This window comes from Opisthocomus hoazin, chromosome 1, assembly GCF_030867145.1.
Source record: "Opisthocomus hoazin isolate bOpiHoa1 chromosome 1, bOpiHoa1.hap1, whole genome shotgun sequence".
Taxonomy (NCBI): domain Eukaryota; kingdom Metazoa; phylum Chordata; class Aves; order Opisthocomiformes; family Opisthocomidae; genus Opisthocomus; species Opisthocomus hoazin.
Window position 1 is genome coordinate 81,055,953 of NC_134414.1, and position 72,089 is coordinate 81,128,041.

The window sequence follows — 72,089 nt, forward strand, 5'->3', positions numbered from 1 at the left end:
CTTCAACGGTCAATCTGTTTTATTCATTGAAGTTCATATTTGACTGTTGCCTTCAGAGGCGTGGCGACCTGGTTCAGGAACAGCACGGCGACCAACCCCAGGCCGCTCAGGCCATCAGCTCACAGACACCAATGTGGTGGACGGCAAATGGCGTTTATTGGTGAGTAGCACAGCATTATATAGCTTGGGTTTACAGTGTCACTTCCGTCTGCTTACGTCATAGGCTAAACGCTATTGGCTATCCGGAGAGGATCCCTGTATTTCCGTACAGCGTGAGATCTTCCGACCACCAAGCCCTAACTATCCATGTTTGACACCTGTTCCCTCTCTTCATGAAAAGGTTTAAGACCTCATCACCTCCTCCTGTGATAAGTCTCTGTTCACTACAACTTTCTGATGGACATACTTATGTTAAACCCATAACAATTGCTTGCAAAGAAAGAAAAAAGTTGCTGCAGCCTGAGGACTGCTGCATCCACTTCAGACTCGTAAAAGGTTTGTGTGCTTAAAAGCTTCACTGTGTTTTTTCCAGACCTGTGAGTTGATTCCATAAAAGACTGTGTCTTTCCTGACAGACAGGAAAGTCACTGCATATTCCTGCATAGACCTAATGAAGCACCTTTAATATTAAAGCGTTCCTATTAAAAATAGGAATACGACAGAAATTATTTTTTTCATAGATAACTGCCATTTTTTCTTACTTTTCTTGTAGAAAAATGACAAATGAAATCTAAAAATGTTTTTTCATTTTTTGACAGCATATTGCATCGATGTGTTTTTCACAAAGACAGACAATTGTTTCAAATGTGAAAGGTCTGATTTCAGGTAAGTCTTCTAAGCACTTTTAAAGTGTCATTCTGGTAAGTCAGTGCACAGTTTTTGGTTTTGTCATTTGGCAGCTTTTCTAGTCTGTATTTTGGTTAGAGAAGTCTAGGCATTCATGTTTATCCAGCAGTGCTGCCTTCATAAAAATGTGCAAGGGTTACCCCTAAACATCTGTCTCTTGCTTGATTAATGTCTCTTGTTAGTGTTGTCTATTTATTTGTAGTTATATATTTTAATTCATTCTAAATTGTTAAAAATTACTATTTCAAGAAATAGAGAATGCAGCAACAATTGAAATGCTTAGTATGAAATGTACTGTTTTCAGTGCCTTGAGGTTTCACAAACCCCCGACTTCTTTTTTATGTACTACCAAATGATGCAGAATTATGTTGATTCATGTCAGTCTTGTGGTGTTTCACAACTTCTTTCATCTGTTCTCAAGTGAACCCATATATGTATAAGTTTATTAACATAAAATTACAAAGGAAAGTTGACTTTACTCATTCAGTCTTTCTTCTGGTTTGAATTTCAAACAAAAAATCCCCAGCCAACTGTAACCTGAATTATTTGCCATTTTTTTTCAGTCCATGAGAGCAAAATTCAACTTTTTCAGAAGAAGAAAAATGCAATGAAAATTCAACACCATTTTCCTATATACAATTTTTCTTTCCATTGTCATAAAAAGTGATAGTAATCCTATAAAATTTTTAAAGTCTACATTGGAATTCTATGTTTGTATTTTATGCCTATTGTTTTAATTATTTCTTTTTTATAGATAATTTATTTAGTAAGATTTCTTTTTTTTTTTTTGTTTCCTATGTTAATTAGAAGTAAGTTTCTAGTATAGTGGAAACTCCTCACCTCTACCCACCATCCTTTACTAAGAACTCCCATGTCGTGTTCATCCACCTGAAATTCTGGGGTCTCCCTAGAAGTGATGCTGTCTCAAAACCCAACAGACAGTGCTGGCACTTTGTGAGAGCTTTATATCCCACCTGTCATTAGTTGTGTCCAGTATACCAGAATGGGAGATAATGACCTGGGGAGAGCTTGGGGTCTTTGCAACTGTGAAAGACTTCATAGTGGCAAAGCAAGCAGGGCAATAAATGGACATTTAATGATGCTCCCTTTCACTGACCAAATGGCTGCCCATCATACAACTGGCTAAAGATGTTTCTGCTCCCTCAGGCCCCAATTTACCTGTATTTCTGGAAAATTGTATCAAAATGTCAAATTCCAGAAGGCAGTTGTTCTGTTACTGTTATTTGTGCTCCAAGTAGTACTGAAGCTTTAAAGCAGGTCTCGAAGGGAGAGCTCATGTGTGGAGGCGAGAGTTAAGAGAATTAATTATATACTCTGTAGATGATGTTCTTACAGTAGAGGGAACAGAGATGTGGGTCTAGACTCTGGAGATCTGGTAATCCTCTGCCCTCAGGTAAAAGGATTTTGCATCAGGGAATGTGGTTCATGTCATTCATAATTTGTATCTGGGCTATTAATAACAAAATGTTCTTGTGCCATTTAATGACTAATTACACTGAAGATTTGCTGTATCTAAAAGGACAATACAAAAATACTGTAAAAGAGGGCTGTATGGCCAAAGCAGTGTGATACCTTAGGTCACTGTGTCTAGGTAGAGTTTGGATCTTTGTCTGTTTTTTCACAAATATCAGTTATTTTTGGGCTGTGGGAGGGGACCCTTCACACGATGTCTTCTTGCTGTGTTTCTGTATGAACCAGCTGCAGTTGTTTCTGGCTGCCGAGAGGACCCTTCAGTACAAGATTAATTGGAAGTGACGTATCCACAAGATAATATTCTTATATAGGTAAATCTGCTTAGAGGAAGAAGAGGAAAGCCAGCCTCTAGTGACAGTCTTTTGTATCAGCAGCAGCTTTGTTTTTTTCTTGACAGTCCCCATTTTGTTTTCTCTGTGAGTTGTTTTAAAAAGGAAGCAGGGGCCCTTCTCAGAATTGCAGTAAATGTAATTGAATTTCAAATGTTGTTTTCAAACAAACAAACCATAGAAAAGTTGAGGATGGGGAAATAAAAGCAAAGTTTTCTAAAATGCTGTTGTACAGGCAAACATATGTTTTGAATTAAGTTAAGCTCATTTCTGGTAACAGTATTACCTTTGTGATGGCCATGACCAGCAGGCATCTGGGGAATGGAGGGTGGCAGTTTTTATCAGATTAGATCTAAAGAGGAAGAACAAGTATTTAGCGTCTTTTTTTTTTCTTAGTGTTTTTTAGAAGGAAATCTGGGAAGGGCAAGTAGAAACTGGAAGGACTCATACAAAGATCATATTGTTCAGGGGCTGGAAAGGGCGACTCTGCTTTTGTTAAAGAACATCTTTTCAAGATGACCTTTTCTCTTTATTTCAGTTTAAAATGTGGTACTGTTAAGGAAAAACATGCTGAAATCTTGCATCTGCTTCCCTTGAAAGTTTTCTCCTTTGACTTGGTGTTTAGGTGTGACAGAGCCCCTGTGCGTATGAATGTAAGCAAAGTAGTTTTTATGCTACATTGACATTTCATAGCTACATAGTTATATTCCATGCTTCTCTTTTCTGAAATCCATTCAGCTACAGAGAATTTCAGCAATCCATGGATAACTGCTGTGAAATGATGTTTGAGCCAACCCCTTGACCAGTCTCAGCAACATCCTTACAACAGAATGTGCTTCCGTGATATGGAGTAGTCATAAAAACTAGCCTTGGAGACCTTCAGTAAAGAAGGCTTCCTGGGATCATAGACTCACATGAGATTGGTATGTCACATAGCTATCAATTTGCATTGATCATGAAAAGCACTTCTAAAGGGAGCAAATTCCATCTTTAAGTAACTTAAAAACAAATACAAGCTTCCCACCTCCGCTGCTCCTCCTTTGCACTTCCCCTCTGCCATGTAATCCCATTTATGTTGTTTTAACTTAGCTTTCAGAGCAGAAGCTTTCTTGGTTCACTTATGTGATAACTGGACTAAATTGGGACAACTTCACTGACAGATAAGGAAGGATCAGCTTGAATGCTCAGTGCCTTGTAACACATGCATTGATTCGCCGCTCTTCTGCATGAGTGTAAAACAACACTGTAACAGAATACCTCAGTTTATCTTGCTTTCCCCTGATGTAAATTACTGCCTTCACTGTAAACCTGTGAAGTGCAAGTTTTCAGTTTTTCACCCCATCTATCAGTTATCAGCCATGAAACTGCAAAAGACAAGTTTTTCCTCACTCTGTCACTGAAGGAAGGAGCCCACCTTGTGCTGTTAGGAGAGCTACGGTCTGGCAGCTGTGCCAGTGGAGCCAGCCCAGGCTGCAGCCCATCTCTGCCCACCCTCTCAAATGAAGTGTCAGTCAGGCCCACACTCCATCCCAGTTCTGTGTTGAAATACATACTTAAGTTAGGGATGAATAATTTCAGATTAATAGGGATGACAAAATGGACAAATGACAAAAGTGACTAATAATTTCTGCTGCAGCCAATGTCACATTAAGCAAGAGAAACAAAGTTTAGTGCTACCTGACACACAGTACTTACAGGGAAAAAACAGAGATCGAGATAGGCATTTCTTCTTTTTTCTCTTATCTCCAATTTCATTATCTCCTTTATCAAGCAGCAAAGCAGAGATAGCAGAACACACTAAGTGAGTTTAAAGTTTTGTTTTGAGCAAAATGGATGCTCTTTTCTCCACACCCATGCTCAGATGGCATCTTTGGACAAGCATTTTTCCTTCCAAGGAGGGAAGAAGATGGAGGGGGAGTCAAACATGAAATGTGCCCACCGGTTGTAGATGAGACACTTCTGCGTGACATGTGTCCTCATGCAGAGATGGGAGCTGCCGTAGCCAGTGCTGTGCTTTTACCCACAGCCCAGCGGTAACAGCCCTGTCAGTATGGCCATTAAAAAGGGCATCCAGGTGGTCATGTGCCCCTGCCAAAGATCATGGGTCGCTCTGCTGTAGGACGTTGTTACTGTGCCAGGTTGTATTCTAACCTTGTTCACCATTTTTAGGAAGTTTCTGCAGCCTTTTAGTGATCAGATTGCAGGAAGAAGATATGGGCCACACCTGCTCATGCCCCTATCGAAGGTGATGAGCTTAACTACACTTCAAAGAATACATGTTTTCTTCCCCCAGCCGAAAGGTGCACCAGAAAGCAAAGGCAGGAGCTCAGCTCGAAATCTCCTCTGTATTTCCTCCCAGGGAGGGTCCTGCTTTGTATCCCAAAAGCCCACTCTTCCCTAGGCAGACAGGGTAGCCCCTTAGCCCCTCTGTATCCAGTCTGGAGGACTCCATGCCAAGGACGAAGTCCCAGGACAGGTGAGGAGGGCACCTGGCACTTCCAATCCAACTACTCCTCCAGCTGGCATACCACGAGAGGCCAAAGGAAGGATGTCGGAAGGGGACAAACATAGTGTGCAGCCTCCTCCTGTCTGGCTGCCTGTGGCTTAGGGTCTTCCTGAGCCACAGAAATGTGCTTAATAGTTCTTGATGAATCAAGGGTTGTTGTATGAGATTTTTTTCTGTCTCCTTTTGAAGCTGTGTTGACCACCAGCATCCACAGCACTCCTTGGCAAAGATTTTTACAGCTTAGCAATGCATGTTGCTGGAAAAGCTGTATCTGATTTGTTTATTTTATAGCCAGTTGTTTAGTTTATGGCCAGTATAACCATCCTTTCCAACCAACATCCTCTGTTTTGGGCTGAAGGATCCTAGACCACCTAGTTCCTTCTCAGGTGCAAACTATTTCACACCTTTCACCACTGTGGTCTTTTGCTTTCTGGATTTATTGTATTCTTTTTAGGTTGGACAACCAGACCTACATGCAGTTTTTGAGCCACTGATACACCCTGAATTTTTACCAATGCCATTATAATATTTTCTGGTTTGCTCTTTATTACCTTGTTATTAATTCCAAACATTCTTGAAACCAATAAACAGATAAAAACACACCCACACGCTACATAGGAAAAAACTAGGTAGACCATCAGTTTGTCTTGACAGGATGTTTGTGTTATGATCCAACAGATCAAATTGCAGCTTTATATCGAGTATCATCTAGCTTTGGCAAAAAAATAAAACAAACCAGAAAAAAAAACCAAACCCCAGACAACAAACCCCAGCCAGCCAACCAAATCTAATGTCTTTTAATCTTGTCTCCTATGTGATTTTTGTAATATTGAAACAACATTTGTTTCAGGAACTTCATATTTGTTGTGAAATGGTTCCTCCTTGCAGTTATACTGTCTTGTTAAGCCAAGGAAAATATATCTTCAGCTTGATATGATAGTCAGGAGGTGTCTGCCTCTCCTTTCTTCTATGGATGGCACTTGATTCTGAAATCAGTCTCTGTCTTGCTATGCTAACAGCCAGGCTTTGTGCAAGAATTGTATGCACTTCCTAGTGTTTCAACAGAATAAAGAAATTCCATATACTCAGAGAGAGCTTTGCTATTACTTTCTTTGGGAGCAAGATTGATGTGCCCTCATCAAGTTTATATGGTAAGTTTTATTGCATTCACCACAAGTGCAAAAATTATGTTTTATTGACAGAGAGAAATGAACATAACTTTAGGATGTGCACAATCACAACAAATGCTTACATGCTTTTAAAAGCAGATATTTAATAAAACCATATTATTTCCAAACAGCTCTGTGTTTATCATCTCGCTTGGTTCCTTTGATAAATGCCATGCTTTTACGTGCATTGTACAACAATTGATTTTTTTCAGAGAGCTCTTTCACTCATCTTCACTTAACAGAAGATCTTTTACAGAGACAAAAAAATCACCATTTTGAGTCTGTGAATTCTTTTACTCCTTATTGATTACAAAAATGGACTTTAATCTTCAAAGTTATTATTAATTATGAAGCATACCAATCAGCTCATTTGCTGAAGTTTTCTCTAAAAGTGTGAGACTAATGTAACTGAGTTCAGTAAATTTATCTAAACACATTGAAGGTCAGATCTTATGCATGATGTATTAGTATTTTGATAATTTCACTTTTCAGAGTAGTAGTGTGTCTTCAAAAACTTTGAGCCTGAATTATTAGGTAAATGAGTTTTGACTGATCATTCTGTGTGTGTATAAGGACCTATGTCTCTCAGTCACCTCTTCTTTTTTCCTTTTAATCCTGCTAGCCAGCTTCAGCCAGAGTTTGAATGAAGGTAAAAGACTTATAAATATGCAGTGTTCACAAACATTAAAGAAGTAGTCATCAAGGGAGAGGGCAGAGTCTGTGTCGGGCCAATTCATTCAACCTTCATAGACATGAAAGGATCTGCATAGGCGAAGGATGTAGAGTTCTTTTGTTACAGTGCTCATTTGTTTTACTTCAGCAGTAAAACACCAAATTCAGCTTCATATAGCCAGTTTGGAACAAAAGACCCACATGATAATTTGGAAGGATATAATTTTTTTGCTTATGGCTGTATCTCAGAGATCAAATCACCATACTATCATATGCTTCATGTTGTGAGCTCTGGTTCTGAGTGAGAAAAAGACAGTACTTGTGACACCAGGTCAATCTTAGGTTTCAAGCAGATAGTGAGTTCAAAACTGAGCCCAGTTTTCTGCACTGAATTTAGAAAGAGTCATAAATGGCTATTTCAAGCAACCAGGAGGGTATTTTCGGTGACAGTTATCGGTCTTGCATCTGCTCAAACGAAGAATGATGAAAAAGACACAACTTTCAAATTAGCAGGTATACATGGCAAAGGCAGGACACCTTCTGATGACAGGTCTGAGGACACAGGGCATCTGAGAGCCATTTTCTTATTCACCACTACCCTGCTTTCCCCCATCTTCCAATTTTTTACCTTTTAACTATGTTTTCTGTTTGTGCGGCTATATCTTTTATATAGCTAATGTTTTTCCCTTATTTCTTTTCAACTAACTTTGTGTGCTGAAATAGAGCTCTTGTAGTAAAAGGGAGGGTAAGAGGGAGCTCTTGCAAGTCCAGGGAGAAAAGTAGAAGGAAACAGACATCCTCAGGTGGAACTAACCATCTTTTGGAGGTGTCTGTCTTTCTCCATGGGCTATAGAGGGGTTCTGGCTTTCTAAGAGAAGCACCTCATGTAAGTGGAATGAATCTGGGTATAGGTGTTTGCATATTGCTGCACACAATGCAGCCTTTGTCTTTGTAGAAGGCTTGCCATACGACTATGTCTATTCTTTATTGATTTGAGGGGCTGTCATGGCCATCATGATCATGTGCAGGTGCAAAACTACCCTGAAGTAAAGGGAACAAGAAAAGAAGATGGCCAAGTGATCACAGCAGGAAGACAGGTACATAGACAAGGAATTAATTCACTGCTGTTTCTTCCCATCACCAGGAAAAAAAAGTACTGAAGCCCTGAAGTGAGATCAAACAAACGAAATAATATAGAAAAGACCCAAATTGCAGTGATCATCTAGACTTCAAAGGGACTGGTTCTCCAGTCCCCTCACCTTCTGCAGTGACCTATGCCCAGGCAGGATGAGTGAAGAGTGCGTGGAAATGCAACTGCTCTTACAGGTTAGCCCTGCACATGGCTGTATTCTGCCTTACAAAGTACAGAGCGTTGAAAAATCCATCACTATTCTTTCAGCCTGAAAGCAGCTACCTGCCTTTTCTGCCAATATGTCCTAGGCGGTCCTTCATCCTGTGGACTAACACATGGAGATTGCTCCACTAACCTAACCCACGGTACCCAAGGATCAGACAGTTGAGAGCAGCACAAGCCCAGTATCCTGGGATCTCACAGGCTGGCTGAAACAATATTGTAAATTGTGGGGTCAGCATGTCATAAAAGATATCTCTCCTCAGATTATCACAGCAGAGCTGCTGTAATTTTAAACGTACATGTAAAAAAGTAGAGATCCAAACCATAAAATACATTTCTTCATACGCTCTAGAGTAAGTTTCCATTCAAGATACACAGTGGCATTTTCTTAAAAGTAGTTGAGTGTTTGAAATTATACATGTGTACGGTTCCAGGAAACAATAACAGTCTGAACGTATTTCAAGAATAGGTAACAGATTTTTTGAGGATTACTGAGATTTCTGAATCAAAACGTAACTGAAGAGAATAATAAAATACTCTGTAAGTGCAAAGCCAAATTTCAGACAGCGGTTAGATTGCGCAGAAGATGTATGTGCCCTGACACCTAGTGGGGCTGTGGGCATTTGAGACAGGTCCATGGCACAATCCGAAGGAAACCTGGGTGCTCAAGTCACACAGCGGAGAGGCAGCTGGATGCCACCCTATGCATCCACGCTGGGAGCTCAATGAGGACATACTAGTTTGGGTCCTGAGGCGTTATGTCTGTAGTCACGCAGCAGTGCTTAAGCAAACAGCTCCTCTTGTATAGTCTGTTCTTCTATGGAGACAGCTCGAGTATCTGTATCTCTTGTGGCACCAGATCACCAAAAGCCAGACCGACAAAACTGAATACCCTCAGCACAGGACTGCCTGAGGGGCCTCAACTTGTGAAGATCAGCAACTCCTGCTGCAGTTCACCACCAGCCAAATGGCCTCTTTGCTGCAACAATACTCAAACTCTGTTGTCAATGTAAGCATTTTGCTTAAACAGCCCTCAGTTGTCACAACAGCTTGGCAACGATTCCCCACGGGGAGCAACCTCCAAAGATCAGAAAAACAAGAGGGGGCCATAACTTCTCGAAATGTAGTAGCATGACTCCTTGCCAGTGTCCTAAGTTAGCTAGGAGGAAATGCAGAAGAGAATGTTGCTGCTTGAACTCCTGTTTTTCAGTGTGGCTAATGGGTGTCCTTTCTTTTGAAACATAAGTTTTTACAAATGCTCCAGAAGCTGGAGTATCATGGGTGGTTTACCAATCACCTGTAGCATTAGACAACATATTAACAAGGATTTTACAGAGACAGTGTGAATAGTCACCACAGTGTGTACAAGGGTCTTTCTGCAACAGTGTTTTCTCCACACTCCCTGGCTCTGGGGTCTCTGTGGCTGCTAAACAGCCCTGTGGAATAATTGCTGCAGCTGGCTTTGACGTTACTGCAGTTCTTCTTTCATGTGTGCACTGTTGGACATACTCTTTTTAAAAGTTTTTGCTGCCAAATACAAAAGTGGTATGGTTTCAGGGTTTGCTTTTGTGAGGTGACTGACTGACACCTAGTGTTTAAAATCTACTCACATGAAAAAAATGTGCATAAAAACAACCAAAAAGCGCTATTCTTAGTGAGATGAGCTCCCAGATGTTTCAAAGTACCAGCCCATCAGCAATGCTCCGAGTCAAGGGCTGAGGTGTCCTAGAAAAGTAGCATTTAAAAAGATCACAGGATATACTTGATTTCTAAATCAATGATCACCATGGCCTGATAATCACATTTTCTCTAGCCTAATTATCTGAAGTGTGCTGCGTCTACCCCAATCCTTTCTGTGCTGGTACAACTAACCCCTGGCTCTAAGGCTGGCAGGGAAGCGACCTGTTACTCACCAGTGGGGGTGGCCCTGGCACCTCTGTCCTCCCACAAAGCCCAGCAGTGCCCCACTTTCCACTGCTGAGAAAATGGTTTCCTCACCACTTCTAGCACAAGTTTGTGTGCTAGGAATCTGGCAGGAGATGAACGTAAATTTCACAAACAGATTGTCTTGAAGCCTCTTAATTTCGAGTTAGCAGGACTAACCTTCTCACCAGGCACAGCATTTCCCTTTAATATACTCTGTCTTCTACCTAAAGGAATCCAAAATGTATGCTACATATGGGACAGGTGTTCTGTAATTTTATTCTTTATTGCTTTTCTTGAAGAAATACATTGAGAGATGTAAGGATGAACATAATTTACAGGTTTTTTTATAACCCTGAATAACTCATACCTCACAGACTCTTGAGTCAAGAAGGGCAGGTTTGCAATGCATCAAAGCTGACTACATTCACAATATAATGAATATATGTTATTGTAAATTCTCCTCAGCCTGCTGAAAGTGGGCACAATTTTGCTTGTGTCCATCTCTTTCTATCATTACCAGATGTTGGAACAGTCTATGGTATATGCATCACTATTTCTTTTTGTTAAATGTCCAAAAGGGATCAGAGATAAAGCTTTTCCATCCTGTGCATTTTAAATAAAACATTTTTTTTCTATAAAAAACACCCTGTGAATCAAGATGCTACTGAAATTATGTAAGTGGATAAATCTCCTCTCTATACTGTCACTGGAAGTCCAGGCTGATAAAGTTTCCCCATATTAACACAGTGAAGATGAACTGGGAGACTTTATGAAGCCACCCAGTTCTGAAGGTTTCTGGCTTTAGATGTTACCTGAGCAGCGTGCCTTGCTGTTCCCATTAAGACAGAGGTCATACACTTGGTTCCAGCATTAGCAGTGAACCCATTAGTCCGTCAGCTGGGAAATACATATGATGCCTCAGCGATTCCTCCAACTGCTCTAAAAATATGGGCGTCATTGATCCGTCGAAGGGCTGACCTAGACCAGTGGTCCATTTTCTCTCTAATAGTGCCAGTAGCAGGTACCTAGGGAAGAAAGTAGGAAGAGGGCAGGTGTGTTCTTCCTGTGTCTTGCAATTTGTGAGTGGAGGGCCACATGAGGCAGAAGAGTTGACTTCGTATCTAATAAGTCTTTAATAGCTATTTTTTCATGGTTTTGTCTGAGTTTTTTTTGAACTGATGTACATTTTCAACATCCTGTGGCAAGCAGCTCTATAGTTTAAAAGCTGGAAAAAGATTTCCCCACATAGTAGCCTTTCGCACAAAATCAAGGATGAAATTAGTATCTGTTAGGTACTGTGGTCTGGAATATTTACATAATCACTGCATTTCTCATTTTCTCCACTGATCAAAAAAACAAATGACAGCCAGAAGCCAAAACAAGCTTTAAAATACACTTATTTTTCATCTGTATGAATGCAAACTGGCAGCTTGCTGGATCAAAACTAATTTTGTGAGGTAATGAAAACATAATAATAGGATTGTATGGCCTAGAATACTAATTCTTTCATTCTTCCCCTCCACTTCCATCTCTTCTTTCCTTCTTTGTTAAAGTATTTCTTTGCCTATGTATTATACATGTATTTTGTTATGCTTATTTATCATGGATTTACTGCAGCTAGGCAAGTATGACTGTGGGTTGCTTTCAGAAGTTTTTAAAAAATTAGAGGATAATAATAGCAAAGCTGAGTAAAGCTATGTTGGTTTTGACACACAGGTGTTGACTGCTTCACTGGATCTAGGTCACTCTAGAACCATATTTTCTATTTGTCTAATGGTTAGGGGTTTGGTCAGCTGTCAGGTTTCAGGAGAACCAAAAGCATCATGACAGACTTTATATGCTATTAACATTCAAAGCTGTGACCTGGATTTTTTCTAAGATTAATGAAAGTATGCTGACATGAGTATATTCTGATGAGATGTGGTAATAAAACTCTCAGTGCAACCCAGTGCTGCACCAGCAACCAAAACATTTTTATCTTCTCAACATCATCTTTATCTTTAGAGTTACTTTGTAGGGGCCATCTGGTTCCTTTAGATACAAGTAGATCAAGTTGTAACAGAGACAAGTGGATAAAGCTGTAACAGAGAAACACGGGAAGTATGCTAAGAACACAACATGCACCACACACTGGGCCCTGATGAATATTCGTGCCTTTTTCCATACAGACAGCATTTTCTTGACCATTTTCCTTTCACATGCAAACACACCCACCCCACACTCACACACTTGTTCTTTATCTGTTTGATACATTTCACTTTGGTGAAACTTCTGACAGTGTACTATTACGCGTAAGTTAGATGCTTGCGTCCTCCAACCTCTCAACTTGATACTGAGAAGAATAAAATTGTAAACTCAGACTTCAGCCTAAGTACTGCAGCCCAAGATTTTCTGCTCTTGCTCTTGATCAAGGCTGCTTCTGTTCAAAACTGCTGTTGCTGGCTTAACAATGTTGGTCCAAGACATGATGAGATATGAACTGTGACTTCTTTAACTGTGCTGGAAAAACTCCCAGAGGCAAAGGCTACACCTGATAAGCTGTTCTTTGGCCAAAGCATCTTTCACCTGGGTAGAGAGCACCAGAATAACTAGGTCAAGAAAAGTGTGTTGTGCCGATGTGGGCATGTAATCTGAGTCTGATCATCTAGGGTCTAACAAGAAAGAGATGGGCACCTCCAGAAGGGGGATTCATCCTGTCTTGGACATCTGGTCCAGGTTGGAATTACATGTTCGTTGGAGTGCTGCTCACAATATCCCAGGGCCCTGGTCAGCTCTGTTTGATTAGACACCCAGCTTTGAGGAAGCTAACATTAGGGCAGATAAATACTGTCCGTAATAAAGGCCAGGTCTTCAAGATAGAGAGGGAGGTGGACTTTATTAATTATATCATTGCAGTTAAAGCGGCATACCTGCCCTGAGCTAAACCGGCTTGAAAACTTGAGAAGTATTTCTCATTAAAAGCCTGTAGTTTGTACGGTAGGTGGCAGCAATGGACAACTAGACCAGTCTTCGTGCAGAGTCCCAAGTCTTGAGTGTTGTTCTGCTGATTCCCTTCGTCCTCTTGCAGTTATCCTTCTTTCAAAGCAAAGAGAAGGGTCTGTTTTGTGCTTTCAGAAGCTACAGTAACGTGTGCCTGATGTCTTCATAGTCACTGATGTTCAGGAGGAAGCACAGAAGTTGTCTAATACTCCTAGCCCTCAGTCCCTTTGTGCTATATGTTCTTGGTGGAAGTGGGGACTTGGAGTTAAAAGCATAAAAATAACTACTCATGATATATCACAAGGAGAAGAAGAGCAATCACTCTGTGTGCAAGGCACTGCCCAGTGTCTTACCAGGTTGTGCCACTTTAAAGCCAGAAGGTGAAATCTTATTCACAGGAGCTTCGTTTATACAGGTAAGGTGAAGGCAAGCGCTTCATTCACAGGAGCAAGTGAGCTGAGCTGAGGAACACTTTGTGTATACTTCAGTGTTTATTGCCATACAGAGGATGGTACAGTTTTGCTTTCAGATAACTATATTTCTTCATGTATATATTGCACATTAATCCACTACTGGAAATGGGTCTAGTTTACATTGAGAAAAATATTATTATTTTAAGGAAAAATTATATCATTTTGTAAACAAGTTGGTCAAGTGTTTCTCGGAAAGGTCCAGATGCTAATTTTTTTATGAACAAATTGACACTTTAGGATTTATTTTCTCTACAACTGATATTTCATTTCATGTGATATGTGTCTGGAAGTTGGCATGTGCATGTGGGTGAGCTGTGTGTATCGACCGAAATTGAGGCCCCTCATATGCGAAGCAACTTTAATCCAAAAGAATTATGCTATTTTCAGGAAAAATAGTAAAATTACTTTAAACTGTAGGTTCTCTGTCTTATTTTAAACCCTGGCACTGGCTGTGGCCTTCAAGCACTGCAAGTCAAAACTGTATAAAATATATGTATATGAAATATATTTTAAGGAATGATATAACATTCACCATTGCCTGATTTCACTATTTGAGGTCTGGATTCCAGATGTGTTTGGCTGATGTGTGGTACTTCTCTACCCCACTTAGCTCACATATGGTTTGATTCTTTCATTTAATTAGTTCTGTATCCTCACCAAGAAAGGAATCTGTAAGTTCATGACACTTGTTATCTAAATGCCTCCTGTAATGATTTTTAACTGAAGTAGTAATTCTTTCCCTCTTTCTTGAGAAAACACGTCTGGACCGTGGCTGGTGGGATAAACTGCTTTGTCTACCGACAGAGACAGTGCCTGACCATCCAAGAGAAAAATTGGTATGTTGATCGCTGGTTTTCCCATCTGCACTCAAGACTGAGAAGGAGACATTACAGGAGTTTCTATTACTGAAACTTGATTCAGCACCTGATATCTACCATTCATCTGCTTCCTCATGATTTGCATAGACATCAGGCTTACAGGTATGGGGAGAAGAGCACTGATGTTCAAAGGTAAGGCCTCCTTTACCTTCTGTCAAAAATACAATGCAACACAATAGTAACACTACCTAGTAAAGTTGATTGTTTTTTTCCTGAGGTCATGAACTTGATCTTATGGCAAATATAGTCGATGATAGTCCTTTCGTTGTTCAGGCATTTCCAGCATGGGCTCTTGAGATGTTACTAGCCATTCTCAGCATTAAAGGAGAAAAAGTGCAGTCTTCTTCACTGGGGTGAAGGAGACATTTTACCAAAAAAAGAGCATATTCAGGTGAATCAAAACTCTGCGCAGAATTGTATCTTATAAACTGAATGTTTCAAAAAAGCGCAAACAAAAGTTTTATATTGTCGCCTACAATAATACAAAAGATGTTATTTCAAGTGGATCAAATATTTTCTTCAACCAATATTATTTTGAATATAAAGAAATTTAACCAGAAATTAAAGCAAAAAATTTTTAAGTAGCCTCCAAGACTTCCAGCAAATTAAGTCTATCATTTATTTGTATCGCCTGCTACAAAAATAGTCTACAGAAACCTCTTCCTTGCAAGATCAAGGCCCTGTATTTGTTCTCTTGTAGTCAAATAAACACTGTCTTAACTAAGAGTTAAAATAATCTGGCCTGGCTGTGTAACTCAAAATGAACTGGCATGGCTCACCACCTCATGGAAATGGAAAGAAAGATTTCATTAAAAGGGAAAAATAGATATCAATAGTTTGACAGTTCTGAACTTTAGCTTCTCTGAGTAATACTTATCTAAAAAATCACAATACAGCTGAAAGCTTTGTTTTCTTTACCTTGTCTAAAATTTTCTCCTTTTATTAACTGCAAAGGAGTAAGTTGGTCATATTAAAAGACCTTATGTCTTCATACATGACTATTCTTTCTGGTTGATACCTGCTTACACAATGCAGTGCCTCAGAAAGTGATTTTTTTTTGAGCTTGAGACAACCCTTGTGAACTTTTGCTGCTGTTGCCAGAAACATTCATTGCTTTCACCATTTCTCATCACCACTTCAATCAGATGTTGTATAGGTAGTATGAGCTTTGTATGAACAGCCAGTCTTCAAAGGCGTTGATCTATCCAACAGAGCTTGGAAGCTATTACAGCATTATGAAACACTAGCTCTAATTCCATTTTAACCCAAGTAGACTGCAATATTAGACAATATTGTCTGAGGTGCTGTAATTTTACTGGACTGAAGATCAGTAGTAGGTAGAGACAAACTGCTTCGCACTTGTGATCCAAAGATCATTGTAAGTGTTGCACAATGTTAGAGCTCAAAATACTTCAAATTATTGGGCTCAGACAAACTCCAGTATCGGCTGTTCTTAGATCTGTCAGAATATTGTCCACCTCACAGAAACGTAACTCTTGCATGCAGATAGAAAATGTATATCACCCCTACAGGTCTTCTAGTCCAGATTCCTTCAAACATCTCTGTTGTTCTGCATTCTTGTCTCCATTCTCTTCTGGTGTTCCCAGAGTAACCTCTGAGTGAATCTCCATTTGCCAATGCATTTGTTTCTGTTGGATAAAAATTACATTATGCACAATGTCTGCATTCAATGGTATTACAAATTCTGAATATTGTTACAAGTATGCTACTTATTTTGTATATCTGGGATTAGTAAGGATTACTTACTCTGTTATGTAACTGGAATATAGAGATCATATGAGTCATATATAACTCTCAATATAAAAGTTGTTTCCTGTAAAAGTTGTTTACAGGAAAATTTTCTTAGTTGTTCTGACCCCCAAATTTATTGCTTGTCACTCTCCAGGATGACATGACTATGTACCTAAGGTTTATGTCAAAGTCACAGTCTAGAGTTCAGGGGTTTTATTTATTTATTGGATAAAACAGATTATCTCAGCACCATTCTCCCCAGTCCTCTTAACTCTTACAGTAAGTCCAAAGCCAGTGTCTTTGCTATTTCAGGTGTCAGCAATACCTGAGATACTGATATGTTCCATATCTTTTTTTTGATTTTTCTTTCCTAGAAGTGCCATCAACTGTCATCTCAGACACTCATTGTAGTAATCTAGACAATAATTACATAGCTATGCTGAAGTCTTCCTGTCAAAGGTATATTCAGTGTTTGTAACAATTTGGGGAAAGAAATGTCTTCTTCCTCTATCAGTGATATTAAATATACTTTTTTGTGTGGTGATCATTGATTTATGTCATTTTTTATTTTTACATTGAATACAAAGACCACTAAATAGCAGTGTATGCAGTTCTAGGGTGGAGCGAGATACAGACTATAAGTTTGATGGTGAGGATTTTATCTTAACTTTCTGATAGTCCATATGTGGTGTCCAGAAGGGGTATTATTAGTTAATTTGCACATCGTTACTGGTGAAAAGGGCACCAAATGATTTTTGCATGGAAAAGGTGGTAAATATGGCACCTTTTGGGTCAAATTTAGTCAAATAATTTTGGCCAGAAGCTTCATAAATATGACTTTGAGTCTTGAGAATAAGAGATTTGACTTCAGTCCAGTTCTGGAGATTCTGGGCTTTTCTCTTCAGAGAAGATGCCTGTAATGAAGAAGAGGAGCATAGACTGCTCCAAGGCTTGTGGAATGAACTCCAGGTGCAAGTTCAAAACACTTCAATCTTGTCATTTGTAATATGATTATGCACATCATTTTTTTCCATAAGTTTGTCTTTGAGAAGGTAAAATAAAACAAATCAAAACAGCCCATGCCTCTTGCCTCACAATTCAAACTGTGATTCATGAATTGAGAGGGTCCATGGTTTCTGTCAGAGTTTACAATCATGTACGTATATTTATACAAAAACAAATTAATATTGGAAGGCATACATTTTTCCCCTGGAAGAGAAGATGGCGTAACAACTCACATCGGCAAATGTTTGTTACATTGCTGAATGCACTAGTAGTATACATTTCAATACTGCAGTGTAAGTGCAATAATAAAGTAGGCCAGAGTAAAATTAATAGAAAACCTGCAAAAGCTCTGAAAAAATGTTTTGAGTACATAGAATGGAGAAAATGCTGATTACAGTTTTCTATTTCAATAATGATTCCTCCCAAAAAATCCCATGGTTTGGGCACGTCTGCACCTTCTCCTCATGTGTTGCAGAAGAACCATGTAAGAGGCAATGTTACCATGCCTCCTGGAGCATAGTTCACTATGTAGCTTCACTGGACTTATAGGGATCTAGACCACCACCAGACTAACACATTTTTCCCTCTAGCTCACACAATGACAGACTGTGATAAGAAGCATTCAGTGTACCAGCCAAGGAGTTCCTTTAATGATAGCCACACAAATATTGCAAATATTTATTTTCTGTTTTGCCCAGTTCACTAAAGATTTGTAATTTTCCATGAGATAGGCTAGCATCTGTACTAACAGAACATCAGATCTTCCAAAATAAACACCTCTGTATATGGCTTTATCCTGCAGCAGGAGTACAGTTGTGGTAGCTTATGTTTCGTGCATTGTGGAGCTTCCTCTTACTTGCGATAAGAATGTGCACATTTACTACAGCATAACCAATGACTTGCAGGTCTCCACAAAAACCTTTGATAACTTGCCTGCATGCTTATACATGTCATATCCCATAACTGACTATTCTCCAGGGAATCAGGGTGATCAGTCCTTAAAATGTTGGCCCACTGAGTGTGGATATGCTGAAACACTATGAGGCATACTTGAGATAATATTCCCCTAAGAATTTTCTCCACCCTGTCTACTGGGATCACTGTCCTGTAACCTCCACAAGTTTTCTTTTCACTTCTGGCTTCGCCACAAGTTTTTCTTAAAAAAGACCTGCTGCTCTAAATGTATTGCCGTACCATTCTGATCGCAAGTAATAACATACGTGTCAATGTAGTGAGAGAAAAAAGACAGACGCACACTACCTGGTGGTAAGTCTCATCTGCAGCTAACCAAGCTTTGATATTATCTGAAGGATGTGGAACAGGCATGGTTATAACTTCCAGGCATCTGTACCTACAAGAAAGTGATACAGACACGTGACTCTTAAATATCTGCAGGAAAGGATCATTCAATAATTCTTTGTAATAGATATGTCAGTTAGACAGACATCTACAATTTCTAAAGCCATTCTACCCTGTTTTGTTTCACTGTAGACATTTTTATCAGCATTTTTCACAGCTCTACTTTATCCTGACTGCTTTTTACCCTAGATTTAAAAGAGATTTACCCTAGAGATTTAAAAGAACTATATGGATATGCACCCACATTTGACTTCCAAGAAAAGCGAGAGCTTGTGGCACGCTACTATGTCTACAGCTAAAAAATGACTCCTATATGTGTTTTTCATAAATAAAAATAATACCTGTCAAGTACAACAATAAAAAAAGAAAGATCAGATGACAAGGAGAAGGCATAGCATCAGAAACATCTTTTAATTCATTTGCTGAGGTCTAGCAGTATCATGAAAACATTTTGTATCATGAAAACATTTTGTATCATCAGAAAGGATTATCTATTGGTCTTCAATACTATGTAAATTTTCCACCAAAAAGTTCTACCAGCTTGAATTGTTCTCTTGAAGTCAGAGTCACTCCTTATTATGTGACCAGATTATTGTTTTGTGTTTAGATGCAGATGGATTTCAATTACATGTTTTGTTTGCCCCAGGGGAAACTTTTTATTCTATATTTTTGTATTGACTCTTTCATATCTGTAGTTCCTTGAGTCTTTTCTTACTGAAAGAAGATAGATCATGTGATAACTTCTTTTATCCTAATAAAGAATCATATTTAGTCATTAATTAAATAGTCAATTTACTTTTAACAGAGGTTCTATTTGCATACTACACCTTCCAAATATTAAGGCATCTTGAGTTACCATCTGATCCTAAACAATTCTTTTTTCAGTTCAAGTAAGCCTTCTCTGCCATGTCAATAGGAAAGTGGTGTAGCCAGGCAGAAAAAAGTGATGACATGGAGGCAGTTGGCTGCATAAATTGTTGGTGAGTGTAGGACCACTACTATTACTTTGCTGTACTATTAGTACAGCAAAGAAATTCCTTCCATTAACCTGACTACTTTTCTACTTATTTCTTGTAAACTGTCCAGCTTAGAGTAAAAGACTGCTCTTGGTAATACCCTTGGTTTATGAAAATGAAATTGGGCAATGTAGCAAATGCAATTCTTTGGTGTGATTAATGTTTATGGCTCTGAATGCAGAACCTGCAAAAGCATGGGGCAAAGTCACACTGAGGGTTGAGAGACAGCAGTCAGACTAAGGTGAAAAAATGTCATTTATAGTGGCAGAGAGACAGCTGAGAGTAGGGAGTGAGACTGGAGCTCCAGAGACTGATGGGAACTGTGAGATGACAGTGATAGTGTTCAGTAGCTTTGCCTTCCACCTAGCACTCTTTTGTTAGAACAATAGTTGGAAACACACAAATAACTACTTCTTGTAAACATAGTTTATCTAAGATCTGTGACTGACTTTGATCCATTGTACGGTTTCCCTGTTCTCACCCCCACCTCTCTTCCTCCCTGACTACTCTTCCACTAGAAATTTATTCTGCCTTCTTGAAAGGTACGTTACCTTCTACATGCACATATCAGCAAACCTCCAAGGAAAATCAGGAGGCAAGACAAGGTGAGGCTTATCAGCTTGACATCCACTGTCATTTCTTAAAAAGAAGAGGGAAAAGTAGTGTTGATAATGTGGGAAAGGGTTGTTCATAAATGGATGAATTATATATTGACTCATGAATACTGCACTATTCCTGAACTGCTACATATTTAAACAAAAATTTCCTGGAGCCTTTTTAGGGGAAACTGTGGCTTCTGACTTCAGCACTGTTCCTTCCTCCTCCTTTGAGGTCTCAGCCTTGCTGATGCCTTGATCCACACTTTCCCTGGCTTCCTCTGCTCCAGTAGGCTCCATCTCCTCCTTTCCCTGTATTTCTGCTCCCACACACTGGGCATGGCCTGTCCTTCCACTGGATCCTTCCATCCAGCCTTGATTCCTCTGGAAATCAAAACTTTCTGTCCATCTGTTATTGACACTCCTGCTGAAGCCCCAGCTGCTTATGAATTCCTGCCGTTGCCGCTCCCCATCTCCACACACCATGAGCCCTGTGCCGCTGCCTCCTGACCCCTTCACAGCTGTAACTGATTTAAGGTAAAATAAAAATAAAAGCTTTTTGTCAGATGAGATACTCACTTTGAGTCAAGAAGCAGCATTTGGTTTTCATTATATTTACCTTTTTTAAGCCTACTAGGCATAGTACTGAAGAAAAGTCAACAATACTTATTTGTACTGTTCAACAAACACTACTGCTCTGTACCTTGCATTTCTTCCCCCATAACACCTCAAAAACCAAAAAGCCATGTCTTTGGTTGACTCACAAATGTATTTTTGGCAAATTTTACTTTTCATTTAATACCTATCTTTAGAACCAGAACTAGTTTGGACTGCTTTGAACGAAGTACTTTGAAGAAAACCAGGCAGGAACAGCTCTTAAAATGTTAATAGTCCTAGGCCAGTTACATAATGCTTTTAGAATCAATCTAGATCAAATTCAAACAACAAAAGAATTGCATAAAAGCTACTAGTTTGTACCCGTCTGTAGTTTAAACCAAGGTTGTTATGAATTTCCACAAATCTGATATGAAACCAAGAAAAAACTCGCAGATCTCTGGGCAGAACTGTATATGAGAATAATCTCTATATACTATTAAAATACAAAACTGTTCTTTATTCACTTTAAGACAAAAAGGGTGTTTTCCTCTTCTTGTCTATTAAGGTGAGGGATCAGAAAATATATTCTGAACAATCTCTGGACTGTGTAGTAGAAGTTATTTTGTTTGAGGTGATTGTTCTGCATCAATCTGCTAACCCCACATCACGTACACGCCTGAAAGAAGAGGAAACAGTGGTCTTTGCATCAGCCAGACCTCTTTGGTTCCTTTCTTTCTTGCCTCATGCATTTTAGAAAGGAGGAAGAAAAAGCAACACATACATTCTTTTAGGTAGACCATTTTATGGTGGTCTTTTTTCAGATGCAAATGCTTAAACTTAGTCACAAATAACAGTACTTTGAAACCAAAACAAGTGGCTTGGTTTCCAAAAAGGCAGAGCACCTCTGAATTGCTATTAACTTCAAAGCAATTTATGAATGCCAGCAGCTCCAAAAATTATACCAATTATTTCAAGTTTCCATATATGAATAAAGCTGATGATTAAACATTTCTTTTTTTAGCAGAAAGTTTCTGTATTAAACAGCTTAGTTCTGTTTAAATTGTGTTTTTTTTCAAGGGCATATGCTAATGCCAATGGAAAATGAATGTGTTTCCCATGAGAAAATTAGCAAATTCTTTTCATGTCAAAGGAACATTTCAGAACAAATATTTTAGTTATGTTTTGGATTATGTTATTTCATTTTGATGTTTCAGCTTTTTTAAGTGGAGGCTGTAATGCCTTTTAAAAATGCATTCTTAAAGAAATATAGCACATTTCCTAGGAGAAACATTGGAATGTCGTGTAGAGGCAAACAAAAAGCAGGTCATTGCACACTCCTTCAAGGCATTCAGCAGAAAAATTGACAAATTAAAAAAAAAATAATACTAAATGGATGTCTTTCCTTTCAAGTTACTCCACAGAAAGATTCATTTTTTTCAGTTCACTGTGTCTATGAAATTAGTTACCTGAGATCATGGAGTTACCATGAGTGATACTACTAATAACAGGGTTTTTTTAACGTAGACAATATTAAATTTCACTTCATAATATCTACTTACACATATTCCCAAAACAAAATGGGCAGAAAACTTTCTCTAGGCATCAAAGGAGATGTTTTAAGCCTGAGCATGTGATCCCTTGATGTAATATATTCATGGTTTCATACCAAAAAAGCCACTGATCCTCTCTGAGTGCAGGAAAGAAGGGAAATTGTCACTTTACGTGAACTTGTGCATATGTGCAGTATGCTCAAGGGGTAAATCAACAGGCTGCACTGAACACATGGAGGTATTAAAACTTGTATGCGATGGCAGCCTTGTCTACTATAAACTTTTCTGAAGTGGAAGAAATGCGCTTTGATTGTTCAGCCTCAACAGCTGTAGCGGAAGTTGGGAAACTGGCGGTGCTGAGAACAGTTGAAGGAGGGATACAGCTGCTGAAAGCAAGGCTTGGTAGGCTGGAACCAGGACAGGTGACTGTTCAACTCCATTTCCTTCTTCTGGTGAGGGTCTGGCAGGGAAAAGCCCTGCGAGGTAATTTCCCCTTGCACTGTCCACACATCAGATGTGTTTGGCCTGATGCCAGGTAGACCCCTCTGCTGGCCATGCTACCGTCCTGGGCTCTCTCTGTCTCCAGTGAGAAGAAAGAAGCATCTCCAAAGGACAATTCAAATCTCTGATGCGCTGAAAGGTGTTCTCTCCTTCACCACAGTGAGCGTGTGGAGCAACAAGTCTTCTCCCTCCAAGCATTTCAGAAGTGGAATGCTTTTGAAATGAAATGAATCAATCTGGGACAGCAAAGGTGGTGGCTGAAAGGAGCCAACAGATCAGTGGGATGTGGTGAGGTACCTGGTAGAGTAGGCAGGCAACATCCCATAAACCCTGTAACTGAATATACATTCAATCCACTGCAAAAATAGTAATGTCTGGCCTTGTATTTCCTCTTCAGAAAAATACGTACTTGAAGCCCAGTAGATCAAAAAGACATATTCCAAAATACACAGTCTGTTTCATTAGAGATATTTATCTCATTTTCTCTTATTATCAACTTTTTCTTTTCACGTAAATGTACAGAGACAAGTCTATGCACCATTTTCTCTCCATGGAGTGTCACTCCAGTATACTACTTCCGTTTTACCTAATGTGACATCGAGAAGCTTCTGCCTGTGGAGTCATTTTTCTCATCACAGAACACACAAGTTTCACTTGTTAATGTGAATGTTAAGATCTAATCATAGGAGGTGAAACAAAAGTATTACAAGGGTCTTGTTTAATTTGTGCTGAAGTGAGCTGTAGGGGCCAGAGCACATATTTAAATGAGAGTTAAACCACTTTCTACCTCTGTCAGATAAGAAATTATTCCCCTGAGGTAGTAACAGAAATGTTAGACTTAGTCCTTAAGGACTATGTGATTTGATGAATATTACGACATTTGAGGGGTTCACGGCTTACTAACTCCAGCTGAAAGCGCTTGTAGAGATGCTTGGGCTGTCCATTGCAGGACAGGCAGGGGGGTGTTGTGAGATTTTTGGGGCTGACCGGTTTTGTTTTCTAAAGGCTGTCAAGAGTCAGATGTAACTTACGTCAGGAGAACACCCCTGTGCTAGACTGCTTTGGGACCAAGGAAGAACAACTCATTAGACCAAGGACTGCCTTTCCCTGCAGCACCTAGAGCTGTGTGAGCCTGGTGCGTGGCATGGACCTCTAGGTACTGCTACAGTACAGAAATACAGCAGGGAGAAAAACAGACATAATAGTGAAGTAAATATGTTGAACGGTAGTAATATATCCAATGATAAGGGTCATGAATAGTAAATATGTGATAACTTACCATTGTGAATAAACACTGGTTCACTCCATTCACTCCAAACCTTGTTTGCTATGCATACCTCTTTCTTTACCCTCACTTGTGCTGCACATTTCTTTGCTGGCTTGTGAAACGGATACTCGTATTTCTCTGCAGTGACATCTACAATCTATCAAGAGAGAATTAGGGGTTATTTTAGGTGATTTCACATTGCTGTTCAAACAGATATAAACCTAGAGATGTAAAATACTATTACTTGCATCTCAAATGTAGTAGGAAGAGATTTTCAGAACCAATGTTTATCTCCAGACACAATTGGACTCTTACCTGTCATGGGTTAAAACTCCGGACTGAAATTGAAGGACAGCCTAGAATTGATTGGATGGAAGGAGGTATTTGCTATAGTAGCACATTAGGAATTTGAAAAATTTGAAATTTGATTCCCCTTTCATTTTTGATCGTACAAAGTGTGGTACGAATACAGTAACTATGAAACTGAAGGTTTCAAAGTTATGATGTGGGTTCTATACTTGCTTGTCTGTTAGAATAAAATCTTGCATTTTTCTGCTGCCTGATGGTGACAGATGCTCACTATTTTAGTGACTATCTTAAAGCATCTTAAATTGTGCCTATAAAAGAAAGCATGTAACTTCAAAGGATCAAGCCTACACAAGGAGTGTCAGACTTTAAAACAGAGGGATCTCTAAATCATTCATCACTTTTGAAAACCGAAGCCAACTTCTGTAAATAAACAATGCTAAGAATTCAAGAAGGAACCCAAAAGAAAACAGGAGAGAAAATTTCTACTTACAAAAATTAAAAATAATGTTAGGACGTTGCAAAGAAGAAAGTATGTGTCTCAGACACAGAGGGGTTCAGAATCTTTACGTCTTCGATGTTAGGAAAGCATGATGAGGTAGTACTATAAGACCAACTTTAAGAAAAGGTGATCTCCTGCTCTCCTTATACTGCCTGGTGCGGTGTGGGTTTGGCCCTGTGTACCATGCCATTTCTTTCCCTTTGTCCACGCTCTTTTAGGCCTTTCCAGATGTGGAGCCAAAAATAGGTCCAAAACTTTACATGCTGAGTTTTTCAAAAGGAAAAAATGGGGGAAAGTCCTTGGCCTTTCAGAAGCAAACTGCAAATGACTATGAAGGTTAAGTGCTAACCAAATGCTGTGCCTGAGAATTTCTTCATAAGGTGCCAATAATAAGCTTATGTCATCACAGGAAATTTCCAAAAATGCAGGAATGAAAGACTTCTTATAAGATTACATAGGCCACCTCTGACCATCATGTTGTGGAGCAACTTTCAGTCACATCTACCCAGAGCATTCGTGGAGGATGTCTGATCCATTGTCGATAACTCTATACAGTCGTCCCTAAGCAGCCTCAGAAATGTGTTCCTGTGCTAGACTTTCCTTGGAATTGGGACACTTCTCCTAATTTTTAGCCTACGTTTTCCTTGCTTTGAATTTAGCCAGTTACTTTTAATCCTACTCACAAGTTGGCATGGGTAAGTATGATCTCTGTGCTCTTTTGTGTACCAGAAGATTGTTAACACAAGATACACTCCTTTACTCTAGACCATGTCCCTTAGTCTTCCACTTCTAGAGCATGTTTTCAAAGCTTGTATTGATGTCCTCTGAATTTTTTTTCAGCATATTTATATTTGGTGGTGGTGCCCAAAGCACAAATTGAAATTTCAGGTGAAACTCAGAAGCTAGAAGGGTAAATTAGTCACAACCCACATCTGACATGTGACGTGCCTTGAATATATACTTGAATAACATTTGACCTTTGTGTAATAACATGGAAGGATTGACTCAGTTTGTGGTTCACTGTAAACCACAGACCTTTTTTCTTCTGCACTGCAGCCTACACATAATTCCTTATTTTGTGTTGACACATTTGACTTGTGCTTCCTAATCATAGGATTTTCCTTATTATTGAATTTTGGCTTGTTTTTTTCAGATATGCAACATTTCAAATTCTAATCTTGTTTCCCATGGTACTTTCCAACCCTCCCTACCTTCCAGTCACCTGCAGACTTAACTCCCTATTTTTAAGCTTTATCAATCTGTATCACAGTATCATTATTACAGTATCATTATTTGTGCGCATAAGTATTTAGCAAGTCATCTCTTCAGTTATTCATAATAAATAACTATAGACTTGTATATTCTAATCATTGTACTCTTGCCTGTTCTTCAACAAATATCACAAGCCTGCTTATGGATACCTTAATACGTCAACTCATTATGTCTCTGACAGCTATTAAGACCTTGCTTTGGTCAGGAAACAGAATCTCAAACTTCTCCATTCTTCTCCCTCTTGTGTCTCCTGTAATACTGCTGCAGTTTTCTTCCTTAACTTTGTTGCCTCCCCGCCATTTTGTGCTCCTTGGCTAGGTAACTGTCACTTTAATAATTACTAGCTTTGACACTGATTCTTCTCAAATCTACTTTAAAGCCCCCCTTACTTAGCTAGTGCCCTCGTACATCATTTTTTGTTATTGCTGCAGCTGCTTCTCTCCTGTCTTCCCAAACCTGTTGGAAAAAAACCCTCCATGATTATTCATGTTTATTCACTCCCATGCCCTAATGATTTTTCTTTGCTTTCCTCTCCTATGCTTATATCCTGCAGATGTGCACAAAGCCGAAGAGCAGCTGTATAACACAAGGAAAATAAAAGAGATTTATTCCATTTAAGTAAGGATACTGGACTATTTTATGTATTTGATACTTGCTTCCAGAGAGTGAAAGTGTTAGGAAGCTGAAAACAGGGGATGCAGTGGCCACATGCACACTGTGGATTGCAGGATCCCCCTGCTCATCTTGGGCACATCCCAGCTCCACAACGGGAGAAGACCCCTCACTCCCAGCCCTTCCTGTTTCCACCTCTCTTGCTCTGGGTCTTGAAACAGGAAGAAAATCTGTCTGCATGGGCAGGAAGGGATCAGAGGAGCTCCAGCACATTGCTGGACAGGATACCAAGGTTCCAGCATGAACCTCCCTTGCTCCCTGTGCTTGCAGCCTTAGTGATTCGGAGCTTTCTGACTGGACAGGGACAAGCTCCCGGGGTGTCTCCAGCAGGGGTTTTGAAATATTAGACTTGGGAATGGTTAAGGAGGTGATAACTATTTGTAGAGGTGGCTGGAAGAAGGCTACCTGTCTGTCTTCTGAAAAAACCCAAAGATGACTGGGAAGCTTTGGCATGTCCACGTACACACCTGAGCTCCCTTTCTGCATACTGCAATGAGGGAATGTGGGAAGAGCCAACCCTGTTCAGGAAATTGCCTAGCAGTATTAGCACTGCATCTGAATTAATAAACCCTGCTGTAATTTATGAAGATAACGTTATGTGATCAATAATGTGTCTACCTCATTGCACTCCTTTCTACTGTGTCTAACACAGAGGGGACACATATCAATTTAGTCATATGTTCTTTCAGGGTTTAATTGCCTCTTAAATGTTTGCAGTCGCCTTAGATAAGCCTTTTATTGTTAGAGTACTGTGCCTTGACTGAGGTGTGTGTTAGCGAAGATTTATTTTCTTAAAGAAAAACACGGCTTCAAAGACAGCTTGAATGAATATATAACACTGGGAGTTTTTTACCGGTAAAACTAAGAGAAGTTGGTGATACACCATGAATGATTTTTAAATATATATAATATATGTAAACAACAAGGGGATTCTTTTAATGATGTATGTACAAATAACAGTAACATGATTTCTTTTCCTTGAAAAATATTATCAAAGTAGCTGCTAAACTTTTTATCAATACTGCTTTTTCTGTAACAAAAAAGTCAATAATCTATGTGATGTTAATGCAAAATTCAAATTCAAGATGAAAATAAAAAAATGACCAATCCACTTCAATGCAAACATGACTCTGACTTTACAAAATGTATTGATTTTCCATTTTTGACCAGAAAGACAAGAAAAGTTGGATTATTCATGAAAGACCTTGTGATTTATTTAAAGTTTGTTTGAGTTTTAATCCTGTTATATTCAAGAGATGCCTAGTTTTTATGGAAGTTATGCTATACTGATTAAGTGTCTTACTAGAAAATGGATTACCTTATGATCTGTTATGTTCACTTGATACAAAAAACACTTGCTACTTGCAGAGCCAATAGCAGGTGGGGGTTTCCAGTGAATTTTAATACTTCTGTTTTCAAGGGAAACTGAGATGTTGATTGGTGGGTTCAATTTCTCTGAAAAAAGAGAACAGAGAGACCTTCTGTACCTCATACTCTTTCTCATATTTATGCTGATGCAAAACAAACATAGTGCGTTAGTCCTTAAAATACACAGCTGACTATTTTGGGGTTTATCACACCCAAGGAAGGCATTCCGTGAGTGACACATTTTCTTTAAAAGTTCTGCTTGCTAAGCAGCATCCATTTCTGTCTCAAAACAAGGAGAAGGAGGTGGGTTTTTTCACGTGTCTTTCCAGGGAAGGTAGCGAGGGCAGGCAGGAGGAATAGACCCTTTGAGTTCACTCTCCAGAGTCTGGGCGGGTGTTGAGACCTCCGATCTGCTACGGCTCCTCTGCCATGCAGGATACGAGTGACTTGTGGGATGCCCCAAGCCTGCCCATAACCTGCTAGCATAACTTTAAAAAAAATGGAATTTCATCTCTCACTGAGGGGTTACTGAAGGAGTACCAAATCCTGGCAGGTCTTATTCAGTATATGAAATTTGTTACAGATGCTTGAGAAATATTTCTCTCTCTCTCCTGTAAGTGAGCAGGCGAGCACTTGCTATGGAGGAAACAAGATGTTCTAAGGAGATGTAAACAAACAAGCAAAAAAAAATCCCCCTCCTGCCACTATGCTCCAGTCATGAACTGCAAGGAGTATGGTGTCAATGGGTATTTTTCAGGGAGGGATGAGGTACAGAGTTAGAATAAAGGGACATCTGGGTTTCCAGGGTTTAACTTTTGTTTAGATAAGCAAGTCTACAGTTGCCTTCTAGCATGATGAATGTTAGGGCACTGATCCTTCGTGTGTGCTGGAGTACTTAAGCTGCCTGAACCCCCTCCAGCTGCTGCCGCTTTGCTGTGAGGAGAGGAGTCACAGCTGGAGTTTTCAAAAAATTCCCTCCCAGCAGAGGCAGAAGTACATGACAAGTCTCTGCGGACAGGGTCAGAGAGGTCTGGGGCTGACACGGCTGCAATGTGGCGCTGGAGGGAAAGGACAGAAGGAGAGAGAGAGGGCGAGTGGCAGCGTTACTGGTGTGTGGCAATGTTGTGCTTGCTCTAGCAGCTGCAGCTGCATGAGCCTGTCTCTCTCCAAGAGCGTTTGTCACGCTCGACTTTCCTTTTTTACTTTTCTTTTTCCTTCCCTTCCTTGAAAAATCTCTCTTTGATTAATGATCCCAGGAAGTTAGAAAAAACCGTTCTCGCAGGGCATTCCTCTACCTTGGGCTTGTAAAACTATTCACTTCTGCCTGTCCCCAAAGCAGTTTTCAGGGACCAACACCTGCCTTGGAGGGTGGAGGCACACCATGAGCCATGAAAGGTGAGGAGGGTAAGCAACAGCTTTTTTTCCTTTGGTCTGTGTAGTAGGAAAGACATGTTTTTCACCTCTGAAATCCTATTCCCAGAGCATCTCTCCCTTCTCTGAGTATACCAAGACTAGGAAACAATTTTTTTTTCCGCTTCTGTCACCTGTCATTTGGAAGTTTCTTCAGCCTCGACATACAGACAGCCAGGACTGAGTGGTTTTCAGGCTGCACGTACCACACAGTATGCATGAGTCCTGTTTTCTCAGATCATGCATCACATTACTAGAGGGACGCTTAGACTACAGAGACTGGTAACTCACAGGAGGACAGTGGACCTCCAGGACCATGCAAGTGCTAGGCTAGCTGAAGCCCAGCTGGAGGCTTTGCTATTGAAAAATGGGAGCCCAGATACAAACAAACCTTTTTTATGAGTGTGACCTGAAGGGTAGAACCACCTTCTCAGGAGGGAGAAGACAACCCTGGCTTACAATGTTGGAGCCTTTCAAAAGTAATTCCACTACTAAAAATGTGAACAATGATGTCCCCTGCAAGCTCAGCTTGGTGCTGCAGCAGCAGTTGCAGGAGGTGAACCAGAAGGCTCCAGAGTATTGCAGCCAGCTCTTAAAGAAACAGCAGGAGGCAGAGGAGTACCGGCTGAAGCTGGCAGCCACGGCGAGGCAGCAGCCCAATGGGGCGGAGGTGACGGTGCTCAAAGAGGTCGTAGAGGTCGACTCGCTTGTGATAACCTCAGAAGACATCAAGGAATCCGTGTTGGCCATGCTGGAAACAGATCAGCCGACTGATATCGCTGTGGAAACTGTAACCTCCTGATCCTCCGTGACTGTCTGGGTTTTGTAAAGGAAAATAACTTCTTTTTTTTCGGTTGTTTTATTTTTTTGTTCAATAAGGTGCTGTGGGCAAGCGGTGTTGAGAGCAGAGGGCTGTTGTCAAAGCCACCCCATCACTGGGGGCAGAAGCTTCTCCAGCCGCTCACGACATAACTCTGCTTTCAGCACGGTGCCAAAAGGTGCTTTGGAAGCTTGACCTGGGGAGACTGGAAGCTTTTTAGCTAAACTTTTGCCAGCAAGTGACCTGACGGCTTATTTTGTGCTGTCAATACCTACATTGTTGGGGAGTGGAAAATACATACCTCATTGCCAGAGCAGCCGGGTTAGCGCTCGGCTGCCTAGGGATTGCCTCAGTGACCCGAGGTGTTCGCTCCCTGCTGCGAAGCCCAGAGACCGGACCTGCACCTTCAGAAAAAGTACTCTCCAGGGGTGTTGCTTTAAAATCTGCAGAGGTGCCAAGGGGATTGCCCCTTTCAGCTAGAAAGCAAATGATGTATTCTTTTTTTCTTCCAAACCCATGAATCTCTCTGATTCAGGCAACCTTCAATGCAAGAGCAGAGGGTGGGCTGGATGTCCCTCAGCCGGAGCATTTCACGCTGTCGGGGAGTACCATGCTTTGCCCTCTTTGTTTCAGGGACGGTTTGGGGGAGCTCTTCGTCAGACCTCTTAACTACTCGAAGGGTTCGCAACAAATTCCTCCTCGATTTTGATGGTATTTAGTCAAATGTTCTATTTGACACCTCGGTGCTGGACGGTAGCGTTAGCTGATGATATATGCAAAACGACATGCGGCAGTTGCTGCAAGACAGCTTGGGAGTGGAGTTGTCTCTGCAGACACATGTGTCACTTCTTTTTTTACTAAACAGTTTTTTGGTTTTTTTTTTAAAGATACTCACTTTGATTTTGCTGTGCCCTACCAAAGCCCGGCAATGGGTTTTAAAGGGAAGGCGAGCAAGCAGGTTTTGTGCTTGCTGCTAAGATAGAAGGGGAAGCTGTTGTCTGAGCCATCTGTGACTGGCGTGCACTCTGGTGATGGCTGAAGGCAGTCAAGATGGAAGGGAAGAAGGGCAGGGAGGAAACACTGGCAGTCTGGCCTCTGCAAAGAGAAGGTGGTGCCTGCTCTCAACAGAAGGAAGGAGATGAAGCGGATGTAGAAAGAAGCAGGGAAGGGACACACTGCTCCCTCCTACTTATCCTCCTGCTCACTCCTGCCCACCCTAGCCCTGGCCCTGGGCTGGGAAGGTTGCCCAAGGAGAAGCTGAGGGGCCGGAGTAGATGTGAAACTGCCAAGGTGGGGCTGGGAGAGCCCTCAGGAGGTTGGCAGACAAATTAGAGTAGTTCAGGCTTCACCTCTGAACACGACATGAAATCTTTTGTTGTTTTGTGAAGCATTTGATCTGAGGACTTGGATATACTATGACAGCTCTCTGCAGCAGAGTCTGCAGGTGGGATCAGACCCCAGAAGCTAGTCTGAAAGTGAGCATCTTCCCAGCCAGCTATGAAAACACCTAATACAGTCTTCCTGCAGAATAGTTTTCCCCCTTTTACTCTTTTGTCTTTTCAGGAAAATCTGATCTTCGTGAAAATGTTTTATTTTGGTAAAACTGAACATTTTGCTTATAGCTGGCTCTGACTGCAGTGTAAATCTTTGGGTAAAGCCAATAATGCTAATGTACTAGAGCAGAATAAATGAGATCTAACTCACAATAAATTTTGATAGTTCTGAATGAGTTTTTGCTATCCCTTGATAGGACTGATTCCTGTGTTACAGGGCTAGAATATGATCAATGTGTTCATAATTTAAAAGGCATTTGTATCTGCAGTCTGTGCTACAACTCAGGTGAATTTCTTACCCATGACATTAATTCAAATTTCCCAGATAAGAACAGAAAAATAATTTTATATGCTCATTCAAAACTGTTGATAATTAAAAATAACCATCAATGCATTTTTAAGAGAAAAATGGCATCATAAGTAAATAGAAATGTTACTAATGTTTGAGAACATTCATATTCTTAAATTCAGTTATGAATGAGACTTATATCTAGTAATGTTCCTTTTATAATCATATTTTCTTCAGCACTATAACAGAAAAAGAAAAGGATATGAAAGAGAAAAACTGGAGAAAAGAAAGGTATAAAGCTTTTCAAACACCCTTTTCTCACTCTAGCCTATCAATTTTTTAAAATGTCAGCTTTAGATAAACAATTATATTACATCAGAGAAAAAAATAAAACCGTTTAAGTTGTAATGCATTTTGTTTAATCTCTGTGTAAAATTCCCAGAGATGAATGTGCAAAAATTTAGAATTTATATTCTGACTTTGTCACACTTGTCTCTCTGTATTCGTTGCTTTCCAGACCTATGAAATAACAAAAAAATGAACTTTTCATAATACGTAATAATAGACAATACTTACCTATTGCCTGAGGTATAAAAGATTTGTAATAAGACAGCATTCTTGAATTATTTCTGAGAGCTCTTACAGTTATGTTTAAATTGATTTTTCTTGATGGTTGGAAACATATTTCTTTCATATGGCATCCAATATTTTTCTTCCTTGCATTTTTTATATATTGCTGGCATTCAAAATCTTTTCCTACATGTCTGTGAGAAGGAAATATGAATGTTGTACAGCAAGTACTTAGGCACAAAAATATGGTTTCATACTTATTTTGCACATACCTGTAGGAAAATAAAATCTGGATATCTTCTGGAGCTTCTGCTTTAATATGCCAGGTGCAATTGAAAAAAGAAATATTATATATGATGCATGAAAGATTCTGAATGTATACTGCAACAAAGAAAGGGGAAAAAAGAAAGGGTGATGTTTATGTTACATTGATTTTCTAATAACCACATGATGATTGCCTTTACAAACCTATTATGTAGCCTTATTTCTAGCAGGGTGAAGAAGTGGTAGGTGAGAACAAATGGGTCTTTTGGCTTTTTGGACAATGACAAATGAGAAGCACATCTGCTACTACCACCAAAAGCCTTACTAACCTATTTAAAGAAAAAAAAATGTCATGAGTAGTAGCTGTAAACCTCCGCTCTTTGAAGATTTCCTGAAACCAGCTGATACAGAAGGTAATCTTCAAGAGACATACGTGTTGCTAGGGAAAATGTTATTCTGATGTCTTGCTCGGCAGAGCTGGAGCTTTATGAATCTGAACGTGTCTAACAAAGGAAATAATTCAGCAATATTCCAAGGTCTTATGTGTCATCTTCTTAACAAATCTGTATCAAAAATGTAGCATAATATAATAATGAGCTTTCAGAAACAGTATGTCTCCAAGTAAGAAAAAACTTTATCATGAACACTTGGATGTCTTAACAACATGTAGGAAATAGCTGACCTGGAGGTGCCTTGTAAGTAAATTCTGTCCAGTCACTCTCTTTAATTACGTCTTCCGTTTCTTTTGCAAAAAGTTGTGTTTTAACTTTAGCATTAAAACCAGAATGTAACTCCATACGTATTATCTTTTTCTTTCTCTGCAGTCTTTCCTAAAAGCAGGAAGAAGGAATTGCATGAAGACAGAGAGTACTAAGTATTGCAGGGGAAATTATGCAAATTCATTTACTGAATGAAGTAATACATGATTTCACTTTAAACTACGTGTAAATGCTGAACAACTTACTTCCTTTTCATGGGTGGTATTGAAGAATTTATAACTCAAAATATACTCCACAGTGTACTTCTCAGTTTCTTCTCTTGTCAGGTTATTGCTCCAGGATAGAATGACTCTCGACTCATTCTTGGTAATCCACAGAACATTGTGTAGTGCAAGTTCATCTGCAATTACAACGATATTACATAGAGGAAGAGAGGGCTCACAACTGTGTACACAAAGGATTTGGCTCTCAGTGAGGCTTGCACAGGCAGTAGCTCTCCCAGGAGCTCTGTTCTTACATGGAGCAAGTGGTTTCTGAGCTCTGTTGAATATGACTGACTTCAGTGGTGAGATTCATGTTTTCCTGTCTGCAGCTCTCAAAACATTAGGTGATTGACTTTTACGTGTCTTGGACACCTCTCCTAGCACACGTCTCTCTCTCTCTGTTGGCTGTAGAAAGTGCCTCAATAACAAGTTCAGATTCATCATCCGAGATGGCTAGTGTAGGACGAAGTGTTACTTAGTATTTTACTTACCCACTACATCTGGTTGTCCACTTGCCAGGCTAGTGGAAAACAGTGTGTGATGCTGGAAAAAAATTACGATCAGCATGACAAGAATGACTGTAACTTGTGCCATAGCAAATGCTTTGGGGCACAGGTTTGCAGAAACGGAGACTCTTTAGTTCCAAGTTTGGTTCAAAAAGCACTTAGAACATGATGTTTTCATTTTGCATCTGCAAAATAATATGAAACAGTCACTTAACCAGTTAAACGATGTCTGAAGTATAAGAAATAAATATGAAAAGACATATGTTTAATGGGTCTTGTTGATCGCTGCCTTCTATTCCCAGGATCTTTGCATTTAAGCCCATGCTTTAACTGGGTGCCTGCTGTGGTTTTGCCTCAATTTGCAACGAAGAACCACGCAGTCACTCTCTCACTCCTTCCCCCTCCCCGGTGGGATGGGGAGGAGAATCAGAAGGAAAAAGGCAGAAAGTCATTGGTTGGGATGAGAACAGTTTCACAGAATGGCAAAAGGAGAAGAAAACAATAATCAATAATACTGATAAAAGCATATACAACATGCAGTGTTCTCACCACCCGATGCTCAGCTTGCTCCTGAGTAGCAAAAGCCCCTCCTTTGGCCAGGTCCCCAGTTTAATACTAAGCATGACATCACATGGTATAGAACATCCCATTTGACTGGCTGTTTGGGTCAGCCCATCCTACTCTATCCCAGCTGAACTCAGGACAGTGCCAAGTCGAAACAGGAAAGGTGTCCCATGATGAGCTGGTTTTGAATGGAAGTACTGCTTGGATTGCAAAGCAAGACCACAGATATAACACCACTGGTACTGAAAGCAGACAGGTTGGGTAGGAGCCACTTGATGTGAGCTTGGCTAGATAAAAACCCAGCAGCTGTAACTATACGAGTTATTTAGCCTCTAGTGGCAGTAGAGTAACTGTCCCTTCCAGACTGTGATACAGTGTGAAAACAGGTTCTGCACTGGTTAAAGTTGGTTTTAGAAAGTCATAATTGCTATTTGATGTCTTAGTAGTCATTCAAAAGTTGCTTTAATGTAAAACAACCTCTGAGACCTTACCAGTTCTCCACAGAATTAATACACCTCTGTGTTCAGGGTCTTTCACTCACAAGCTAACTGGTTTATCTTAACTCTATGTGTGTTATCCAGGGACCAGCAAAAGGATCCCTGGACCGATATAAAAATGTTCACAGTACACTGACAAACAAGAGGCATCGGTCATGCAGAGGAAAATGTGTGAATGCTCAACACATCCAAAAAGTGTGCAATGAGGTTACCTGGAAAAACAATATGCATACATTTTAATTTTTAATGTTATTTGCGGAAAATGCAGTGAACAAGAGGTCATTTAATGATTACTGTCATTGTTTATGAAGTGCTGTGAAAAATCATAACAAAATGCTTTAAGGCAGAGATTCTCCTGCCTGCTTCCTTCTGGCACCGATCTCAGCTGTAGCAGCAGCAGCAGCTGTGGTATGAGTGCTACACTATGCACATGGCAAACAAAAAAAAAGAGTGAGCAAATTCTGCTTGGTGTGCCTGGGAAATAAGTCAATTCTAATTGCCTGGAGAGGAGAGGGGTGAGCTGTTCTTACCCTCACTTCTTGCTAATAACGTCCCTGGAATGGCAGGATATATGGCAAAAATCAAGGAAAATATAAAATGAAAACAAGGAGCTTTCAAGAGTTTGTAATTCAATGTGCAGTGGCTGTAAAGGGCTCATCCATTCCCATAAGACAAAGTGATCATAGTTCTAGGAACACATGTATACTTAATTTAAATTTGGAGAAAGGGAAAAAATGAGTATGGAAAACACTAAGCAAGTTAAAATATTTGTGGCTGTTAGTAACGTGACTACTTTTGTAGAAAACATGAATCAAAAAGGGACCTGAAACAGGAAAAGGAACAAAATAAATCTTGAAGTAGCAACAACTTTTGGTGCTGAAAATAAAAATAGAATTCACCTGTGAGGTAATATAAATACATTCAGTTGGAGAAAGGAAACACAGAGGCAGATGAGGCAGATTTTTAAAGTAAGCCTGAGTAAACTTAGAAAAAAAAAACAACTGGAGTCAAAGAAAGACTTTTCAGGGGAGACCATTGCTGTTTCCCCAGAGGTGACTTGCTCCTAAGCGTAACTTCTGCACAGCACTGAGAGGCACTTCACTCAGCGTGCAATGAACTCCTACACCTTGCTCCCACAGGAGCTGTGATGGCAGGTAGTGTCAGGCTGAGAATAGGACTAGGAAAATTTGTGGAAAGCAGGTACATGAAATGCTGCTAAAAAGTGTTAGAGATGGATGTGCCTTTTAACAACCCCAACTCAGCTGCTGTAGGTGCTGAGGGAATACTTGGAGAATGGGTTGCAGGAGGTGGCCAAAGTTGTCAGTTATGTCTGAGTAGCACCTGCTGTTTCCACTGCCGCAGATAGAACAGCAGATGGATCACTGGGCTGACCCCAAAGGGTATTTCTTATGTTTATATGCAGTGAATTGGTCCACAGAAAACAGCAAATCGAAAGCACTGCAACGTAAGGACACCCAACGTGTTCATGTGGGAAGGAAAAGCCATGCTTACATAAAAGGCTTTTGATCCACAGCTTCTCAAAGAATGAATACTTCCATTTATGCCAGCATAACTGAGCAGAAAGGCAGAATGTTTCTTCTCAAACATACACAGGCAGGACTATGTGTTTCTAATCCTCTGCTGCAAAGAGCTTTATGTTATCACATGGTGCTGAAATTCAGTCTATGAGGTGCAAAACAAAATTCACTGCCTGACGAATCTTTTTAAAAACTTCCTCTAGTCCTTTTGTTTCTAGAGAAATGGACAGTAGCTAATATACTTACAGACAGTCCAGTTAATCTAATGGGATAGAAATTGTTTCAGTAATCTAAATAATAGAAAATATAACCATAAACACACACCCCCAAAAAAGTATTGCTTTCCAAACAGTGCACTGTCAAAGAATACTTTTTTTTTTTTAGTAGAAAGTATTCTCAATATTTAAAAACAGTACTACATGTCTATTTGGGGGTTTTTTTACCATTTCATTTATCCACTTGCTTTCATGCTGAGCTGCAACCACAGGCAATGCCTGTTTACTGCCCAGCAATTTCTGGTTTACAATAGGGGGTTGCTGGAGAGAGAGAAAGGGGAGGTGACATAAAGGAGGCTGCCAGCCCATACACCACAGCAGCTGCAGAGATGGTTAGGGTTTGTGCAAAACCCATCTGGTGAATCTGGGAAGCAGACAGTCAGGGCAAGAAAATGAAAGTAATGAAACCAATCTTCACAAAATGTAGAGCAGTTACTTTGAGCGTGGGGAAAATGAACTGTTTAATTTTAAAAATTCATGAGACCTGAGAGTTTCCTGCAGTGTAGATCTGTTCAACGTCCATGTGTCTGAGTGAAGACATTTTACAAAGTTTGTGGGGCTGATTATTTTATCTTCCTAAATTCGAAAGTTAACATTTGAACAAACAGCATTTAAAAATATTTTCTTTAAAAAAAACAGTGAAATTGTTGAAAAAGACAATTTCCAGTGCTCTTGAAAAATATATTGTGCCTAATTTAGAGTGTAAATTCAATCATTAAGCAATCAAGTCTTTTATTTTGTGGCTCTAATGCACAGTCTTAGCTAAGGAGAATCACTAGATCTGTTTATCTGACTAAGACTACCTAAAACTTGCGCTTCATTTAAGGCTGTCGATTCATATTTTTCAAAGGCCCCGTATTTGACAGCAGGCAATTTTGAAACTGATAAAGGAATAATGAAATAAAGAATGTTAGTCAAATACATTTTAAAGGTCTGGGTAGCTGAAGAGTCAAAACAGCAGTACCATTTATATTCTTTTTTCAAAACTTACCTTATTCTGAATGCATGTTAAATCCTGGATACCTGCTCATCATTTGGGCTTAGAAGCAGAAGTCAGCAGTGGAGAATGTCTTGATTTAAGACTACAATAAGAAATTGATTGAAGAGGCTTCCTTTTCTGCAAGACACCCCCTCAGAAAAGCCAGTTTCCACTGCCACTTCCCTCTATGGGACTGAAGCATATCTCTGAATACACGAACACTAACTGGAACCTTAGCCAAGTTCTTCAAAATATCTTGAAAGAGGCACACCTCTGGATGACTAAGTCAGTTGTCAGAGTTGCTATTATTTTTTTCTCTCTTTTCATACAGAAAAGAAAGGTTTAAAAACATTTTTACATACTGTAATGAGCTTTTATATTTTAAGAAAAAAACAGTTCATAGAAGAAATTAAATCATGCAATGCAAGTAGTGGCGGTGAAACTAAAATCTCACAAAAATCATATTTTACCTGCCAATGTTCTTCTGGTTTTTTGGTGACTAATAAACATCTTTCACTGCACAGCAAATTAAAAAAAAATAACACAAACTTGAGGCAAGGAGAGATTATACAAGTTATCCAAATCACACCAGAAACAGCTGAAATAGCTAGGAATAGTTACTGTTCTGAAATTTCCATTTTAAACCTTGTGAACTACATAGAAAAATTCAGAACACTGATCAGGAGCTGATATCTCATTATGCATACAAATTCCTCTGGGCTGATACCAGTGATGAATCACAGTAATTGTAATGACAAACAGTCGAAGAGACTAAGGCTTGAAATAATGACTCATCTTCTAGCGTGAAAGCAATAGATATGCATCCTGAATATTTCTAGGAAAAGAGCCTGCTGTATTATAAAAGATAAGCTATATTTCATAGCCATTACCCTTCTTTCAAGGGAACTGGTGAAACACAGCCTAATACAGAGAAAATTTCTAGACATTTAAGAGCATCTATATCTGCATCTTATTGCTAATTTATACAAATATTCCTGATTGGACATTCAAGTGCTGACAGCAGAATACTTAATATGTATACTTTATCAGCTACAAACTTGTGGAATCAAATTAGAGACTAACAATACATGTCATGTTACCCTTTATTTACGCTTAGCTTTTAGAGTTAGTTTGAATCATTTGATGGCTGTTGTGCCTCAAACAGCAACTCTGCGTGATCACAAGGGTGTGATGTGCATGTTTCTGTAGTCGAACTACTAAGGTTTGTGTAAATCATTGTATATCTCAAGGAAGCAGAGATGTCAATGCCTCCTGCTTTAACTCTATCTCTTGGCATTCCCAGTTAACAGGATGAAACTCAGCTACTAACCCACCACATCAGTCTAAAGCACCTTCCTGTTAGACCAGTATTCCATTCCCGCAGGACTTCAGCAGCTGCATAGCATATGGACAGAGAACAAATGAGGGAACAGACCCTGCTAGGAGGAGGCAGATGGGGAAGGCCTTAAGATACATGCTTAATTTTTTTTCTCAGTCAGAAGTCTGGAGATGAGATTAATCCTCATTTTGTATTTCTACAGTTTAGGACAAGGATTCAGCACCTGCAACCTGCCATCTACAAGGAGCTAGTTGTCCAGGTTCCCATTACAGCTAATGGACATCTAGTTAAAGTAATGAGTGAACCACAGAGAGAGAGAAGGGTTTGAGCGGGGAGGAGAAGACTCATCTCACCTACAAGTAGACCCGTCCAATAAATCTGATAAATTGAAACGTAAGCTACATTGATTACATCTCTGCTCACTACAGTTGATTTTCAGATGCCTAGAATTGTTACAAATGCAATCCCTTGTCCCCCTGTTTGTATAAAAGCTTTAAAAATGGGCAGATTGAATAAAGCAATGGACTCTGAATAAAAATAATTTTTTTCTTTCCATTCCTTTACTGCAGCACAGTTAGTTTCTCTCCATGTTTCCTTCTATACAATTCATTTAAAAGTGTCCTTCAGGATGGTTCATTCTATTTTCCTTCCCAGCTGGTATGCAGCAAACATTTCAGGTGCTCAAAAACAATCCTTGTCCTTACAAAATCTTTAAACTCCAAGTCTTCATTTTCATTCTTCCACCATTAAGAGACTGGCTCTGGCAAGGCTTCTATTAATTCACAACTCATTATTAAAAGACTGCTTCCTATCTAGATTACTGAAATTTTTGTATGGTGCTGCCTTCTGCATCCTCCATCTGATTCTTTCAACTCACAAACCAGTATTTGATAAGGAGTCTTCTTGAGCTACCAAGGGACACTCTTTGCCTAGTTAAGGCAACATGTATGTGCAGATGATGTGCTCAGTAAAGACTAGCATATCCATGTCCTTTACACAGCCAAATCTGGAAGAGAAAAATGTCTATTCACCTGCTATAGCCATCAGTTTTGGAAGATCTTTCTCATCCTCATGACCCTCCTCCCCTACCAAATTCTAGTTGCCAAAATCACAATAGGGAAGAGCAGCATTCACCACTCAGCTGAAAGAAAATCAACTCATTGCCAAACAGTCTGATGATATAAAATTCACCAGAGACAGGCAGAGGGAAAACATCTACCCATCTGCCGTGTGCAACTAAGTAACTGACTTATTTGTGAAACAGCTTTTGCTAATCTCAGTTCCAAAACGTGTCAACCTCTTTACAATTGAACTGTCTAACAAAATCATTGTCATTGGCCATTTCACCTAGAGACATTTTCAAAAATTCATTCTGTATTAGATTCATTTCTAGGCACTCTGCTCAGCCCTGTTACATATTGGTCAACATTGATGATTGTGCCTTGCCTGAAGTTTAAAAAAGAAATGATGTTAGGACCTACCTTTGGCAGAGATTCACAGATGTTGCAGTCCATCCATGATTCTCTCCTTCAGTCTTACAAGAAGGGCACACACTTTTCCGATGCAGAAGATGAGAGAATACAGCCCTCTACAGTGCTGTTTCCAGTGGCGAAGCTTAGGTAATTCCCCATTTAGCACTCTGGAGAGTCCCAATGAGACATTCTTCTCATTCTGAGGTGATTTCTCAAAGCTGTATCTTCCACTATGGATCAAGCTTGCCTAACATTTCCATATCCTCTCCTGCACTCAGTCCGAAGTTACTCGCCCTTTTCCCACAGATGGGTTTACTCAGCTCCCTGTGTGCAGCCAGATCAACATGTTCAGTCCCAGGCACTACTTCCTTTTCCAACCCTTACTAGTGCACTCGATCATGCAAGCAGTACCAGCTCTCTTGACGCAAGAGGACTCGAAGTTAGCTCAGCTGAGTCAGGGTTGTCATCACTCTGTTAAACTGCTCCCTGTGTTAGGCTGAGTCACATTAATTTAGCCACTTCCATTTCATTTTATCTGCCAACAGTATGTGGCTATGTGTTCTTCCTTTTAAGCAGTTGTTCCTTAGTTTAACAAAGGTTCATTTCTGAAGAGTCATCGCAACCGTTCCAACAGCTGGAAAAACCTAAGGGGAAGATACATAAGCACCGTGCAAACATGACAGAGCTAACTAATTTGCAGTAGGTAGCTTCACCACTGAAACTATCAGTACCTGTATCAGCAGAGGAGACATTTGTGGCAAAGATCTATCTCTGCATCAGAAGGACAAGATTCATCTGTCATTACTTAGGTATCTGTAAAAGATCCTTAAGTCTAGGCTCATAACCTTGGCTTCCCCTCTCAGAGAATAAAAATTAATGAACTTCTCGTGACTTAGGTGCCTGTTACAGGCTTAATCTCATCCCACAAGACAGAGAAAATGAATTAACCCCTGGATAATTCAGATTATCGGCCTCTTGGGTGAGAATCTGGATCAGACTTGGATATAATTTTCAGATGGTTAACATTCGAGATGAACCCCATCCAATGGATTTGGAGTAACTTTTCTAGTAACAACTGACCTGTAGATATCTATTAGGATCTCAGCTTTGGGAGAATAGCCCCATACTTAAACTAAAGCCTCTTTTGGGTATATCACATGAAGACTACTGAACACTTCATCTTCTCCTGAAACTGCTAGTAACCTCTCTTGACTGGGTCATTATTTCTGATAAGCATAGTATTTAAGTTAAGGACCAAGAAAAGTCCCTGCATGATCTGATCTGTTACCATTTTACAAGTGAGAATGACTTTACACAGGTGACGCCCCAGAGAAAGTGTTGCTGAGTTCTAGCTCAATTTTAGTTCACACTTCTGCTTATTTTAGGAAGAAGAAGCAAAGCACTAGAAACTTATTTAAACATGCGTTTGGTGTAGGTGGCCAGATGTGGTGATAGGTGTAGCCAGGACAGCAGAGATGGCCCCTGTGAGAAGATACCAGGGACTGTCCTGTATCCTATTCCATCCAGCTCCAATGGACCCACAGCTGGACACAGCTAAGACCAGCAGCCAAGATGGTGGTACCTCTGGGAAAACTTATTTAAGAAAGGGGGGAAAAATGTCAGATACACAGAGGAGGAGGGAGAAACAGAGGGAGCACTGAGGTTGAAGGAGGAGAAGGAGTCAGAGATACTGCATCGTGGAGCAGAGTCTCACTGTAGCCAATGGAGGACCCATGCTGGAGCAGAGAACAAGCATGAGGAGGAAGGAGCAGTGGAGATGAACCATTCATGTATATGAATAGATATATATTCATGTATATGAATATATATATATTCATAACCCCCCGGTCCCCATCCCCCCTGCACCACTCGGGGAGGTAGAGGAGTGTGAAGAAGTGAGGTGGAGCCTGGGCTGGGGTGGGGAGAGGCAGGTGTTGTTTTAATGCTTGTCTTTTTACTTCTCACTACCCGTATCTATTTTAACTTGCAATAAATGAAAGCTAGTTCTCCCCAAGTCAAGTCTGTTTTGCCCACAGTGGTAACTGGCAAGCAGTCTCCTGGTCCTTATCTCAACACAAGAGCTCTCATTCCTGTTTTTTCCTATTTTCTGTCCCTGTCTCACTGAGGAGGAGGAGTGAGCAAGGAACTGGTTAGGAGTTTGTCTGTTAGCCAAAGCTAACTCACCACAGGATTGCGCCAAAAAATTACTTTTAACTGATTTAGACCATATAGTTCTACAGAAGCAGATGACATTTGCAGCTGGTGTAAATACTTTTACCTTATCTCCCCTAGAGTTACCGATACCTGCAGGAGAAGTTGCTGAAGAGGTGCTCTTCTTCCAAACCCAGTCCTTCTGCTGGGTGGAAGACTACTACTGATCATCTCCAGTTAGATCAGACCTGTGGCTATGTGGCTGGGTTTTTGACATGTCCTGTTTGAACAGAAAGAAGATTAGCCAGATCAAGAAAAAATTGTGATCAACAGGTCAGTGTAAAAGACCACTAAACCTGAGAAAGATGTGTCAGTATGATGAAGATGAACCACTGACAGCTCTGGGATCTTTTCTATTCAAAAATAATCTGGGAATGTTTAATGCTATTGATTTATGGGAGGTTTTATGAATTTAGTAATGATAATGCAGAACACATTACTGTTGTAAGGTTGTAACCTAAGCTTTGGAGGTTACTTCTTGTCTTCGTCATGTGACTTTGGTCATTGCTCACTCTTTTCAACTGTGCTATGCAAGTATTCTTATTAGAATAGCAATGAGGCTGGTGAAGGGTCTAGAGAACAAGTCCTATGAGGAGCGGTTGAGGGAACTGGGGCTGTTTAGTCTGGAGAAGAGGAGGCTGAGGGGGGACCTTCTTGCTCTCTACAACTACCTGAAAGGAGGTTGTAGTGAGGCAGATGTTGGTCTCTTTTCCCAGGTAACTAGCAATAGGACAAGATGAAATGGCCTCAGATTGTGCCAGGGGAGGTCTAGATTGGATATTAGGAAAAATTTCTTTACTGAAAGAGTGGTCAGGCATTGGAACAGGCTGCCCAGTGAAGTGTTGGATCCAACATCCCTGGAGGTGTTAAAAAACGAGTAGATGTGGCACTTCGGGATATGTTTTAGTAGGAATGGTGGGGTGGAGGTGATGGTTGGACTTGATGATCTTAGAGGTCTTTTACAACCTATGAGTCTTTGTTTCTATGATTAGATTCAAACACACGTCCTGTAGAGACTACTGCCAGAAGTGTTCAAGGTGTCTGGATTTGACAAAGACTATGAGAGCCTTTTCAGTTGGTCTTTGCATGTGATTGGGACTAAATAAGTATCATCACTAAAACAAAGGCTGGGTAGTAAGAGACAATTGTCAGAGTATAAAGCACAGGAAAGCCACCAAGCAATTACATCTTGAAGAGCACTACGGGTATGCTGGCACTGCTGAGCAAAGCACCATCACCAGGTGTCGTGTTACAGATGCTCTTGCACCAGGCTACCAGAAGAGGTCCCAACAGCTCCCTGAATTGAAGTGCCATGGAAAGAACCAAGGTGTCATTCAAGAACTTACTACCTGCACTGCACATATTTACTTCTTGTTGAAATAGTATCCCATTGCTGATACAGCAAAGTGCATATTAGAGAGGCTGAGGCAGTCTCACAGAATCAACAGCTCAGTATGTGCTGTTTACAATTAAAAATGAAGTTGCTGTAACAGAGGGACTACCCACATATGGGTAGAAACTGTACTAACAACTATCCAATATTTAGAGTTTCAAAAGTACTCTATCTTTTCTGAATACATCAAAGGAAAAACTACACCAGCTTGAAAATAGAGGGTAAAAAAGCTGAAAAGAAAAAAAGAAAAGCAGAACTAGCTTGGACAGTATATCTCACAAACTTGAACAACGGATCAATGAATGAGGTACTTCTAAGAAAATTGCTCTAACACAAAACCTCACTAGAAAATAAAGACTAGAACATGACAAGCCCAAGTTTACTAAGAAATACAGAAAGGCAGAGGAGGAACACCATTAAATTACTTCCTTCATATTTTCCCACACAATACTCAGCGTAGTATAGACTGGAAATGACTGAAGAGCCTGAGCACAATTCTCTGTGAGTCAGAGTATTATGGTGAGTGTGTGGGAAAGAAAAGACAATACTTACGTTGCTGCTGTATAACCACAATTTCAGAATGATGTTTATCACATTTCTGGGAATAATCAGATGATTGTCAAAAGCAAAGGAATTCTCAAATGAAGAAATGTCTTTTCAGTGAAGATATTTATATCTGCACAAATCACGTTCAGCTATCATTATTGTCAATGAAAAGAAATACACTCTGACAAACCAACATTCTCCTCACCCTGTTCATTTTCACCCATAAAGTACTCATTTCTCTTCACAGAGTCTGAAGTGAGCATATTCATGTAATTAAAGTGTAGATGACTACAATATGCAGTTTTAAGCTACACTTTAGAAATGAATCCCATCCTTGAAGTCTCATTTAACATTCACTGTATGGAGCTATAGTGTATAAAATTACGGTAAACAAAAGCATAATTTAGTCTGGTCAGTCAGCCTGCCTGCAAGTTCAGCATTGATCTGCTCCTTATCAGTACATAAACTCTGCTAACAGAACATATGTTTTGGAAAAAAGGTTTGAGAGCTTTCATTCTGGCAAAAATCAAATCAAATCAAATCAAAGCTAGGACCAGGAGTTAACAATGTCTGTAGCTAAAGATCTTTCTCTAAACTATCTCCATTTTTTTCACTTTTTAAACAGTTTTTTGCACATGGAGAAAAAAGATAAGGTGAAATGTTAACACCACAGTAAACATTCTGTTTGGTTGGAGACTGGATTTAGATTTGAAATTGTGATAAACTCCGACATAGATTATTTACTGATGAAGAGGTCCAACAAAGAATACAAATCTGTTTTGCAACGAGTGTATTAAATATCTAGTTCCCTATTAAATACTTTTTCCATTACTTCATGAAGAAAAATTAGTCCAGTACAAGAGCATTTATTTGGTACAAAGTTTTGCTTCACGGTATAGGCTTCTGTTTGACCTGGAGATCTCTGTACCTACCTTCACAGCTGCAAATCTATAGCATCAGATATTTTCATATTTGTCTGCTTTGATTCACAGTCTGAAATAATAGCTCAGAAGCATGAGCTTTGGAGAGTGTATACCACAATAATATTCTGTAGAATCACAGAATCACAGGATTGTTTGGGTTGGAAGGGACCTTTAAAGACCGCCTTGTCCAACTCCCTTGCCATGAGCAGGGACATCTGGCATCAGATCAGGTTGCTCAAAGCCTCATTCAACCTGATCTTGAACATTTCCATTCAAGGGCCATCAACAACATTGCTGGGTAACCTGTTCCAGCATTCCACCCCCATCATCATAAGAATTTTCTTCCTTATGTCTAATCTAAATCTACCCTCTTTCAGTCTAAAACCATTGCCCCTTGTCCTGTCACTACAGGCCCTAGCAAAAAAGTCTCTTTCCATCTTTCTTGTAAGCCACTTTTGTGTATTGAAAGGCTGCAATAAGGTGTCCCCAGAGCCTTCTCTCCTCCAGGCTGAACAATCCCAACTCTCTCAGCCTTTTCTCACAGTAGAGGTGCTCCATCCCTCTGATCATTTTTGTGGCCCTCCTCTGGACCCACTTCAACAGCTCCATGTCTGTTCTGTGCTGAGGGCTCCAGAGCTGGATGCAGGATTCCAGGTGCGGTCTCACTGGAGCTGAGCAGAGGGGCAGAATCACCTCCCTTGACCTGCTGGCCAAGCTGCTTTTGATGCAGCCCAGGATATGGTTGGTTTTCTGGGCTGCAAGTGCATATTGCCAGCTCACTTCCAGCTTTTCGTTCACCATTACCCTCAGGTTATTCTCGGCAGGGTTTCTCTCAATCCCTTCATCCCCCAGCTTGTATTGATACTGGCGATTGCCCCAACGCAGGTGCAGGATGACTTGCCTGCAACCCAGGCCCACTTGGCGTTATTGAACTTCATGTGGTTTGCATGGACACCCTTCTTAGGCCTGTCAGGGTCCCTCTGGATGGCATCCTGTCCTGCTGGTGTGTCAACTGCACCACTCAGCTTGATGTCGTCTGCAAACTTGCTGAGGGTGCACTCAATCCCTGTGTCTATGCTGTTGATGAAGATGGTAAAATAACACTTGTCCCAGTATGGACCCTTAAGGGACACCACTTGTTATTGGTTTCTGTTCAGACACTGAGCTATTGGCGACTGTAAGTTTTTGGATGCACCCATCCAGCCAATTCCACATCATCTAACAGTCCATCTTTCAAACCCCTACATCTCCATTTCAGAGGTAAGAATGTTGTGAGGGACCATATCAAAGGCCTTACAGAAGGGTTTATATAGGGATGATTTGAAACTTTGAGTCTGGGGTGCATGGGCAGAAATGCTCAGCATAGAGAAACCTCTATCTTAGAGTTTAGTGCACAGAGTGGCCCAATGCTGCTGCTTACAGAATAATTGGCACCCAGGATTTGTTTTGTCGGTATTTGGGCAGTAAGAATTAAAGCAGAATAAAACAGACAAAAAGCAAAGAGCAGAGAGTCTAAGTAAGGGATGACTGAGTGCAATCAAGAACTAAAATTAAGCTCTCTGAAAGGTATGCACGGCCTTCGCCTTGTACGCAGGCAGTACCTTGCTGCTTTCCAGGCTGAGCATCAGTCCTTGTTTCTGTTTCTTTCTCAGATTCTCAAAGTGGCCACACGATGGTAGCATATGAGCAGAGACAAGCAAGCTAAATCACGAAAAGGAAATGGGGTGAAAAAATTACTTGTAAACTGAAATCAAAACAAACGTCAGGACCACCACATAGTGGGGAGCTGAGCTATGTTTCAGCTTCCAGGTGGTGGAATATCCACGGCAGGGCTATGTAGTGTACCTACCAGATAGCCCTATGCAAACATATGCGAGGTGTCTGTAGCTCCGCACTGTTAATGGACAAATTTGCACCTAGCAAGCTTCTCTGCTTCCCTTACCATGTGAGGTCATCATATCATCAGCTGCAGTTGCCTTCAATTTCCCCTTTTCTTCTAAAGAGCAAAACAGAAGGCGTAAAAGGTTTTAACAAATCTCCTTCATACAGTCTTAGGTGTCATCAAAAAAAACAAATAGCTTTCATTATATGCCACAAATAAAGAAAAAGGAGGGTTTTGGACAAAATCAGACAATTCTGTAGTTTGAGGAGACCTGGTCGTATTTGAAGATTTGAACCAAATTCAGATAATAGATTCTTACCATGTTGCTTGGAAGGTTATAAACGCTGCTTGTAAGATTTTAAGCATAGCTTAGTTGTGTACAAAGGTGCAGGCAGTGTTTGTGTTCTACAGAAAATATCACTGGCCCTGAAGCCAGCTTGGGGCTTGGGCAATTCTACTACACAGATGTGTATATTTGTTGGCAGAATTAAAAAAAAAAAATTAAAAATCATAAAAAAGAAAAAAACAGTTCCAAGCCATATCCAGGTTGCTAATATCACTTGCTTTCTTCTTATTATACTTTAGACAAAAGGTGAAAAATTTAAAATATATTAAGCCAGAGAAGCAAAAATAAAAAAGAATGAAAGATTCTCTTGATTATCAACTTCTTGTTGGATAGAACAGCAAAGGTCTTTCTTAGCATTAGCTATAAAGAAGACTAAATGCAAATCTTTGAATTCTTATATTTTAAATTAAAGGTTACAAAGCTGGTCATATGAAGCTTGTACAATTAGTCTGGTTTTAAGAAGAATACAGATTAACCCCAACAGTCTGTGGTAAAATGTGCTGGTCTGGTAAAGGATGCTTTCAGATGACTCTGGCATGCAGCTCCCTTCCCTTCCATTAAGCAAACCAAATCACCCTTCAGACTGCACAGCAGCTAAGGCGAACTTCATCTTCAAGTTGACTAGTTTGGTGAAAACACCCATATCTAAGTCAAACACGGATTATGAGACTCCGAATGAATTTTCATGAAGTCATACATTCCACTCAGTTAAATTGCCTACACTGAAATCGATAGCATATAGTTTACTCTGTATAAATATTGAAGTTTTTAACTTTTACAATATATAGGAAAGGTTTTCAGAATTAAGGGAAATTTAAAAGAGATTGTTGCAATAGGATGAGGGATAATGGATTTAAAACAAAAGAGGATAGGTTTAGACTGGACATTAGCAAGAAATTTTTTACAATGAGGATGGTGAAACGCTGGAATGGGTTGCCCAGAGAGGTGGTAGGTGTCCCATCCCTGGAAACATTCAAGGCCAGGTTGGATGGGGCTCTGAGCAACCTGATCAAGTTGAAGATGTCCCTGCTTATTGCAGGGGGGTTGGGCTAGATGACCTCTAAAGGTCCCTTCCAATCCAAAGCATTCTATGATTCTGTAATTTATTAAATTTGTTTGACAATAAGCTAAGGCTTTTATACCAGCCCAGTTTCCTGTATCCAAATTCACCATAACAGTTACATCACCACCAAGCTTCTGCAGTTCTGGGATTCAGGGTTCCAAGAATAATTCTGTTCTGAGAATCTGTGGGGTCCAGTTTCAAGAATTACAGAAACTTAGTAGACACAAATGTCTCAGCACTATCTTTATCCTCTAGCAGGACTCTTTCAATTCCTCTACAGAGCAGCAATTGGAACAACTAAGCTTTTCTTTTCTCCCATTTCCTGTTTTATAAAGACAATAATTGTAACAAATAAATGCATTGCCTTATAACCCACAAGATCTCCCAGCCTCCCAGACATTGCCATAATGCAATTTATCAAAATAAATTTTTGACGCAATTGTGAACTTCTCCTATTTACCTGTTTTTTATGGGCATGCTTGATGCAACTATTCTTTTAAGAGCCATAAGTAGCCACATAACATAGCTCTTCTCAGATCAATGCCACTATTGTTCCATATGCTCTGACGTGTCTGTGCGTCAGCCCCTCACTAGCTCAGGAAGGTGTTTATCTTGCTGAAGGGACTTCAGCAAGAAGCAGCATCATCTTTGGAAAACTAAGCAAATTCTGTGTCTTCCTGCTGACACCTCTTGGCTTTCTCAGCAGTTTGCTCATTCCTTCAGGCTCAAAGAGGGTCTCTTGATTTCTATTTGAAATCACAACATTGACTTGGTATGTTTATCTGTGAAATGTTTTATGCAATCACATTCAGTTCTAACATGAAGCCACCACTGAACGAGAAACAAAACCTAAACCGTAAAACCCTTCTCATATCAACCTCATTGCTGGCAATATATTTGTTTCTCAAGGGAAGCCTTTTGCTGGAAGGCAAACACAGACTCAATCGAAGAGCCGGTTTTGTTTGGGGGCTTCACAATAAGTCTCACAGAAATGCGTCTGCTGAATGGCCTGCAATTCTTCACACCTCTGAAAGTGAATGTGAACATTTGTTTCCTTTTCTCTTCGGTTTCTTTCCGTTGCTATATTTTCACAGTAATCCTGCATATCTTTTTGAATTTGTTATCACAAGCCTCCAATGAAATGTCCCTTGCAGAATTTTTTATGCAAAATGGTACTCTTTAGAATGAAGAATAAACAAGGCACAACATTTTCTCTAAAGAGAGAAGAAAGGGAAGAAGATGATGACAGCCTTCACCCAATTTGCGTTATGCCATCTGTTGTTAACCACAATACGTGCATGAACACCATACACCTATATAAATTTTCTGTTCATTGTACAGGAAGCTAACCAGAAAGAAAAGAAAAGGGAAAATAGTTGCAACTTAAGTCAAATCTCATTCCTCTGTGACTGCATTAGAGTAGCTACTGATTGTACAATTTACTCTGTTTCCTTTATTTCTCTGTTTCTCTTCTAAACCTTTTGATCTGTTTTGCCAACCAAGCTGCTCCTTTACAGTGCAGCTTTACAGTGAACTTCACCTTTCTGCTATTCATTATTGCAGGGAAATTATCCCACTCTGGGCAACTTTACAATCAACAGAGAATGGAAGAGCACATTTTAAAGCTTTTTCTCTCCTTGAGATCTTCCCTAGGAGAGATTTCCACCATTTCATTTGGAAATTAATCGCAAGCCTAAGTAGAGCTTGAAAACTAGTTCTCCCCTGAAGCAGGAAAATAGCCCAGCATTTATAGAAGTTGTCTGAAAGACAGACAGGCACAACCAATTATGAGTGCCGAGCTCAAGGTGGAAATCACAGGTAAGTGTATCCTAAGCTTTTCCTCAGCTTATGGAATAAACACTAATAACATGAAACGTACCTATAGTAGCTGCAACCATCAAGAAAGAGTGTTGTTCTGTGGACCTTTGTAAAGGTTTTGAGGGCAGCCGTTCTGGGGACTTACTTGTCAAAGCATGCCATTCACACACACATGCTCAGGATGCAGAAATGCTGATACGAAAGAGGAACGTAATAAAATTGGTTCTTTGCCTCACAGCAGTAGAATTCCATTTGATGCTTGGGCTTTTTCTTTCTCTCATCAGTAAACAGAGCATGAGCAGCTTGCATGCTGGATTGTCATGAGAGCACTTTTCTTACAAAGTGTAACAGCTTATCTAGTGGCAGCTAGGCATCTTGCCACTGGTGCTATAGAAGCAGAGTTGGTTTGACTAAATTTCCTCTAGTCATTGCAAGATATCATAAGTAATGAGGTTTCCTTGGTGGACAAACAGAGAATACGCACTAGTCCCAAGATCACCAGCTAGTTTTTGTTCTACCTGACCATAATAGTGTAAAAAACACACTTTACAACTTGATGGTTACCTTTCTGTACACCATAGAACAGTGAAATAGTAACACTGTTGAAAATCTTGTTATCCGTAAGACCTGCCAGTTTGTCTGAAAGATGCGCCAGTTTATAGCTTACCCGGAACTCTCATCATGAAAGCCCTTTTCTTTCTATTTTGGTAGCTTCACTTATGTGCTTAGATTAAGTCATGGTTTTTGGTTTTTAGTTGCAAACAATTCATATATTGTTTCAAGGAAGACATAGTGAGTGCAACTCACGTGCAAGTTCACCAGGTACCACACTTGAAGCTAAAAAATATACTAAGGTCTGAAACAAACACAAGGACAAGCTCTTCCTCTGTCACTGCTGACAAAGAAAACATCCCTAGTTTTATTCTGCATGATTCCACACTGCCGTTTTCATGAGTGGCCTCACCTGAAGGTTCATGTGTTCACCTAGTGATGCTTATGGTTCTGGATCAGGTCCCATATTTTTCCTCCTGGTGAACATTTAGAGATTGAAAACCAAGTACCCGATTGTCTAGGAATTTATATGTAGAACTGATGGGATTTGGACTCTTTTCTGCTCTGGCCTTTCTAAATCCTTTCATTTCTTTAACTTCCTTCTTTGTCCAAGGCAATCAGCCCTTAACAGGTACAAGGACACAGCGGCAATATCTTTTGTCAATAGTTCATTATAAGTGAGTGTAGAATTAACTGACACTTTGGAAAGCATCAGTCCTGCCAATGGACTAAAGAACATAACCAAGTAAGTCCAAGAAATCACTGGACTATCATATTTGTTTTCCTGTATTATTCATCCCTCTAACACTGTTAAATATGCTGAGAAATTCTCATTTGTTAAACTAGAAAATAGTAACAGCATTGCAGAATTTGTCCACTACACAACGACTAGTATTTTCTGTGTAAGTATGTGTGACTACATACCTACATTCTTTCCACGGAAGAGCGGTTTCATTCTGTGCACCTTACGGATGCATATGCGAATCTGTTGTTTAGCTTCCAACCTACACAGCATTATTGTCATCTTGCTGGGCAGGTTGCACACACCTTACATAAAATGAGATTTCAGGTTCACTGATACAAATCTATCCCAAAACCATAATTCACTCCAACTTTATAGAAATGTCTACAATAGAAAGTGAGAAAGAGAACAAAAGGTCTTACTTCTGCAGCTCCTGAAATAAAGTGTCTTAGGAGGGGACGTGCTAGTGCCCTGGTGTCTACTCTATGAATAAAATTGAGGAATTGAGATCTGAAGAAGAGGAAACATCATCTGAAGAACCCCCCCCAATTACTTCTCTGCCCAGAAGAGCATCAAGAACAGAGGTTGATGGGAATGAAACTGTGCAAGTTATAGGCAAACAGAAGCAGGACAGATCTGATCTGATTTATCACTCCTCCAGTGAGATATAACAGATAAGTATAATAAGACTGGTACACTCAGTGAATATTACAACTCATCAGATTTAAATGCTGTTGTTTAGTTTAATAGCTTAATTTTCCTGTTCAAACAAATTAAAGGTGAGAAAGGCCGGGACATCTGTAATCAGACTGCGCTACGGATACATGAAAAGTCAGGCGTTATATTTCTCAGTTCACAGAAAGTGGCTTTGCTGGACAAACATCTTTCAGGACCCAGGCACACTCTAGTGTCAGAAGCAGTCAAGATGGCAAAAAAGGCTTGGGCTTGCTGATTTCGGAGCCTGCTGACACCGGCAGCTGTGCATCCCTGGGCAGCGCACAAGGCGTTAGCACCACACTGTGTGTGCTCACATTGCTGAATACGGTTGGAAAGAGGAGGCTCAGACTGCAGGTAGAGGGCATGGGGGACTGCACACCTCCCCAGGAGCAGGACATGAGCACAGACAAGTGACAGAGTGCTGATTTGGTACACCCAGGGTATTTGCATGTGTGAAGAAACTTTTCCTGGTCTGTGCATTGAATTCACCAAGCCCAGAAAAATGTGTACGTGTCAAGCGGAAAAGTTGTGGAGGATGGTGACATTGGTTCATCACTCATCTACAGGAAATAAGGCTGGCTAGTGCAAAGCTGGGGACAGCTGCTACGAAGTCCAGAGCACCAGGCTTATTCTCCTGTGCAGGGCAGTGACCCTAAGCAATAAGCAGAAAACAGTGGCACAGCTTGAAACAGTGGTACCTGAGCCATACCTGAGCCAGAAGATAGACTCATAAGTATTCACCTACCTTTGAGGCTGTGCCCTGTACAAATGCCTATATGGAAAATGTGTGACAGAATTGAGTGAAAATTACGTGAATGAAGTGAGTGATAAAGAGTATGTCCTTCTAGTCTGACCTATTTGTCTCCCTGTAGAAAAACAACGGCTGTAACCACGCTTTTCCTTTCTATGTTACAGAAGTATAGGGTAAGGGAAATGAGTAAGATGTAGGCGGGATTTTTACACCCTGTTACATGAGCAGTTCAGGAGAACTTAATAATGAAACCACATTGTCAAAGCACACAAAAATATGCCACCAAGGAAAATTCGCGTCTTCCTTCATTTCTGTGTCCCATCACTGTAACTGCCACAGGGAAATGGTTTTTCAAGGAGAAGGTAGGTTTGCTTTTGTCTTTCACTGTTCTTCTTTTCTATTTCTCTTTTGTTTTTTCTTTTCTTTTTCTCCAGAGAAGCTAGGCAAAGAAATAGTGTGTTCTGTTATTTGTGCTAGGTTTAATGTTGTTAAAATAACTGTGAGAGGTGGGTAGACAGTATCTGCAAACGCATGCATTTGTCTGCTGAATGTCTTCGCCAAAATTTTGATGGTGTATTTTTTCTACAGTCTGAAAATAATTATATAGAAGTATTTTAAAATTAGCTGAGTTTCCAGTATTACTGGCCTCATCAACACAGCAGTATTTTGCTTGTTAAAATATGCATTACAGATTTGAAGAGTGCCTATGTCACTTTCTCTTGAAAACACAGTCGAACTGAAAATGTTCAGATTTTAGTTCTTTATATTCATAGAGCAAAATCACTATGCAGACTGAATCCCTTTTAGGAGTACTGCATTTAGGTACCACTAGCTTGGAAGCACGTCAGTGTTTTTTCTGTTATTACAGTTTTAATACTGGAGTAGAAGATTTCACATATACAGAGTTCTCCGAAAATACCATAGCAATATAGGCATAATTTTATTCTCATAGCACATTCAACATATAAGCAGTAATTCCATTTCATACATTCCCCAAGACAAAAATCACTTTCCAAGTGTATTAGAGGCAAAGCTGGGAAATAAAACTCAGAAGCCCAGTCTTAATTATTATGCCCAGCACAGATAAGATGTTTCCCTTCACAAAAAAACAGTCATATAAAAACATAGTGCAAGGTTTTGGTTTTCTTTCAATTACAAACTTTCCTTTTCATTGGTTACAAAAATCATAGCAGTATCAAGATGTGATATGCTACATGGTCATACGTTTCTTATAAAAAGCAGGTCATTGGACGGTTTTTATTCTCATCTCATCAACTCTCTAATGAACCTGGATAAGAATAGCCACTGCAGCAGGATTTCAACCTCGCTAATATTTCCAAATTCCTCCTGTAGATGTGTGTCAGGATTCAGCATTCTCTGAGAGGTAACTGAGAGTGCCTTGCACTGTAGCAGAGTGTAGCTGAAGCCAATTTTCATAGAAAGTTTATGAACTACAGTGTAGAAAGGAAACAACTTCACACAGAAATACTTTAAGTTTCCTTAAGATTTTGATCAATTATCTACACAGGAATTATTTGAGATGTGGAAAAAAAGTTTGGACCACCCCTGGGGAATATAGTACTGTTACTCTACCACAATTGTTTTTCTAAAGAGAAAAAGCACATGACACTAGCACAGGTGTAAGAAAGAGGAGGAAAAGGCATTTTCAGAAATAAATTTGCAATTTTCAGTGAGAAAAGAAGAGTGGTAACATTTCTGTTTAGTACTTACCTGTGGATTTCAGGTGATGTAAGAGGGGAAAGGAATGAATCCTCTTGGATTCACCTGACCAACGTGGACAGCTTAGTCTTAGAGGGATCCCACTGAGCTGGTGACGGGGGGCTATCTTTTCAGCAACTGGCCAGAAGTAAACGTAGTGAAGCCTTCATTCATCTTGTCCTAGACTAGGCTGAATAAACTGTGTCTTAACTAGCTGTTCCTTTCCAGCCACTATAAAAGCAGTGCAGAATTACTGGTTCCCTTGTGGGCTTATCTATACAGCAGTTGGGTACGTTTAGGTAAGACAAACTCCACCCCACAACTGACAGCATCTTCAGTGTTAGGTTAAAGAGTTAAAGAAATTTAATTTCCTTTTATTAATTCCCAACATCAAGTATGTTATTTACAATCCTTTACAAATTATCCAATCCATTGTCTTCAAAAGTCAAGAACAGTTTATGCATTTTCTATTCAAGAACTACTAAATACAAGTAAAAATTCTCTTGGCCTCAAGGCCTAGATGTGAGATGCTGTCCCTCCTTGTTAATAATCCTGATTACCACAAAGGATTGTAGAGCCAAATTTTCTTTTCTCCTATATTTTTCTGAACTTACTACTCTTACTAAGTTTCTAACATCTGCCCAAGAGATGCAGATAACCTAAGCTGACTCGAGAACAGTAAATAAATACATAAAAGAAAGCACTGTGTGTGCTTAAAACAGTGGATTGTTATGCAGTTGGGTGCAATCACAACCATTGCATCTGTCTCATTCAGTTAAGTACCTTACCTCTTTCATGAAAACCCATAAAGAATGTCAATAAAGATTTCATATATAGCTAAAGATACTAAAATATGGGAAAATAAGTTTTTCATGTGTGAAACAAAAGATGCTTGTGAGGATATTAGTACACTTGCATATGTATTTTATTACAATTATCAAAGAATATAGGAAACCGTTCTGAAGAAAGAGGGCTTTGCAGAGAAATTGAACTGTACTTTGCATCACAGCTCACAGAAAAGGATCATGAGAGTACAGTCCTACCTCTTTTTTAAGGAAATAATGCTAAAGAAGAGACAAATACGGGATTATTAAAAGAGGAGTGGTTAAGCAAGAAGCCACTAGCACAGTCCTTATGTATAATGTGGAAAGAGATAAATTTCAATGTCTCATTGAAATAATGGGAGACAATGGGACGAATGTCTCATGAAGACTTAGCTCCACTTCAGGTGTTACTAAAAATAAAAGTAAAATCATAAAACTTACACTGTGGGTGAGTACAGTAGGCTCAAATATAAACCTTTAAGGAAGGGTAGTCATACTTGTCTGCTTTGCCAGATTTTCTTTGGCATATCCACAGAAAGGTGAATAAAGAAAAGATGGAAAATAAATCCCCTCAAAACCTGGGAAAAAAGTCCTGTCAGCAAAGGGAATAGAGTGACTCACACATGTCTGAATGATCTTCCTAGCATATGTTTGATGTTGGTATGAATGTGACACAGTGCAGCTGATTGTGGCTGTTTTGCAGGCAGAGTAATGTTCTGGCTGTAGAACTTTGGTTAATTAAAGAACATCTCAGTATATGTCTATATGCTCGTTCAGATATTTAAAAAAATGAGGCCACCACTGAAGAGGCCAAGGACGTGATTTCGTTTGCTTTTTCCTGGACCACAATGCCATTGTAGGAGTTCTTTTCACCCTGTTTCCTTTGTCGCCAGCCAACTCAACTGCTTGTTGGGCCACACATGTACCAGGCTGTGATCTGATTTGAAATCAGAATAACTCTGTTTTCTTTCGATTTGCAGCATTGACAAAGGCTTTATGAAGCCCATCCCTCTAAGACCCTTGCACAGCACCTATGATCATCCTTCAGACTGCTGCATTTACCTTGCAGTTTCTTTATGGGAAGGAAATTTCTTTATTTCTTTTGTAAATGGGGAAGTGAAGTATACAGATTTGATTGACCTTGGGTCATAAAGTGAATCCGTAGCAGACCAGAGAACTGAGCAAAGCTCTCCATCACCTCAAAACAGTACCATAATCACTGGACTCTCAGTACAAACTTACACATAAGTTGGATATAAGCAACCCTATGCTAAGAGCCTAGATGCCTGTAGTGACTAGATAGGGATGAACATTTCTTGCAGCAGCAGAAATAGCTTAGATAGCTCTCTTCTGAGTCTTTATTGCTAACCCACACTGTCATCTCAGATGAGCTTGTTCCCCTGTTTGTGGTAAAGGATGCTAAGCCAGATAAAAAAACAAGAAGAAACAAAAAATGCTAGGGTGGGAGGAGCATTATTAGTCTTAGTGACGATCGCTTCTCCAGAACTGCTCACTACGAGGGCCCACAAGGAATGGCACTAGCACAGCCAGGGAGGCAGGATGGAATCAAGCAGGAGCCATTGAGAATGGGGAAGGACAGGTGATGCTTAAGCCAACATGGCTATTGAACAAAATGCCATTGAATGAAATGCCATTGAACCATGCTCTTGAAACAGTTTCAACCTTCCTCTTGGAAAAGAGGAAGTTTTCCAGAAATCCAGGAGTACTCTGACAACTTTGTTGTCTCTTGAACAGTTCCTCTCTGTTTTTAAAGGTGTAAGACTCAGATGGTTGCTACTCTTGGGATTGCTTTACAAGATACTGTCCCTGACAAGGTTTGTCCCAGTGCACGCTGGCTCCCAGTGTGATGAGTGAGAACTAAACACTTCTGCCGAGGTGTTCTGAGGGATGGGGTTTAATTCATACAGCTCTATGTGTAACAAAGTTACAAAACTTCATATTAGGTCAGGTCTCCTAGGTAACAGTCTTTCCCTCTGGAAATTGTGATCCTAGCCACCTTTATTATGTGCCTACGCTTGTAGTACACCCAAATGAAAGAAACTTTTTTCTGTAGAGTAGTCCCAAAAGCCTCCATACAGCACAATAGCTGCCTGGTGCAAGCCATGAAAAAAACATTAGGTACAAGAGTGTGTTTGAGATCCCTCTTTTCTGGAGAAGAATTGCCTTTTCTCACATTACAGCTGAAGAGAGGAAAGGAGTTCGAAGGAAAATAGACCTTTTGAACTCTCCCATTGCTCATCCTATTGGCAAGGGGTGTGGTAGAGGTCAAAAAATTAAAATGTATTTAAAAGAGATGAAGCAAATTAATGGGGGATCAAGCTTTCTTAGACTGCTAAGCACAGTGATCTATGAGGTAGCCTTTAACTTTGCAAGACTGTAGGGCACTGCTTGCTGGTAGATGAGAAAGTGTATAGGCAAAGGCCTGCTCAGTGTTTTCTCTCTCATAATACTTTTCTCCCTAAGCATCTACTGGTATCAGAGGTTTTGGTCTGCTCAGTAACAGTATTTCTTTTGAAATCAGTGCTGTCAGCTACAGGATCAGATGCTTGTGGGAACATGAGGAAAAAGAGGCTTCCAGCTTGGACTGTAGTAAAGCCCGGACAGGAGACAGTCACTTCATCTCATAATATGGTAGCTTCCAAGCCTTGTTTGGAACCTGTCTTAGACAAATAGGGAGCTTTAAGCCAAACTGGGGAGGTACATGTAAAGGTGGTACCGGTGGTGCTCAAGCTTCGTAAATCACCATCTTGGAAAGCTGTGATCAAGTTCTTCAATTCATGATGATAGTAGCTAAGAAGAGGTACTGCATGACTATTATTTCCTGTTGGAGATCTGACCTTTTGGTAGGGAAGAAACGCAAAAGGAATTAATTCCTCATGTGAATACACAACCTAAATAGCCTTTTAACTTAAGCAAGCTATCAACTTCTGCTTCAATTTTGTCTTGGTTTTACACTAATGACGTGGATATTCAGGCCTGCTTCTATTAAGTTCAGTGCAAACAAAATTCCCGCTATCCTTGAGTCTATAGTGCCAGAAGGGATTATCAACCATTTTCAGTTCAAGATCAAAAAATATGCCATTGTCTCTTCAAAATCAGAACACTTCTGCAGGGACTAGCTTCAGGAAGCAGACTCATATTTAAGTTGTAATCACCCAGCTGTTATACAGAAGAAAGCGATGGACAGTTTATTTTAAATCTTTAGTTCTTTACAAGTCAATCAAGAGTCAGAGCACTTCAGACAAACACAGGACGGAGAAGTTGCCTTGCACACGGTTGTAGAATTTAAATTCCACTGGAGACTGGACCTTAGATAGACAGGGCATCTAAACAAAGGGCACAACAGATACTGCCTTTGTTATTAGCTTCCACTACATTACTGTGCCTGAGTTGATTAAAGAGTTGATTAAACCCTAGTCACATCTTCAGCATATGTAACAATGGTAGATAATCCTCATGGCTCAACACACATAAAATCATTGCTATCTTAAAGTAAGCACACAACTACAAGAACTAAAAATATGCAGTTGGATTCACTAATCAGATGGCTAAAAATTGCGAAGTGAGCTTGCAGATATCTGCATGATTTGAGCAGTTACACAGTCTTTCTGCAGAGTGGACATGGGATATTCTTTCTGTTTGCAGCCATGAATGGGACAGCCATTGAAAATTTTGTCTGTGTCATTTTCAATGTTTCCTTCATGAACTGCACTTGGCATGTGGGCCAGACTGTTTCAGAAGATATCCAATATTTCCTGTACTGGAGGATCTCAAAGTAAGTAGGTCTTCTTGAATCTAGGGAATCTGGATTTCTGGTCTGACATGTGACATAGTCAATATTTAACTGATGCAATATGTCATGTAAAGGAAAGAAGATTTCACAGAATGCCAGAATTACATCAAAGATCATTTTGGAAGGCATACAGGATGTAGATTCCAAGATGTGGCAATAGAAAATAAGAGAGCTACTTTCCTGGTAAATGGGTCTAGAAGTGGTGAAAACATTCAGTTGTATAAGAAGACGATTCATCTGTATGAAGTTGGTAAGGATTTTTTTTTTTTTTAATTTTCAGTTTTATGTTAAGCGAATGAAGAATTAATCCCTGGAAGAAAGCATACATTTTAAAAATACCGCTCCTCAGAAGAGGTTGGTTTTGGTTTTTTTTTTCTTTTCCCCAGCCCTTATGGCTGAAAAGTTAGAAGTATAGAAATGAAAAAAAAAAAAAAAAAAGAATGCAGAGACAATTTGAAGTCATATGTCAGAGAATTGTGAACATTTCAGGAAAATATTTATTCTCTGAAAGTAAGGTGTCATTTTTTGGGGATTAACTAGCCAAGAATGCCTGAGCAGGACTGTCTAGATGTTGGTCTTATTGTCTCATAATTCTGTTCACCCACATAACACAAAAGAACCAATTACCTTAACACTATGAGCAAAAACTTTCTTTTTTTTTTTTATGGAGGAATGATGCCAATAAAACAAAATGGAATTATCTCAGTTTAGTATGAACTTAGTATAAAATAAAACCCTGCACAGATTATATGCTGAATTCAGTGAAATCTAACAAATGGTTTGTGTTTTTTTAATTTTACTTACTGTTGCTGCTGATACTCCAGGCTCCTCAATTGCAGTGTTAAATCAGGAGTCCTGCTTCAGTATATGGGGTGAATATAATAATTCTGATAAAGCTGCATTACATCTTTTTAGACTGGTTGCTTGAACATCTACCTATATTTTTAAAAAACAGAATGAAGAAAGCTGATTATTAATAAATAGTATTTCTGATTATATTACTGCAGAAAAACTCACTCCTCCATTAAATGTCACTGTGAACTGTACAGAAGCTTCTCATGCTTGTGAAATCCGGTGGCAACCACCTCGCACAAGTCATGTGAAAAGACATGCTTGTTTCAAATATGAAATTGTCATAGAAAACAAGGTAAGAACAATTATGACTCTTAATAGTATTTTGCATGATTGTATTTCCACACATGCTACCATACAACCACACCCTGTTCTCCTTCCCTACTTAAATAATCTCTCCTTTTTGATATGTAGTACCCCTCTTGCACATGAGCTGAGGACTGCTGTCACTCACAAACAGGGTCAGCAAACTGAGAGAACGCTTTCAGTCCACTGTGCATGTTGGTCCTTAAAGAAACTGGGCAAGGGATTCCCCACAGTGGAGGTGAATAGCTATTCTAGCACATATAGGGGAATGGACCATACTACCTGACGACTTCATTCTGAACAGCTAAAGGATGCATCAAATGAACTCTAAATATAGTACAAAAAAGCAAAGCTACAGTTAAATTGGATACAATTAATTTGATGTGGCTCTGTAAGGCAGTTTGGGTCCTAGTGTAGTCTTTCAGTCCTGCTGTTGTTTTTTGATAGTTAAGTCAGGACCTTCTGCTCTGTGGTTTTCCTCTCCGCAGTCTCTTATCCCCTCAGACACTTCGTATTGTGTCTTTCACAAACTCACTTTTCATTTGTTCCTGCTTCTTGTAGTCATCTTTATTGCTCAGTCAGGTACACGGTATTAGTAAATTAGGTCCAAAGGAGTAACACATGGTTTGTTACAAAGGAGCACCTGTGAGTTAGGATATGCTGCAAGAGCTCTTACGTACCTCCACCCAGACCCTGCACTTTCCATCCCGCCCTTTGCATATCCAGCCTTGCCTTCTTCTCCTGTTGCCTCCATTTATTGACACCAGTGTGGCGCTGCTGAAGGAGGTTAGGATTTTAGGTTTATCTAAAGTAGGTCTGCAGCATACACAATCAGGACGGTTCACCACAGCTGTCACAATCAGATGTAAGGGGCGGTAATAGAGTATCTGTTCATAGTGTGGTTTTATTAAGCTCTGTCCTTTATTTTTAACTTAAAGTGGAAAGAGCCATCCACATCTTTGAATAAAAAGAAGTATTCTGTCAGGTTATTGGAACAGAATAGCCAGGTTTTCCAGGTATTAACTGCATATGATTGTTATTATATTTTATATTTATATCTTGAATATATTTATATTATATTTTGAAGACTTGGATGAATATGGAAAGTAGTGTTACATTGATCAAAAACAAAGTCTGAAATATTTGTGGAAATATACATGATTTCATTGTTCCAACAGTAAAAAAAAAAAAAAAAAGGAGACATAACATAGCTAAATTATATGTTTAAGAGTGTAAAAGCTACATAGATAAAAGTTTTAATGGAAAAAACATTATCCAAGTTTACCAGTATTTTTCAGATACTTTGTTTTGTACAGGTAAAATTTTAAATTTAAATTGGTGGGCAACTTAAGCTTTTCTTTGTTTAGTTCTTTGATAGTCAGTTCTGCAACCAAATTTAAAGGGTACAGTATTTCAGAGCAGCAGCAGTGAGGAAAACCTTTCAGCAGAAAAACAGCTTAACTTCACAGACTTTAGAAGAAGGCATTTAAAATATTAGATGTACACTTTTCTTCCAGAAAATCAAACATTCATAAGCCACAACCCTTTATTGTATAGTAACAAAAAGAACAATCTTAAAAATTAAAATTTTCTCTTGTTGGTAGGCTGATCCCGAGAAAAACATCAAAACCACATCTAGAACGGTAAGTCTTTACTAGTATTAATCTAACGTTCATGCTGGGTTGAAATTTCGTTTATATCAGAGCATCCTCCAACCAAATTGTTTTGGTTCCAAACTACCAGTTTCAGCATACTACATGTGCTCTTTATTGACAAGTTTCCTAAACTCAAAGTTTTAAACTTATAAAAAATGATACAAAAACCACCTGCACTTGTGGAACTTTATATTACTTCTATTCAAGTCACAAAATCTTCCATTTTAAAGTCTTTTGTACTTCCTACCATGTTTATATAGATGTAGAAATATGGATCACAATTCCACATTGACGCACAAAATGTGGATGATTTTTTCTTTATTAATCGTGTCTGGAGGGGGTTGAGTTGGAGGAGGCAAGGAAATATGACCTGAAAGACTAAGTCAGCACAAAAAAGGAAGAGAAAACAATTAGGCTTTCAAGAGGGCTCAATATTCTTCTGAGAAGGATTTCAATATGTGTCAAAATTTTCCCTTCCATATAATCTGGCTGTTAAATTGTACTTCAGTTTTGAAAACAACAACAGTAAGGGGATGACAGATCTTTAATGAGTTACATTCTAGTAAAATAAATCATTTACAGGCTGAAAATAAACTGTTGATTTTTTTCCCCCAAAGTTTAGCAGAAGCTAAGGGGCCAGGGAAGTATACTGCAAATTTCATCTTCATATGGACAATAACAAAAATATTCAAACAAGAGGGATTAAGAAGGAACAAGCTAATTTATTAAGGGAAAATTTTCTATTTGTTTTTTTCACTCTAGTCTATTCACAGTAGTATGTGTAAAATTTTCTTTTGTAATTGTTTGCATCATTAAATGAACCTGATGCATTCTTAACATCTGCACATCTAGTGAATAAAAAGTTCTCAGTCTAGTTGTTTTGTACTTAGGAAAGAAGCATCACAGGAAACTCCTATATATTTTGGAGCTTCAGCGCAGAGAAAAGGTACAGCGTCAAAATCAGAGCAACTGACAATGGCTGTTTAGTGAGCACAAGTTGGGGAGAGTGGAGTACACCTGTAGAGTTTGGTAAGAAAGAAAATCGCTTCTTTGACCTAGTTTTCCCTCAGTTACTACTTGTCTGCCTCATTTATTACTTCATACTTACAGACGGAAACACATTGATATTGGCACATTGAATTGCTGGGATGAAAAGGAGCAAAGAATTGGCATATCTCTTAATATGAGGGAGGTCTCCAAGCATTCTGGTGTGACAGCGGGTGCTTCTTGCAAGGAGATAGTGAATTAAGACCTTTCTGAGGTTTGCTGCCAGCTATTTTCCTTCTTCCATTTCTACTGCTGGCTTTATAAACTTCTCTTTTCCCCTGTTATTCTCTGCCACCTTGGATTCTGAAGTACTGTATAAGCCTCAGTTCCTCATAAAATGTTTGGTAAGGTCTCAACTTACCATAGACAGTCCACATACTGTGAGCCATCCCACTCCTTCACATGTTACAGTGCAATGAGGTGCTAAGCTGAAGAAGAAACCACTTCGTACCAGTGCTCAACACGCTCGTGCAAAGCAGATTGCACATAGCTGTGCAGTCATTCCTGTTCTGTGATACTAATCAACATTTTGATGATTGCTTGTCTTTCAGGAAAAGAACAACTTACTTCTTCATCATATGTGTTATTTCTGATACCAGTGCTGGCAACAAGTTTTGTAATTTTTCTCTGCACAGTGTAAGCCTTATTTCTTGTGCAAAATTTTTATTCTGTAGTTCAAATAACACTTCTTTTTCCAATAGAAAATTTCTGGCCTCCTTTTAAAGGAGGGGAGGGAAGCGGAAAATTGACACTGAACTATAACAAGAATCATGGCCCGCTGGATGTTCCTCAAGTGGGCTTTATATTTCTGATTCTCAACCTTTTCATCTGCTTGATCAATATAACACAAGGCTTTCCAATATTGGGACAAGGCCTTATAAGAGTGCCACTTGCCTGCCATCAGACCCTGCAATGTATTTGGGTGGTACATGAAATTTTTGCCTTGTTTTGAGGATATTTCCTGTTCAGTTATCTAAAAAAGCATTTTCCTATTATTCTTTAGTAAGTCATGAAATAAATCATTGCCATACAAATTCTGGATAATGAAATTATACCATTGTATTCAGCCTATGCAATTATTAGTTACTCTTTCAATACTTCTGTCTTAGAGGAATAAAATAATACTGCAAGACATTATTATATAGTATGTGATCACATGTTTGCATAAGTCTTTTCTTCATCAAGCCTTTTTGTCACTGTAGAAGCATTTATTTGAAAAAAACTTCTGCTACAGTACCACAGCCAAGAGACCCGTTCCATGAGCTCTCACCAACGGATTTCCAGGTATATTTTCTTTCCATTTGTCTGAAATTTGTTGCAAATAAGCATCCATTGCTGTCTCAAAGGTGTGATCTAAGTGTCAGAAAGAAGTGCAGAAGAAAGGATAAATTTTCTTTCTTTTTCTTATTCTTGGGGTATTGAAAGAGAAGGTCTATATGCAGATAATTCTTCTGTTTTTCCTTTGCCTTTCTGAAACAATTGTCACCCATCTACCTGGAGCACTGGAGAAAATACACAATATCACCCTACTCTCCCTGTAGGTCATGTGCTATCACTAGAACTGTGCTGAGCCTAAGCTTCTCAGCACAGTAAATAATGCAGAATCCGACTGTTGGTCAGCTATGGGAGAGGAGGGACAAAGAAATCTGCTGCTGGCCAGAAACAGTTGTGCCATAGCAGATGTTGAGACCCATTGTTAGTATTCGGCAAGGATGCTGAAGGACGAAAAGTTTCTAGGGTATGGTAAGCAAGAAAGTATAACAGAGAGCTGCAAGGTTCTAGCTTATGCAGAGTCACTTGTGAGAAGAAGGGACAGACATTGCAAGTAACAGAGGGGAATTGCCCATCTAGAGAGTATGTTGCACAATTTGCTGCAATTTGCAAGTTTCAAAGTCTTTAAGTTGGCTACAGCCAGGTCTGGAAGCAAGAATGTGTCTGCAAGGTCTCACACTGGTGAGCCTTTATAAATCCTTTTACTTTCTGTTCCTTTGTAACGTTAACTTTTCTGTGTTTAAAAACACGAGTTTTCTGGCTTTTGAGTTAAGAAGTCTTTTGTTCCTCTTTGGGGAGCTCGTCATGGAGGGAAGACCTAGACAAGTCTACTTCAGTCCTCTCATTGATGGAATCCCACTACAGCTTGTGTATGATAAGTAACAATTCTCTCAATGACAGGAGATTCGTAAATTGTAAACTTGTGGCTTATCTCACGTATGAAACACTAATGAAATGTTTTCTTCTTCCTTTAATAGACAGAATATAAGAATCAATTTATAAAGCATGAAACTGAAGAAATAATAACAATTATTGAAGAAGTTACATAATGGTATGCAAGCGAAACAAGCAACCTGAATTTTTTCTATTCTTGTTATCAGTAATTTAGAGTTTTTTCATATTCTTTCCCTCTTGCAAGCAGAGAGAATCGTGTTGCCTGTAGAGACACTTCCCCAGGAGCCTATCTTCAAAAGACTATTTGTATTTGATTGCATTTTCCATACACTGAGTTGTTTGGACTATTTTTGTTTATTCTTGTGATGAGTATTCTTGCAATGTTTCAGCAAAAATGTTTCAGTAGTGCTTTGGAAGTTATTATAATGCTTCTCAACACCATGCAGAAGAATAAAGTAAGAACAACCAAACCTAATGGGATTATTCAGGATCTCCAGTGGTCCAGTGCATTGGAAAAGGCACAGTCATATTGAGATTGTGATCAGGAATAAAAACTTGTCATCTTTATGAAAATCCACTGAAAACTGGCCAAGATTAAACTCTTAAAAATGATCATTTGCTCATACAAAATGAGTATTGTTAAAGAGTTCAGGAGACAGTTTTCTCATCAATCTATTTGCTGCCTTCAAACTATGTTGCTACATCCTTCAGCAGAGTGTGCCCTACATGTTGTACACAGCCATCTGCAACACCAAACTTTTTCCTCCAACTTTTGGTCATTTTATATCCATGGTAGATGAAAAAAAAGCTTAAAATATGATTGCTAACAGGGAGATAATAACAGGCAGATAATTTTTTGTATGTGTGTGGGGTGGGAAACGTTGGAAATTGAACTTTTGAACTCTCCAGCAGAACCCTGCCACTTGCTAGCTGCAAATGGTACAGGCTGGTCATGTGGGTCTATTACACCTGGACAAAACAGAAGCAGCACACCCCGAACCCTCCAATTAGTAAGGTACTGTGAGACAAAACTATCTGTTTGGAGGCTAATCACACATTGTGCTTCTGTGGATGTATTTTTTACATTGGGAAAACCAGGAGTTAGAGGCCATTTGTAGCCATGAAGTCCACAGTACCATGCCTGTGTCCCGTCTCTTAACCAGCCCCATGCCTCTACACCTCTACACCCAATCCTGTGTCTCCACTTTGAAAGGTCTCTGCTATCATCCAGACCTACACTGCATCAGTGTAACACCTTGGTGGTACTGTGCAAAGATACACATAAGTAAAGAAAATTAGCTGTGGACACCTGGTCAAACAAAACTGCAAACAGATCAAGAAAAGTTCAAACAGAGCAAGCCTGACAAACTTCAACCCTGAGACCTTGCAAACTCATTACAAATCTTGTGGTCTGTTACTAACAATGGCAATACCATATTACAGGGCTGTGTGGTTACAACAGCTAAGTTCACTAGTACTACCGTCACAAATTATCTGTTTTTTCCTCACACCAGCATTGCTTGGAGATTGTCTCTACAGAATAAACACTAAGGATCACCTGTGCCTACTAGGCAATTCCGTTCCTTACTAGTTTTTCCAAAGATCTACCTGAGACTGCTAAAATGATTTCTTCTGAAATTGGTTTGATCTATTGCTCTGCATTTCTGCCAGAAAAAAAAAAAAAAAAAAAAAACAAACTCGGACAGACTCTTGCACAGGGGAATGTCTCAAGTGATTTGCATGTTCTGGCAAATTGAATACCTGTCAAACAGAAGAGGTGCTGCCAAGGTTAAGAAAAGACTGTGCCAGATTAAAAGTGTCAGTATGGTGGCCCTTAAACTGAGAAGCTGTAGTTAGTTGTCCTCATTAAACCAGAGCTTCCTATGGGAGTTTCACTTGTGTCCAGAGCAGAGCCCTGGCTGAAGGGAGGCATGCCTTGAACCATCCCATAATGTGAACTGAGCTCGAACACCAAGGGAGGTCCTGCAGCAGAGGAGACAGACTAGAATAGACTAGAATAGGATAGAATAGAAAAAAATATTTTATTTGGCAGGGACCTACAACGATCATCTTAGTCCAACAGCCTGACCAATTCAGGGCTGACCAAAAGCTAACCAGGTTATTAAGGACATTGTTCAAATGCCTCTTAAACACTGACAGGCTTGGGGCATCGACCACCTCTCTAGGAAGTCTGTTCCAGGGTTTGGCCACTGTCTTGGCAAAGAAATGCTTCTTAATGTTGAGTCTGAACCTCCCATGGCGCAGCTTTGAGTCATTCCCTCTCGTCCTGTCACTGGATTCCAGGGAGCAGAGCTGAGCACCTCCCTCTGCACGTCTTCTCCTCAGGCAGCTGCAGAGAGCAAGGAGGTTGTCCCTCAGCCTCCTTTTCTCCAAACTAGACAAACACAAAGTCACTCTTCATAGGACATTCCTTCCAGCCCTTTCACCAGCTTTGTTGCTCTCCTCTGGACGCATTCAAGTACCTCCATACCCTTCTTGAATTGTGGGGCCCAGAACTGCACACAGAGCTCAAGGTGAGGCTGCACCAACACCGAATATAGTGCGATAACCACCTCTTTTGACCAGCTGGTTATGCTGTGTTTGATGCATCCCAGGGTGCTGTTTGCCCTCTGGACTGCCAGGGCACACTGCTGATTCATATCAAGCCTGCAGTTGACCAGCACCCCAGACCCCTTTCTGCAGGGCTGTTCTCCATCCCCTCCTCTCCCAAGTTACACTTATGCCTGGTGTTACCTGTCCTAGGTGTAGAATCTGGCATTTTGACTTGTTAAAATTCATCCCATTGATCTTTGCCCGATGTTCCAATCTATCTAGATCCCTCTGAAAGGTCTCTTGTCAACAGCACCTCCCAGTTTGGTATCATCAGCAAATTTGCTAATGGTGCATTCAACTCCTCCATCCAGATCATTGATAAATATCTTGTATCTTGTATCTTGAACAGAACTGGACCTAGAATCAAACCCTGAGGAACACCGCTGGTGACTGGTCGTCAGCCAGATGTAGCCCTGTTCACTACAGCCCTTTGAGCTCTGCGCTTCAGCCAGATCCACAAGGTCAGGAAGAAGTAAGCGGTGGTAGAGGGTGCAGAGACCCAGGTCTGCGAGGTATGTGAAGACACCTCTGGCATAGATGGAAGATGTCATGAGCTGTTTAGAGAGGTTATTTCAGACTACAAGGGATGAGCCGTGGTATGTGTCATGGTATCCAAGACACAGGAAAGAACAGGAAGGCTAAATTCAAGCTGCTGGTGAGAGTCCAGCACATCAATAATGGAAGTCTCTGAATTACTGCCAGTCTCTCAGTTAAAAGCTGAGAGATGATCAGACCACTAGATCTCAGATCCTACTGTCTCCTGAGCAAGCTGAAGTCTACTCTCATGACATCCAACGTATATAGCATGCTATTTGCCTTCCTCCTTTCTCTCAGGATCTTAAAGTCCACCACATCATGGTCCTTGCAGTCAAGACTGTCAGACTGTCACATCTGTGATCAGTTCTTCTTTGATGAGTTGAAGATCTGTGAAGTACCTCCTACAGTCATCTTGTCCGGCTTCTGTATCAAAATATTGTTCCTGGTGGTCTCTATAATTCTCCTGGTACCCTGCTATTTTGCCCTTACAGAAGGTCTTAGGATGGTCAAAGTCATCTTGTGGTTGAAATCCTCTCATGGTAGATGAAGTTCTCTCAGCATGATCAAATTCCAGTGGACCAGATTACCTCCAAGAGGCCACCTTTAAAACCACATTTTTCTATGATTCTGTGTTTCTAAATAAAGTTTCAGTAACAATTTATTTTAAATAGCTTTTTAAAACAGACCCAGAGAAGGAGCCTTTTGTTGAAGTTATAACTGCCTAAAAATAAGAGCACCTGCATCAGAAGTGGCCAACCAAAACCAAAGCTTACTTTAATCTAAGGGGAATTAAACAGATAATGTCTGTTGGACCCTCTCCATCCTGCTTCACTCATAGTTGATCATGACCCACTGCTTTCACTATGAAAACTGCTTACACTGCACAGCCATTTACAAAAATTCTTTATTACCAGCAATCACAGAACCAAAGAATCACAGGATCATAGGGGTTGGAAGGGAACTCTGTGGATCATCTAGTCCAACCCCTGTGCCAAAGCAGGGTCACCTAGAGCAGGCTACAAAGGACTGAGTCCAGAAAGGTTTTGAATATCTCCAGAGAAGGAGAATCCATAACCTCCCTGGGCAGCCTGTTCCAGGGCTCCGTCACCCTCAGAGGGAAGAAGTTCTTCCTTATGATCAGACGGAACTTCCTATGTTACAGTTTGTGCCTGTTGCCCCTTGTCCTGTCGCTGGGCACCACTAAAAAGAGTCTGGGCCCGACCTCTTGACACTCACCTGGAAGATATTTATAGGCATTTATAAGGTCCCCTCGTAGCCTTCTCTTCTTCAGGCTGAACAAGCCCAGCTCCCTCAGCCTTTCCTCATAGGACAGATGCTCCAGTCCCCTCATCATCCTCTTTGTAGCCCTCCGCTGGACTCTCTCCAGTAGCTCTTCATCTTTCTTGAGCTGGGGAGCCCAGAACCGAACACAGTATTCCAGATGGGGCCTCCCTAGGGCAGAATAGAGGGTGAGGAGAACCTCCCTTGACCTACTGGCCGCACTTCTCTTGATGCACCCCAGGATGTCATTGACCTTCTTGGCAACAGGGTACACTGCTGGCTCATGGTTAACCTGTCATCCACCAGGACATCCCAGGTCCCTCTCCGCACAGCTGCTCTCCAGCAGGTCCGCCCCAAGCCTGTATTGGTGCATGGGGTTATTCCTTCCCAGGTGCAGGACCCTGCACTTGCCCTTGTTGAACCTCATCAAGTTCCTCTTCGCCCAACTCTCCAGCCTGTCCAGGTCACGCTGAGTGGCAGCACAGCCTTCTGGTGTATCCGCCACTCCTCCCAGTTTCGTGTCATCAGCAAACTTGCTGAGGGTACACTCTGTCCCTTCATCCAGGTCATTGATGAAGAAGTTGAACAAGACTGGGCCCAGTACTGACCCCTGAGGGACACCACTGGTTACTGGCCTCCAACTAGACTCAGCGCCGCTGATGACAACCCCCTGAGTTCTGCCATTCAGCCAGTTCTCAACCCACCTCACCGACCACTCATCCAGCCCACACTTCCTGAGCTTCCCTAGGAGGAGGTAGTGGGAGACAGTGCCAAAAGCCTCGCTGAAGTCGAGGTAGACAACATCCACTGCTGTCCCCTTATCTACCCAGCCGGTCATGCCATTGTAGAAAGCTATCAGCTTGGTCAAGCATGATTGATTCACC

The 72,089-nt window shown here is 40.0% G+C and overlaps 2 protein-coding genes across 4 annotated transcripts; one reads left to right on the plus strand and one right to left on the minus strand.

The window, feature by feature from the left end:
• Positions 1-15,880: 15,880 nt before the first annotated feature.
• On the minus strand, positions 15,881-34,871 carry LOC142363699 (interleukin-5 receptor subunit alpha-like). The gene is made up of 10 exons (XM_075439983.1): positions 34,769-34,871; positions 34,260-34,414; positions 33,978-34,125; positions 33,304-33,412; positions 33,038-33,225; positions 28,340-28,476; positions 24,282-24,426; positions 20,310-20,397; positions 18,644-18,734; positions 15,881-16,275 (listed from the first exon to the last, which is right to left on the minus strand). Exons 1-10 carry the CDS (start codon positions 34,869-34,871, stop codon positions 16,153-16,155), a joined length of 1,287 nt encoding a protein of 428 aa, XP_075296098.1. The 3' UTR covers positions 15,881-16,152.
• A 19,793-nt stretch (positions 34,872-54,664) lies between these two features.
• LOC142363776 (granulocyte-macrophage colony-stimulating factor receptor subunit alpha-like) lies at positions 54,665-67,430 on the plus strand. 3 transcript variants are annotated; one of them, XM_075440675.1, is made up of 10 exons: positions 54,665-54,753; positions 60,601-60,730; positions 60,823-60,998; positions 61,756-61,895; positions 63,511-63,549; positions 64,452-64,590; positions 65,160-65,244; positions 65,811-65,892; positions 66,858-66,931; positions 67,022-67,430. In XM_075440675.1, exons 1-9 carry the CDS (start codon positions 54,735-54,737, stop codon positions 66,927-66,929), a joined length of 882 nt encoding a protein of 293 aa, XP_075296790.1. In that variant the 5' UTR covers positions 54,665-54,734; the 3' UTR covers positions 66,930-66,931; positions 67,022-67,430. The 3 variants fall into 3 exon arrangements, with proteins under 3 accessions (XP_075296790.1, XP_075296709.1, XP_075296636.1); XM_075440594.1 differs by having other exon boundaries at positions 66,858-67,430; XM_075440521.1 differs by lacking the exons at positions 66,858-66,931; positions 67,022-67,430 and having other exon boundaries at positions 65,811-66,120.
• The last annotated feature ends 4,659 nt before the right edge of the window (positions 67,431-72,089 follow it).

What these genes read in the sequence shown, in the direction of transcription:
- LOC142363699 (XM_075439983.1), bottom strand. Translation starts at nt 34,871, where the DNA reads ATGGCACAAGTTACAGTCATTCTTGTCATGCTGATCGTAATTTTTTTC. An exon ending in TTTTATACCTCAGGCAATAG is followed by an intron (nt 28,477 to 33,037) that starts GTAAGTATTGTC and finishes CTCTTTTTTCAG; the next exon opens with AGAAATTGAACCCACCAATC. An exon ending in CAGATGAGACTTACCACCAG is followed by an intron (nt 16,276 to 18,643) that starts GTAGTGTGCGTC and finishes TTTATCCAACAG; the next exon opens with AAACAAATGCATTGGCAAAT.
- LOC142363776 (XM_075440521.1), top strand. An exon ending in GAGTACACCTGTAGAGTTTG is followed by an intron (nt 64,591 to 65,159) that starts GTAAGAAAGAAA and finishes CTTGTCTTTCAG; the next exon opens with GAAAAGAACAACTTACTTCT. An exon ending in GTAATTTTTCTCTGCACAGT is followed by an intron (nt 65,245 to 65,810) that starts GTAAGCCTTATT and finishes TTGTCACTGTAG; the next exon opens with AAGCATTTATTTGAAAAAAA.